Source organism: Lynx canadensis, chromosome C2, assembly GCF_007474595.2.
Source record: "Lynx canadensis isolate LIC74 chromosome C2, mLynCan4.pri.v2, whole genome shotgun sequence".
Lineage (NCBI taxonomy): Eukaryota > Metazoa > Chordata > Mammalia > Carnivora > Felidae > Lynx > Lynx canadensis.
The window spans coordinates 124865794-124937882 of NC_044311.2; positions in this window are offsets into that span (position 1 = coordinate 124865794).

The following is a 72089-nucleotide window of genomic DNA, read 5'->3' on the forward strand; positions in this document are numbered from 1 at the left end:
AACACAAGGGAAAGAAAATAAACATATTGTCTCAAAGATGAAAAAATATGAAAAATCACTGTCTTTAGTCATGATAAAGATACTTATTAGATAAGGAATTCCTGTTTTTGGTCACATTGTATATACTTATCATATGATCTTATTTGCCCAAAAGATATATAAAAAATTGAATCTAACATTGGAAAAAATTATATTTGCTATTTTAAATAATATACATTTTCTATTAGGGTAAAAATTTTCTTTTTATCTTTTGTTATTTAAATAAAAATTGTACACATGTATGTTGTACGATATGATGATCTGGTATACATATGCATAGTTAAGTGATTACTGCAGTCAAGCTGTATATTTTCAGGGCACATACACATGTATATAAACTATTTTACATATGTATTATTTAGGACATAGATTAGCTGAGAAATATTCATAAATCCTGGAAATAAACTTTCATATAGTGTATGTAAGAGACATTAGAAAAATCACATTCTGTACTGCATTACTTCATGCTGTTAGTGTATTTTCAGTTGGGTTAGTAGATTTCTTTTAGCATTCAGGGCTGACTCTTCCGTGTTTAATTCTGAAATGACAAATAAAAGAATTGCTTACTGCTATAAAATGTCATATTTTTATAAAGTTTGATATATTAGCATTAATGAATAGAAAGCAGTCATTGATCCAGAAAAGTAAACCATATTAAGTTGGACACACACTGATATTTTAAAATAATTATCTGTGTTCATAGGTTTATATTAATTTTTTTTCTAATTAAAAACATACAATATGCAATCACGGGAAAGGTCAGTTGTATTTTTAATTATTTTCCCCATGTAATTAGACATTTATTCTCTGCAGATTGGAGTTTGCAGGATTAAAATACTTATTGTTTAAAGGTCATGACTAAATATAAGCAAAGGGCATTATACATTAGAGTATATTACTAATATAGGTCATACATATATTTAAGTTGTATATAAAAGAAATGAGAATAAGTACACTAAGTCTACTGCAAAAAAAATAGACTTTCTAATGCTTTTCATTTATTTTCTATCTTTATCGAAAAAAAGGCATGAAATAAAAGTAAGCAAAGAGTAAAAATCAAACTAACATCAGGAGTGATATGGTGAAAGATATTTTAATTATATATACATATTAAATACATATATGTAATAATATTGTTTGTTAATTATATATTTATTTAACTATATAATACTAATTGTTTCTATTTATTTCAGTACATATTTTACATATGTGAGTTTTGAGCCCTCCCATCTATGCTGGTTATCTGTAGAACCTGAAATTACAAACTTATACATTTACTTTCTACATCTGAAAGACTTATCACAATGCGAAATACATGTTCATATGGGCAGAATTTACAGTATGAAGCCTTACATTTCTGCAATGAAGTTTAATTAATCCTATCCTGAATCTAGGAATGTTAGATATAGTATTTGTGGAGAATTTTGATTGGAATGTATCTTTAGTAAGCATAACTTTATCTTCTGTGTTAAAAGCTAAAACCAAAATTTTACAGTTTGTACTAATAGGAAGCAAGAGGTTTTAAAGGCTTGATTATCATCAGGCCATGGGAAAAGTGAGTAAAGAGTGAGGATAGATAGATAACAAAAGAAGAATCCAGAATCTAAATGATAGAGTAGAAAATTTACCTCATTAGGAGTACACATGGGAATAACAAGGGGAAAAAAGGAAGGTCAACACCTTGGGAGGATAAGATTGGATTGTTGACTTTGATAAATTGGGGAAGTTATGAAAAACAAATGGAACTGACATTCAATAGGAACAAGTGTAGCATAATGCAATTAAGACAGAGAAAGGAGTTGCGTGAGAACAATGAGCAGTAACGTAGATTGCTGCATGTAACATTCACAGCATTTGCAAATAGGAAGGCAAAGTGAAGGGCATTTTACAGAGGAATAAAGAGACGTGGGGAGCCTTCACAACTTAGCAGTGAAAGAGCCAGGAATATTTTAAGTGCCTCTAGGTTTTCAGCCCAGTAATTTCCCCTCAACACCATATTGTCCCTGAATCTAACAGGAAGTGGTTCAAGGTGTCATAATTGATCGACAGAATGACTCTCTACTCCCCAATATCTAATCCATCAACTGATCTTAAAGCACCACTAAAATGTATTCTGAATTTCATTACTTTTTTCATTTCTAGTATTTCTGTACTAGTGCAAGACATCATCACCCCATCCTGCCCTAACATCCATTTTCTAGATGGCAGACCAAATGACTTTTCACCTGATGAATCATATCATGCTACTGTGTCTATAAAACCTACAGTGGGTTAATGGCATGAGAACAAAAAGCAAACCTCCGAACATTACTAACAGTCATTCATATGATTTTACCCCCTCCTCCATCTCTTTGCATTTGCACCAGCTTTCTTTCTTTCTCTTCCTAGAACAAGCAATGTTCATATCTATCTTATGATGATATATTTTCTGTTCCCTACTTTTAAATGGTTTGGGATATATACAGTAAGTTCTAAGATTCTAATAACATCTTTAAATTTTTGCATATTTTAATAAAACATTTTCAGGTTTGTTATGAAAAATAATATACCCAAGTGTTTTTTAAATATTGAAAATCTATTTTTTAAGTTTATTTATTTATTTAAAAGGGACAGAGACAATGCAAGTGGGAGGGGCAGATAGACTGGGAAAGAGAGAGAATCTCAAGCAAGCTCTGCCCTGCCAGCGGAGGACTCAACGCAGGGCTAGGGCTCACAAAACCATGAGCTCATTACCTGAGCTGAAACCAAGAGTCGGAGGCTTAACCAACTGTGCTACCCAGGCACTCCTTAAATATTGAAAATGTAAAACAAACTTATAAGAAAACACATCTGCCTATGTAACTAAGCTAATATCTGGGTGACCGAGAAGAAAGAGCAGTTTCTTTACCCAATATGAATACATCTGTATTCAAGGTCACATTTTGTTTGAGCTTTGTCACTTTTCACATGAAATTAATTTTTCTTTGCTGACTATTGTCATAATAATTGGATATCCACTCCATGGAAAGCAATTCTCCGATGTTCCAGTCAAATCTCTGCATTTAAATAAAAACCTAACAGAGCAGAAAACAGAAGGAAAACCTGTACACTGAAGAGGTGCTGTGTGCTGCCCTAAGTCCGGGTGAGCCAACATTCTGCAGAGTAGTGTCAGCTCAGTGATGCCTACAATCCCTTTTTTTTTTTTTTTTTTGCCACCAAAGGTGGCAATTATCAGAACCAATTTCCCTTTTCTGCCTCCTATATCTTTGCTCAAATTCTCAAAACCTTAGAAGCTGCTCAAGGTAGCACATGTCTGGGGGAGCTGAGTGATACTCATTATATAACCAAAATAGATCATTAAAAGTAAAGTGACTGTAGGACTGTGGCTGCATGCAGCTGTCTGGTCATGCTTTGCCACAGCCAGGTTATTTTAAAGTTGGCGTAAATGAAGTGAGTTCCTTTTATAGCAGTATCTTCTGGGCTCAGGCATCTTTCAAGAAGGCAGGAAAATAATTAATTTTGGATTCGTACATATTCAGTACACCTGTGAGAACTACTTGGTAGGCTTTTATAGAAAAAAATTTTTCCACGATTTTCAGTTGGATGGGTGGGTAACAGCATTATATATAGTTCTAGAATTGTCAGCAGCTGATTTAGACAGATAATTTATATGCATTTTGAAAAAGTGCATGAAATCACTACTTAATGAAATATAACACATATTTTTGGTCCCCATACTAATATGTTATATTGAGAAATGTGTTTTTGTATGAAACATAAATGTTATATAAAATTGGTGACCAGATGAGTAAGAAAAAAGTTTCAAGGAAAAAACAGTTCTTTCGTTGTTGTTTCTGTTACAAGAAAGTACCAGCATTGCTTAGTATATATTATGCGAGAATGTTGCTAAATATGGAAAAATTGTGCCAAGTTTGTAATGCAAAAATAAGGGTGGTACAACTTTTCTACTCAGAATGATTTATTTAATAAATTATATACTTTTATACCTGGAAGGGACATTAAATATCATTTAGCCCATTATTTCCCGAATTGTATTCTGTGAAGTGTCCAAACACTGAGCAGAAAATAAAAATAAAATTGTCTGTAGTTAAACAGGTTTTGGATATTTGGAATTCAACCATTTACACTGGTTTATCTAATGCATGATTTCACACAACGTTTAGTACCATGATGTTCATTGAATCAGCACCATTTCCTAAATTGATTGGCTTGGTGCTACCATTAATATCCTTAGGAATGTAACTTTTCTCGTAAGCAAAGATCAGTCAGTAAAATACTGATAAATTACAAAATATTCCTACACTAAAGGAAATAAGTACAACGAGGCTAAATGGCTGTGCCAAAGCCACAGAGGGCTTACTGGTCATGCCAGATCTTTGGTTTCTAGAGCTCTGCTCTTTCTACTACACTACCTTACTTTTCATCAGCTGAGAAGGCCAGCATTTTGCCTCAATGTAGACACAACCTCTTTCCCACTAAACATAAATATCATGCTAATAGATAGCAAGATGCACCAATGCGAGGCAATCCCTCCAAGGATTTTGATTTGGGCAGCAGAGTGGTTAGCTTGTCAACTGCCCCTTGGTGTCAGATCAGATATTTCTCTAGTGAGGAATTTTTTATATGAGTTCAAAAATAATTTTCAGCTGTCACATAAGATACTTGTCCAAAAACACAAAGAAAAATTTTATTTCCAGGAAGGCATTTAACTCCTATGGCAATTTCAAAACACTTCTTCCTGTATGATCTATGTTGATATGTGTATAGCACATGCACACACATAAATCTTCTGCAAGGAAATGGAACATGTAAGTCCCTCAACAAGTGATAAGAGGACAATAACAAGATTCTACAGGGATGTTCCAGAAATGTTCCTTTATGCTTCTCAAGTACTGGTTGTCAGAAACCATATACAAGATTAAACTGTCTGTATTTCCCTGCAAACGTATATATCAGAGTCAGATTCACTAGCTTGAATGTTTTGCTGGTATTTTAAACTGTTCATTTGGAGTTAAGAAAATTAAGCATTGTTTTCTTATATCATCAAAATTATATATGTTGTCCTAAATATACACACAGCTTATTTGCCAATAATGTTAGGTGGATTTGTTTATTTTGAGGAGATTTTTTTTTTAATTTTTTTTTCAACGTTTTTATTTATTTTTGGGACAGAGAGAGACAGAGCATGAACGGGGGAGGGGCAGAGAGAGAGGGAGACACAGAATCGGAAACAGGCTCCAGGCTCCGAGCCATCAGCCCAGAGCCTGACGCGGGGCTCGAACTCACGGACCGCGAGATCGTGACCTGGCTGAAGTCGGACGCTTAACCGACTGCGCCACCCAGGCGCCCCGAGGAGATTTTAAAATAAGCTTGTGGCTAAGTGATGACTTCCTAAACTATAAGGCAATATTTAAAAGAGCCTCTTCTTTGACTGTATAATTAAATTGTATTAATATATCAGTATGACAATTGTTTTTTGTAGTAATTAACATGATAATTATTGTTATGTAGCATTAAGTTATTAAAAAGAATCCATGATTTTCTTTGGGAAACTACTATTTTTACTTTAGTCCTGGACTATTCTTGACTATTCAAATGTTTGTAGTTCTGTCAAGATAATTTTGAAAATGGTCAGATGTGCGTTATGGTATCTTTTACTTTAAAGGAGGTTTTATTCAAAACACAGATGAAAGAGGGTAAAACAGTATGAAAACATTACAAAGAAAAGCCTAATTTTGTCTCTCCACTGCCAATGTCGTGATCTAAGTCTTATGAATATTCTTTTTTTTTTTTTCAACGTTTATTTATTATTTATTTTTGGGACAGAGAGAGACAGAGCATGAACGGGGGAGGGGCAGAGAGAGAGGGAGACACAGAATCCGAAGCAGGCTCCAGGCTCTGAGCCATCAGCCCAGAGCCTGACGCGGGGCTCGAACTCACGGACCGCGAGATCATGACCTGGCTGAAGTCGGACGTTTAACCGACTGCGCCACCCAGGCGCCCCAAAGTCTTATGAATATTCTCTTACGAATATTCTCAGCTTTCCCAACGCTGATAGAAAGGGTTGATATTTAACTGCGTAGACTTTTCTGTTTTCTTTCTGCATCCCCACATACACATCATTTTACAGGAATGGGATTATACCATATAATCAAGAACTTTTTAACAACTCTCCTTTCTATTACATACATGCTCTTTTCTCACCAATCAGTATTTTCCTGATTTCCAGGAATAGTGTATGTTAATAGATGCTTCCTTTTTTCTCTGTCTATGCTTTATATATGTTTCCCTTCCTTCCTTGTTTCAAAAAGTTTTTGATTATTAATGAGAGATAATCATACACCTTTACATGTTATTACTTTTTATTGTTAATATCTATATCATTTTGATATTTCAAATATTTCAGTTTTTAACTTTGCATTTCATGAATTTGTATTCCTTAAATGTACTTCACCAAACTCATACAGGGAAGTGCTCCAGGAATATGCTCAATATTTAGTAAAAGTATAATTATGGCATTAGAAATTATCTTAATCCACACAAAAAAATATTCATATATAGATAATTGAGATTACTTTCATATTAGTATTCCTTTGAAACTTATTGTTTTATAATTAACAGAATATCCATACTATCAAATTGATGTTAATATCTATCCTTGCATATTTTCGTTAATTGATGTTAAATTCCATATTGTCTGGTATTCATATTTTCATATGTGCTTTGCATTTATGTTAACTCAATATCCCTTTGTCTATTAATTTTCAGATTATTAATAAAATCTATTGGATTTTCTACTATTTTGGGGTTTTTCTATTTTTTTATGTTTACTTTTGAGAAAGAGAGAGAGAGAGAGAGGGAGGGGCAGAGAGAGAGAGGGAGGGGCAGCAAGAGAGGGAGACAGAATCTGAAGCAGGCTCTAGGTTCTGAGCTGTCAGCACAGAGCCCAGCGTGGGGCTCAAACTCACAAACTGTGAGATCATGAACTGAGCCAAAGTTCAATGCTTAACCAACTGAGCCACCTAGGCACCCCAACTTTTTTTTGTTTTCTTAAAATTTTTAAATTTATTTTGATGGAGAGAGAGTTCACACAGACAAGCAAGAGAAGGGCAGAAAGAGAAAGAAGGGGAGAGAGAATCCCAAGCAGGCTCTGTGCTGTCAGTGTAGGGCCCCATGCAGGGCCTAAACTCATGAACCATGAAATCATGACCTGAGCCAAAGTCAAGAGTTCAATGCTTAACTGACTGAGCCACCCAGACATCTAATGATTTTCAACTTTTAATGGAGAATTCAGCATAATGACCTATATACTTGGTATTCCTTCCACTTAAATTTATATTTAGGTTTCATTTGAGTTGGTTGTTGTCTTTTTCTTCTCCTTATTTTATAAGATATAATAATATAATACTTCTTTTTATGCCTCCATGTTAATTTGGGAATTTTCCTCTATTTTTTCCCATTATTAATGGATATTTTCCAAAGTTCATAATCAAACACAGTGCTCTTTACTCTTGTATGAAAATAAAATTCCAACCATTGATCCTGGCAATATTCTTTCTTTCTCAACTCTTTCCCATCTGCTTCCCTTCTCATCACCTTCTAAGACCTTCACAATATTTGCATGTATCAATTCTTTCTGCTTTACCTCTTCCCCAACAGATAAGAATGTTAGATTACTTTTGATCTCTTTAAGTTTTGCTGTCCTAGATTTAATACATATTTTTGTAAACTAACATAAGCATTTTTATTGTTACATGTCTCTTCCAATTTAAGGATCTTTCAGCACTTATATTAAGTATACAGAGATTTGATTTCATCCATTTAAAATTAATTCTCAGGTTATAAGAGGGGTCTGTTTCCTTCCAGTCTTTTATCTCTTCCTTATCTTTGTCTCTATTAAGATTTCTGTGCTTATTCATTATTTTATTAATTTATTAAAGTCATTTCTTTATTGTTTACTCAGAACGTGTGGGTGGAATTTTTTTCCTTTTTACATAGCAGATTCTTTCTGTTTGTAATACATTCTCATCTAACTTATAGTTCAGGAATTTTATCAAGGTGTGTGTGTGTATATATATATATATATATATATATATATATGTATGTATGTATGTATATATTTCTTTCTTAAATCAATCACAACTAGAACTCTATGAATTTTTTCAATCTATAGAACCAGGTCTCTCTATCTCTTTCCTCCATATTTTTTCTTTGTATTCTTTAAAGTCTCTTATTTACCTATATTTTACCTCATGTATCTATCCTCTGAGTTAAAATTTATTATTTCTATTTGGTTATTTCTTTTCTGAATTTCAAATTTCTTTTAAGCAATATGAGACTGACGTGCTACCTACTGCACTGAGGCATCTGCTTTTAATCAATATTAAATACAATCCAACTCCAGTGTAATAGAAGAAACATAACATGAGATCTAGTGATATTGGTTTTAATCTGGACTTTAATGCTATTTTGTTATTTTGAGGCATAATTCTAAGACAACAAGACTTGTCATCCTGCATTTTGACTCCATCTGCACAGACTTTCGATCTTTTTTGGTTCTATTCTTAATGTATTTCTTTTCTTTATACAAAACTATTTCAGTTTACTCAAAATAAGAGAAAAGCATATAAAATTACAGTGAGATATCATTTCTTTTCTCTCAGGTTGACAAAAAATAGGAATTTAGCAACACATTCTGCTGGCAAGACTGTGGCACTTTCTTTACCTGTTGGTGGTAATGCAGATGATAAAACCCTTGCAGTGGGCAATTTGGCAATTTATAACAAAATTACATATGCATTTCCTTTTTTTTAAACTTTTGTCTATTTATAATTCTTGTATGATTAACATACAGTGTTAGCTTCAATTATACAATATAGTCATTCAACAATTCTATACATTACTCAGTGGTCATCATGATAAGTGTACTCTTTAATCCCCATCACCTTTTTCACCCATTCCCCACCCCCCTCCCCTCTAGTAATTGCTAGTTTGTTCTCTATATGTAAGAGTCTGTTTTATTCTCTTTTTTTCTTTGTTCATTTGTTTTGTTTTTTTAAATTCTACATGAGTGAATCATATGGTTTTGTCTTTCTCTGACTCACTTATTTCACTTAGCATCTAGATTCATCCATGCTGTTACAAATGGTAAGATTTCATTTTTTTTGTTGTCTGAGTAATATTCCTCTGTGTGTGTGTGTGTGTGTGTGTGCGTGTGTGTGTGTGTGTGTGTGTGTACCACATCTTCTTTGTTTATTCACCCATTGGTTGACACTTGAGTTGCTTCCATAATTTGGCTATTGTAAATAAACATAGAGGTGCATACCTTTTTGAATTAGTGAGTAGTTCTCTTTTGAAAGTAAATACCCAGTAGTAGAACTACTGGATCATGTGGTAGTTTTATTCTTAATTTTTTGAGGAAACTCCAAACTGTTCTACAGTGTCTTCACCAGTTTGCATTCCCACCAACAGCATATGAAGATTCCTTTTTCTCCACATACTCACCAATATTTGTTGCGTCTTGTGTTGTTGATTTTAGGCATTCTGACAAGTGCTGAGCATCTTTTCATGCGTCTGTGGGACATCTGTATGTCTTTTTTGGAGAAATGCCTGTTCATGTCTTCTGCCAATGTTTTAATTGGATTGTTTGTTCGTTTGTTTTGGTTAAATTGTATAAATTCTTTATATATTTTGGTTACTAATCCCTTATGAGACATATCATTTGCACATATTTTCTCCCTTTCAGTAGGTTGTCTTTTTGTTTTGTTGATTGTTGCCTTTGCTGTGCAGAAGCTGTTTATTTTGACGGAGTTCCAAAAATTTATTTTTACTTTTGTTTCCCTTCCCTTAGGAGTCATATGCAGAAAAATGTGGCTACTGCTGGTGTCAGAGAAATTACTACCTGTGCTCTCTTTGAGGATATTTTATGATTTCAGGTCTCACATTTAAGCTGTGAATTCGTTTTGAGTTTGTTTTTGTGTATGGTGTAAAAAAGTGGTCCAATTTTATTCTTTTGCATGTAGCTATCCAGTTTTCCCAACACCATTTGTTGAAGAGCATTTTTATCATTGTGTATTCTTGCCTCCTTTGTTGAAGATTAATTAACCATATAACCATGGGTTTATTTCTGGGCTCTCTATTCTGTTTCATTGATTTTTGTGTCTAGTTTTGTGCCAGTACCACACAGTAATTTTGATTACTAAAGATTTGTAATATATCTTTATACCTTGGAGTTCAGTAACATTTCTCTCCTTCAGAACTCAAACCAGAACCCTGATGCTTCACTCATACCTTTTTGCCCTACCTGCCTTCTCAGGCCAGCCTTAGCTTGATTCAAAAAAGGCAATAGTTTGGATTTGGCAGTAGAAGGATGCTAATTTAAAGTGTCATTTTACCAGAATCTTCTTCAAATTTCTTTTAAATCTATAACTTTGATAGATTACATCTCTATCTTTATCTATACACATATATCTATATCAATCTACATCTGTATCAGCTATATCTACAGATACCTTTGGTAGTATGTAGTATGTCTATAGTATCTATAGATTTATACAGATGTAAAACAATGAGAAGCTCTCCACAATCAAATGATATATCTCTACAATTAGATGAAGAACTTCTCATTGTATTTTCTTTACTTAGAATCTCTAACATTTGTTGTTTCCCATGCTATTGTATTGCTTGTGTTTGTTTTGTGATTCTTAAATAACCTTTTATTTTTCTATTAACAATATTATTATAATGGAAGATAGAAAAGAGATCATTAGTATGAAGAACATGTATAAGACTTTCACTTTCACTTACATCCATTTAATATTTTCTCATGTGTGATAAAAAATGCTTTCTTTCCCTTTACTTTTTGATAGTAACAAAATATTTGATAACGTTTTTTAGTTTTCAGGTTTATTCATACAATAAATAATTAAAATTATCCTGGGAAATAGTATTATTATAGTAAACATTTTAAAGATTTGTATGGGTTAATCTGTCTTCATAGATAATATGTTACTGAAATAGAATTTGTTTTGTTAAATATAGACATATGGTGCAAATAAAACTTGTGAGCTCTACCTTATCTTGCAAATGGAAGAATTGACTAACTGTTAGAGTCTAAATATTTACTCTTTAACGTGTAAATTTATCCTCTCTGAGAGAAATTGACTGGCCATAAGCACCTTTTTTGAAGGTTATGAGTTGAAAATAAAACCAGTTATTTATCTAAGACCAATAAATGAGTTGAGCAATTCCTAATTCTAGTTGTCTCTGAGAGATTGTTTTTAGAACTATGTACTAGGAAAAGCTTTTCTTCTTTGAGAAGTTGAAATGTGTTCTATTGACAATGAGCATTTTATAACTGAGAATATTTTCCTTTCTCTTTGGTCAATGAGGAGCTACGATCCAAAGTATGGGTTAATTCTAGAAACCTTGTTGGCCTTTAGGTCTTGCACATTTGTTTACTAGGATTTCTCTCATCCCATAGCACTTCCTTTCCTCCATACCAATTTTTACTTTGACTTCGTAGTTGACTATACTTTTCTTTATGTTGGTTTCCTATATGTTGTGGAATGATAGAGTATAAAAGCTAACTAAATAGATAAGTAAAGTAGTTATTGAAAAACAAAAATAAAGATAAATTATGGCTTAGCATTTTTACCTATAAGTTATATTTTATCCATTACACTCATTAAATGAAACTTCAAGGACATATTAAGAGTTGAAAGATTTTAGAATAGGTAGGGAACATTTCATTAATCATTAGTCCAGTCTTTGCTGGCAGATTGCTGGTTAGATGTCTGTCAGGTAAAGAATGCCTGATAATGTGCTATAGATAAAGTCTAAAGTCAGGGTGTTAGATTTATTGAGAAATTACCACCAAACAAACAAATGAAAAAAAAAATCATTGACAATCATTGCATTGTTTTTGGTGTGGATTTTTTTTCCCTATTGGAACACACACAATCATATATCCATGTTTTTCTAACAGGTACATTGTAAGAAGATAAATGAAATAAATCATATTCTTCTAGGTTTTGTTCATCTTGAGATGCTAGGTAATTCTGTCTTCAGAGATTTTTAACTACTCTTGACTATTCATCTCTTACAGTTAAGAAAGGATGATCTTTCTAAATTCAAATTTAAGTCATGTAAGTTTTCTGCTTAAAATTATTCACTGTATATTTTCATATATAATTTAAAATCCAGAATTTTCATTGTATAAGTCTTCCATTAGTGGGTACTTGCTATCTGTCTGGGTTAATTTCTGAAACTCTCTTCAACAAACCTTGTAATCCAACAATAACAAATTATATGCCATTCCCAATACACAATACATTCTGTCTTACTTTACCAAAAAAAAAAAAAAAAAAAAAGAGTCATATTATCTTCTGGAAGTGTCTTTTCTTTGCTGTACAACCTGGTATACTCATCCTTAGCTCATAGGGACAAATTTTTTGAATTTCGCAGGAAATATCAGTTGTCTGTGCTTTTCTGCTACTGTAACTCTATATGTACATGTTGAGAAATGGTTGATGACCCAAACATATGTCACCCTACCCCTACATTATCATAAAATAACTTCAGTCTCTTTGCCTTCCGTAAGTTGTTTGTTTAAGGTTGCAGTAGATGTTAATGTAATGCATAAATTTTTAGCTGCCTTGAATATGGACACGTATAAGGCAAACATTATTAGAAAAAAAGATGATAGCTTTGGCTACAAGACAGTGTGGGGGAGGAGAAGGAACATGACAGCAAGAAGATGGGTGAAAACATATCCTCCACACCCAGAAAATTATATAACAAATTAAGGTACATGAAAAATTACCACTATTGCTGTGCCCCCAGAAGGGACAGAAAATGAAAAACAGGGAACCTGTGTAAAATCAGTGGAATCAGAATTAGAGGAAGTAGGGATGGAGATGTACATTTTGATTATTGTTTTTGTAACATGAACTACTCATCTCTAAACACAGTTTTGATGCCATGACTTGGAAACAGTACTAACAAATGTCATAGACAAATTGGACTCTAAAAAGATTGAATGTTTCTGCACATGGAGATGGTCCTATACCTGGGGAAATGCAATAGAGAAGAGACTCAACTTACCTCTATGATAGGTCTTATAATTTTGTATTAAAATTAGTAGTTTGCATCTCCCTTTATATAGTTCCTTTAGGGAGAATGCCTTGACTATTTATTTTTACATCCTTAGAATATTGTATAATATTGAAATGTTCAGTGAATGTATGTATGACTGAGAGAATAAATAATAGTTGAATAAAGGCTTTGCATTGGTAATTGTTTCTGCCAGTGGAGGGAAAAATATTAATGTTTGCTAAGAATTGAAGCACTTGGGGTATTTAATTGTTAGATTGCACTGCAGAAGGGATGTGGATCCCACTCAGAAAAGCAGAATTTAACATAGTGTAGAATAGTCAACAAGATAATATAAGAATAGATATTTCATATTATCAACACTGAACATTGATACTTCTCCATCAATTAAAATGGTATTTAGGTCTTCTGCAAAGCTTGAAACATAGCTACTAAGCTACTATTAAAATTCCATCATGCTATCTGGAAAGGAAAATTCAAGTTAAGTATTAGATGCTGGGTTGATAATTTAGTTTCATCATACTGAGAAATGTGCATAAATAAAATTCCTTTCCCTGTCATATGCATAAACTGCTTCTGCTAAAAGCACATGAAGAATAAAAGTGTTATTAATTACTGACTGCATTAATGTCTTTGTAGAATACTAGAGAATTTTGTCTTTTTTAAACTTGATTATTATTTTTTAATGATCTCTAATGTGAGTATGAATTCAGAACTCTTACTGAAAGTACTGATTTGGAGGACTGAAGTGATGATGTTAAATACGGCACACACTTAAATCTCTTTGTGTAAAGTCGTTCTTGTAACCATAATACTAGCTTTTGACAAAAATGGTGTTCTTCTCAGTTAGTGCTTTTTTAAAAAATTTATATCTAGGTAACCAAAGTAATTCTCTCACTGTTTAACATATTGTAAACTTTGCAAGTAGTCTACCTTAACTTCATGTTCTGATTGCTTTTTATTTTTATTTTATTTTATTTAAAAATTTTTAAATGTTTATTTATTTTTGAGAAATAGAGAGACAGAGTATGAGTGAAGGAGGGGCAGAGAGAGAGGAAGACACAGAATCCAAGGCAGGCTCCAGGCTCTGAGCTGTCAGCACAGAACCTGACATGGGACTTAAACTCACCAACCATGAGATCATTACCTGAGCTGAAGTTGGATGCTTAACCAACTGGGCCACCCAGGCACCCCCTGATAGCTTTTTAAAACTATCATTATTGAAGAATAGTTGACATATAATTCTATATTAGTTTCAGGTGTACAACATAGCGATTTGGCAATTCTATACATTATACAATGTTTGCCATGATAAGTATAGTCACCATCTATTTTTATATGCTAAGTAGGATCATGCTGAGATTACGGAGGCAACCACAGAAAATGGAGATGTAATATATTAGTTGGGAGTTACAGGACCAGCCAAACTGTTCACCACTCACATACCAGTAATGCTGTTTGTTTCTTAAAGAGTCTCTAACTAAAGCAAAATTAACATTAAAACACATTTTAATGTTTATTTCTTTTTTGAGAGAGAGAGAGAGAGAGACAGAGTGTGAGCGAGGGGCGGGAGGGTGGGCAGAGAGAGAGGAAGACACAGAATCCAAAGCAGGCTCCAGGATCTGAGCTGTCAGCACAGAGTCCAATGTGGGGCTTGAACTCAGGAACCATGAGATCATGACCTGAGTCAAAGTCTGATGCTTAACCTATCCAGGTGCCCCAAAATTAACATTTTAAAAATAAGTCTCACAACAAATATTCTATTATACAAAAAAAAAAAAAGGGAGAAATGGATTCTTCGGCACCTGAACGATGCATATTAGAAGCACATTTAATTGTAGTGTGATTCTGAAAGTAGTTACAATAAAGTGAATTTCTATGAGAAAATAAAAAGAACAGTTTTCATCTACAGATGAAATAATTTCTTTAATTATATCTATATTCTAATTTTACTATGAATATAGAGTAATAATATTTTGCTTCTTTAATTATTATAGCTCTTCTTTTGATTAGAATATGCTTTAAAAGAAAGACATTGCTGGGGTGCCTGGGTGGCTCAGTCGGTTAAGCGTCCAACTTCGGCTCAGGTCATGATCTCTCAGTCCATGAGTTCAAGTCCTGCGTCGGGCTCTATGCTGACCGTTCAGAGCCTGGAGCCTGTTTCGGATTCTGTGTCTCCCTCTCTCTCTGGCCCTCCCCCGTTCATGCTCTGTCTCTCTCTGTCTCAAAAATAAATAAACGTTAAAAAAATTTAATAAAAGACATTGGTTCCTATTTTTCTTTAAAATCTTAACTATGAAAATATCCAAATACATATTATAGTAGAGAAAATATTTAACAAACACACATATAACATATCTAATACCTGTTAACATTTGGGCTTATTTTGCTACTTTTTTGTTGTATTGATGTATTTATAAGTAAAGATATCATGGTGAAATAAAGAATGTTATAACTGACTGTATGTAATAACTTCAGACTTTCAGCTACACTGCTTGTAAAAACTTGTCATAATCAGTCCTTCTCATTTTCCCAGTGAATGGTTTTGGAGAAGTCCTTTTCTTGTGCAGTCTCCTGTGTGCTGCTTTCTCTCTCTCTCTCTCTCCTCTCTCCATGATCAGAGCGCCCTCCCCTCCACAGCTCCTTTGACTCCTTTCTCCCCCAAATCACATCACCATACCTCCTACCTTCCATAATGTGGCCCCTTGTCTCCCTCTAGTTGTGCAGTTTGTTCACTCAGTCCTCAGATCGATTTCTTGGGTGTTCAGAATGATTGACAATTATCAGAATGATTGATTATTATATGTGTATGAGGGATGAGGCAAGAATAAGTTCCTCCTTCTTTCTACTTCACCATCCTGCTTTTGGCCAGGGGAATGCTGTTTTTAATCACTGAATTAGGGCTCTGTTTGTTTTTCTAATATGTTGATGAGAACAAAATTATATGAAGTTATGAGATAAGCTTCAATTTTTTTTTTTAATTTTTTTTCAACGTTTATTTATTTTTGGGACAGAGAGAGACAGAGCACGAACGGGGGAGGGGCAGAGAGAGAGGGAGACACAGAATCGGAAACAGGCTCCAGGCTCTGAGCCATCAGCCCAGAGCCCGACGCGGGGCTCGAACTCCCAGACCGCGAGATCGTGACCTGGCTGAAGTCGGATGCTTAACCGACTGCGCCACCCAGGCGCCCCAAGCTTCAATTTTTTTTTACAGAAATACAAAATGTGTGAGATTCAAATGTGCTTTTATTTCCTCATTGGATTCAATCATTCACTCACTCATTTTTTCAATGAGTTTATATTAAATTCCTGGACTGGGAAAGATTTATAGTTGGTTTATACTTGACTCAATCCTCAAGTTGTTCCATGGAATGAATAAGCTTGGAAGAGGAATGAATAAGCTTAGGAAGTTCAGAGGAACAGTACAGGAAATACATTCAGAGAGACCAGGGAAAGCACCCCACTTTGCTGCTGAACTATTTTGCCCTTTAGATGCCACCTTATCATCCAAGGCCCCAGTAAATATGTGCATCCTAGATTCCACAAAAAAAAAAAAAAAAAAAAAAAAAAAAAAAAAAAAAAAACACCAAACAAAATCAAACTAGAATCTAATGTTAAATTAAGATAGATCATTGAATAAGGTCGTGGACACACATAGCAATCAAAGAGGGACTTATGTGTTTTCCTGTTACTCCATGTTACATGTTGGCTGAAGTTTCCAGAATAAAAGCAATACATCAAGAGGAGAAGATTGTGTGTTTGAAAAGGGTTGCATCTTTTAGAAGAAGTGGTATTTGGATCATCTGTTGGATGCCTCAGATTCAATTAACTGTCTTGAAATTAACACTAAGGTCTGGCATGAACAGCCAAAGCACAAGACATGGCTGTTACCTGGTATTAACTCCTACTAGAACCTTAAGCTCTTTTCCTGGGAAACAGTAGCCCTCATAGATTTGGCCTTGTACTTATAAAGCCATCAATCAAGGGAGAACATCTTACTCCAGGCAATTAGTTTTGACAATGGAATAGTAAATAGACCCTAATTAATGATTTTTTTTTGTAATTATTCTTCCCTATGTGGACATTAGCTGGTGTTCAGGCATTAATTGTGACATCAACATGATTGCCTATCAGTAAAAAGACCATTTTGCAGCTTAATTATGTATTTCAGAGACTCATATATCTTGTGGATTTCAGGATCATTTTCACCAGACTTTATGTTTTCAAAAGGACTAAGAAGTCTGAAGAAAGTCTCATTCATTTTAATTTTTTATGCCATGTCCACCCAACTCGTCTTGCTTTATACCCTCCTGCAAACACACATACAAATACTAAAGAATCATACTATACAGTATACTAGCTACAGGTTTAAGTTTAAATTTCTTAAAATTAAATACAATTAGAAATTTAACATTTAGTCAAACTAGCCACAATATTAAATGCTCAATAAACATATGTAGCTAGTGGCTAGCTAATATATTGAATGTGCAGGTATATAGGATTTCCATCATCATAGAACATTCTACTGACCAGTACAGCATAGAGAAAAAGCTTCATGAAGGCGAAGTTTTGTCTGTATGTTCACTGATGTATTCCTACTGTCCAGAATATTTCTAGGCACAGATTTGGAGTTCAAGAACTATTTGTTGGTTGATTGAATGACTGCCTTCTTTCTCTTATTTTCTCCTCATTTGTTTTGGGATTACGTAGAGACACAAAGTTCGGGAATACCTGGAGGCACCTAAAGCAATCTCTGACAGAGATAAGAATGAGTAATGGAAGTACTTACTCATTTGAACTCTCCTTTCTATCTAAACTACCAGAGAGAGTGCACTAATTAGGTTTAATAAAATAAGTGCTTCCAGAAGAAGATGGTATGCATTATTTTACCAATTATGAGAGATTCATGAGAGTAAAAGGGCATGAAATATTGACTATAAAAAAGTCAGCAGCAGGGGCGCCTGGGTGGCTCAGTCGGTTGAGTGTCCAACGTTGTCTTAGGTCATGATCTCAGGGTTCATGAGTTCCAGTACCTCATGGGGCTCTGTGCTGACAAGCTCAGAGCCTGAAGCCTGCCTCAGATTCTGTGTCTCCCTCTCTCTCTGATCCTCCCCTGCTTGCTCTCTGTTTCTCTAAAATGAATAAATGTTAATTTTTTTTTAAAAAAAGTCAGTGGGGATTTTGTTCAATTATATCAGGTTACAATAATTTTTTGATGTTTGTTTTGGAAATATATTTGGCATACAACATAACATTGTGTAAATTTAAGGTGTACAGTATATTAATGTAAACACATATATGTAAGACGATCGTCATTGTAGTGATAATTAGGACCTCCAGTAAAATATATAATTATCAGAAAACAGTTATTTTATCACATCTAGATTGATATATTTCATATGCATCTAGTATATACTTATAACTTAATGAAGTGAAATGGAGTTGGGAGTGAATTGCAAATAATGAAAGATTTATAATATGATAAAATAAGTGAGTCATCCAAAGAAAACCAGTTCTTTTTTCCCAATTAGTGTTTGAGAGTGTGATTAACAATTTTTTTTAACGTTTTGTTTATTTTTGAGACACAGAGAGACAGAGCATGACAGGGGGAGGGTCAGAGAGAGAGGGAGACACAGAATCGGAAACAGACTCCAGGCTCTAAGCTGTCAGTACCAGAGCCCAACGTGGGGACCGCAAGATCATGACCTGAGCCAAAGTCGGACGCTTAACAGACTGAGCCACACAGGCACCCCAGCAATTTTTAAATACTGTCCTTCAAAGCAAAATGATTTAGAAATACTATGATCTCTATCAATCAGTCAATACTATCTTTCTACTTTAGAGAAGTTCAAGTCAGATGTTCTTTTTCTATACCACATAAAATTTGTGTAATATTGGCAGGTGATAGATTTACATACAAAATGATGTCTAAATGTTAATCAGACCAGATTCAAATGTCTATGACTCAAGAATGGGATTCTCAAAGTTGTGATTTATGGAAATACTTAGCTCTGACTTAATACCAGAGTACACAATAGCCCAAAGTTGAGAAGCAGTGGTTAATAGCTATCAGCACAAATGGTCTTGGCTTAGAAGAGGATTTCACTAGAAACATAATTTGTCTCTTAGTCCTCCGGTTGGGCAGCTTCCATTTCTCTGTTTAAGTGAATTCATCAAAGAGTTATTGAATGCCTCTTTGGCTCCAAAGCCTGTAGGTACTATGTACTGGAGTCCCAACATTGTACAAGTTGAATGTGATGATCATTGTCTTCAAGGAACTTGGAATCTATTGAAGAAGATAGGAAATTCAACATATTAAGATAATTGTACTACTATTTCTAAGGGAGATTAGTATGGTCTGACTGGATGAGTGGGATGGTTGATGTTGTGATTAAGGTAATGAGAGATTATTATAAGCTTATATAAAATATTTACCTATGTGTCTGAATTTGCTTAATGATGTCTAAGCACTAATTGTTTACATTAATTATCTGATTTATAATGGAGGCTAAGGTGCCATCTATTATTTCTTTTTTAAATATTTATTTACTTTTGAGAGACAGAGAGAGCAGGGGAGGGCCAGAGACAGACAGATACTCAGAATCCAAAGCAGGCTCCACGCTCTGTGCTGCCAGCACAGAGCTGGTCGTGGGGCTCGAACTCACAAGTCATGACATCATGACCCAAGCCAAAGTCGGACGCCCAACCGACTAAGCCACCAGGCGTCCTGAAGGTGCCATCTATTAAGTGACATTGAGAAATAAAAATCAGGTCTCAAATATATATGTTTAAATATTTTGAAAATATATTAAAAACATTTATCTAATCCCCAATATGGAGTTATATATCAATTAATAGAGTTATCAAGCAATCATATATTAGATGTTATAATGAAAAATTAACTTGAGTTCCATGGGTATACTAATTTTTAATATTTAAGAAAAATTCATACAGACTGAGAATTCTTGCCTCAAACAGAAAAGATTAGAAGTTAAACTTATTTTTATTACTTATTAACTTAATGTAAAGTTTCTTATGCTACAATTGACTCGAGTTAATCTTCAATTTTTATAGTATCTGGTCAATGTAGCATAACTGGAAAATTCACTTATACTCTAAGAATGTCCCAGTGGACTTTGAGGTGAGCAGAAACCTGGAAAGTTCACATTGCATTCCACAACATCGCCTCTTAAAGCTCTCCCCAATAAATAAACCCAAAATTTAACTTTAGGAGCATACTAATGTTCTAACACATTAGGGATGAGCAACCCACTCTGCTTAAATTAAGAACTGACCTACACCCTCTCCCAAGGTTGAGGCTAACTATTGGGGATGAGTGATTCCACTGTTAAACCTTTGCAGACCTAATTATATCTTAATTCTAGCCAACACCGGTGCTTAGAGTTTCTAGAGAAGCCATCCCCCATCCCCACCCAGAAATAAGCTAGCTGGACTAGAAAAGTTTTACAATCATAGGAGTTGATACTTCCTGACAAAAGGAGAAAAAAACTATTTGAAAACAACTTTGTGAATAAGTCTAGAAGAAATTTGACTTTTATCTGAATTATGTTAATAATTGTATGAGATACTTCAGTAGACAAATAAAGCATATTCTTCAGTTTTTCCCCCCTAGATACTTAAGGAATTCCAGAAAAGTTTATTTTCTTTAATTAAATCATCAAATAACATATAGAATAAGTTTTTGGCCTCTATTATCTTAACTAATTCAAAATATCTGTGACTTGGGCAACTCGACATATAAGAAGGGACAAAATATCCTGAGTTTTGTATCACTAGTAGACATTTGATTTGTAGTTTTAAAATTTTCCCTTGTATCCCTTTACTTATTTGAATTCACGCCCCACTTTACATATGAGTTTTCTGAAAATTCTAGTTCCTATGAATCAAATATTTTAGGAAAAAGTGGTATCTGTTTATGTTGCCTCACACAGACCTCACTTTCTCCAGGCGGTTTCATGAAAACTGCTCGTGAGTACTGTGAAAAGTTTCTGAGGTCATTTACTCTAAACCCTGGTATCGTTACAATACAGTCATACCTCAGAGATAATGTGGGTTCATTTCCTGACCATGGCAACAAAGCAAATATCACAATAAAGCAAGTCAAACAAATTCCTTGGTTTTCTGGTGCATATGAAAGTTATGTTTACACTATACTGCAATCTATAATGTGTGTAATAACATTATGTCTCAAAAAACAATGCACGTATCTTAATTAAAAAGTACTTGTTTTCAAAAAATGCTAATTGCCATGTGAGTTTTTCATGAGTCATAATCACTGGTCACAGAGCAGCATAGCAAACACAGTGAAAAAAATTAAAATATTGGGAGAAGTACCAAAATGTGACAGACATCAAGTGCAGCGGACGTGGTTCATGGAAAAGTGGCACCAATAGACTCGCTCCACACAGAGTGCCACACACCTTCAACTCATAAAAAATGCAGTAACTGCCAAGTGCAATAAAGTGAAGAACAATAAAATGAGGTATGTCTAAATGTAGTATTAGATCACCTAAATCAAGTGGCTTTCAGATCACAGGATGCATTTTAGGTTGGTGATTGAAGGTAGAAAATTGAAATATTAGGTGGTTGGGGATGCAGGTGGTATCATTTAAATTCCCTTTCTTTCTCCAATTTCACTTGTTCTAAAGAGTACCAAATGCCCTCCTAGAACCAAGTCTCATTTCCTCAATAATTATTGGTCTTTGTAATTAAATATTTACAGATTTTTGAGTTCCTCTTCCATAGAACTTCAATATACATTCAGTATGGTGTTTAATTTCTGTCAGTTGCCGACTACCCAATACATCGTAAGCTTTTAATGAAATTTGCTTCAGCTCACTTCAAATCAGTTCAGCAAATCACATAACTGGGTAACAGGTATTAAAACATATGCTATACCCTCATAACTCCAGCTATTATAGAAGCTCAGAAAATAGTCACTGAATACGTGAATTTAACTGAGGTCATTAATTTAGCAAATATTTTTACATAATAAATGTTTGCATTAGCTAACATTAATACCATGGTGTTTAATTGTTGGAGTTTTTAGTGTAGCCACAACAGTAAATTAAATTGACCAAATGGCTGCACGCTCAAGGTCATAGTATCTTCTCTTTCCCTATCTAAATTGGCACCTCTTATTCTCTTACGGGATTAGATAGAATAGAAATGGTTTCCAAAAGAGCTATAAAAGTTTGAATTTCTCCTCTCCTCAAAATTTCCAAGCATACATGAATGGATGTGTATGGCCTTTTTTTCTCGTTGTGGCAGGCAGACCTCATTCTCAGTGTGATTATCTTTCCCTTTAAAGCAGTTAAGCCAAAGTAGAGAGAGAGGGAGAAATTAGGATGTGTTTAGGGAGAGAGCAGTTCTGCCCTCATAAGCAAGACTCTGCAGTAATTTTGCTGTTGTGGTTTTGAAAGGATGCTTACTCATGGTGCAGTCAAACGAATGCCTAAAATTTGATCAACCCAAATCTTAGACTGTCTATCAAGGCCCTCATTGCTGATCCTATTTATTTCAGTGGAGACTCAGCCTCCACAATCACATTTCAATTTAGTTGGGGCTTGGAACATGCTGAATTGTTATCATTAAGACACCTTTTCTTTCCTAGCCCAGAGAAAACAACCAAGGCACCCTTTCAAGCCTACGTCTCATAACTCAGCTTCTGAACTTTCATTGCAGGATTAGGGCAGTGAGAGACTTACTCCTCAACCTCCTCCCTCACAGGTCAGACAAGAACATTCACAACCGGATCATGGAGTGTCTTCTTTTTTACCTGCACCTGCCATCGGGATCCTTATCTTTCCTTATGCAGTAAACCACGTCTGCTAACATTTTGTCCTTATTGAAGAATTGTCAAGAACTATGAAAACTCTGAGATTTTAGCCTACTAACAGGCTAATAAGTTGGTCTGTTCCAATTTCATCAGTGCTGAGAGAAGACAGTTTTTAGGTCAGGGATAAAGGAATTTATATCTCAAGTCAGGGCAAGCAACATGTGTGTTAGCACATTTCTGTCATATTCTCTGGCCTCCAAATCCTCTAACAGTGATGCAAAGGGCTTACATACTTGTAACACATGGTATGTGTTATTGGTAGCATAAGACTGTGGTGCTTCAGGAGCCCTGTGATTTGGAAAAGCAAATATTTTATCATGGCTTAAACATGCTCCTTCTTTTCTCTAAAGGAGACACTATCTCTGTCTCCTAAGATTGTTCACTATAGAAACATCATTGAAAATATAGTTTGTGGGGCACATGGGTGGCTTAGTCAGTTAAGCATCCAGCTTTGGCTCAAGTCATGATCTCACAGTTCATAGGTTTGAGCCCCATATCAGGCTCTGTGCTGACAGCTCAGAGCCTGGAGCCTGCTTCGGATTCTGTGTCTCCCTCTCTCTGCCCCTCCGCTGCTCGCACTATGTCTGTTTCTCTCAAAAATAGTTGAACATTAAAAAAAATAAAATAAAATATAGTTTGAGACAAATGGCAGAGGTAGGACTCAATTTTTTTAAATCTCTTGAAATTTGTGTTATATAAATATATTATGTACTTAAAACATAAATAAAATAAAAGTTGAAAATCCCATGTGAAATTAATAATAGCTTAAAATAATTACTGATATTAGTATTTAACATTTTTCTATAAGAGTTTATATTCCAGAAAATGTGTTCCCTAATTGAACAGAATGATGTCCTTGAATTGACATTCCAAAAAGATGTATTTACTTTCCTGCTTCTGTTATATCCTGATACCTCAGCAAAGAACCTACTGTATTCTAAGAATACTGTGGTAAGAATATACTTGCATAATTAATGAGATTTTAAGATAAAGCTACCTGTAAATATTTTGCCTACTTTTCTATATATTTATGCCCTAATTGTGTAGTAAATTACATTTGTTTTTATGATTTAATGTAGATTTAAACATCTTATATTACTGTTTTAGTTGTCTCTGTAAGTCCTAAAAAATTTTCCTTACTGATATTGTTATAGGAGGTGATTCATTCTCGTGGGCCCTAACATAGAATGGAAGTAATATTTTAGCATGCAGAATTGGGCCAGTAAAGAAAATACATCTTTTACAGAATACTTCATTAGTCAAACTTGGTCCCGTCTAGGCTTTTTGCTCATTATACTGTATTTTCTCATATCTGTTATTTAGGAATCAATGAAAATTTTGCCTCAGGTACAGAGAAAGAAATTAATGCACATAAGGAAAAGTCTTATTGTTAGAATATGAAATATTTACAATGGCACCTAAAAGTTATGTGACTTCCTATCACATAGTATCTATACACCTACCTCAATGCCAATATGTATTAGAATGATGAAAGTTGTATGAATCAGAGTATAATTGGATAATCTGTCTTTTTGTCCCTACTCTAGTATGTTAAAAGAGGAACCTCTTCCTAATGCTTTAATAATTCTCTGTCAGAACCTAAGACAATGCTTAACTAGATAATTTGTCAAATAATCATACCTGTGGCACAGTCACTACCAATATTAAGGTAAATAGTTACATATGCGGTTAACCTAATAGGCTATAGGACTGAAAATCAGATATAGCAAGATTCTATGTAAAATCTTATATTAAACTGTTAAGAAACAGTGAAAATGGAATTATTGAAATAGCAATTGGGTTTCTATATTCTTACATAATTTCCATAATGAAATTATTTTGAGGAAAAAATAAAGAATTTATAGAAAATATATTTTTGTTTTTTAATTATCCTACTTATACCAAACATTTTTTTCTTTGTTAATAACCTATATGTTTATTCAATAGTATAAAATAATTTCTTTTAAGGATATTTTCTCAGTGTTTTACCTAGAATTGTGATGTTTAATGTAATTATGAAGAATGCTAAACAAATGATATTGCTTGAAGAAAATAAAATTACCCCCAAATTAATTTTGAGCTAAATATTACTTTTTTAAGGTTTATTTATTTATTTTGAAAGAGACAGAGATAGTATGAGTGTGGGAAAGGCAGAGGGAGAGGGAGGGAGAGAAAATCTTAAGCAGGCTCCACACTGCCAGTGCCAAGCCTGACACAGGGCTTGAACTCCTGAAACTGTGAGATCATGACCTGAGTTAAAAGCAAGAGTCAGACACTTAACCACCTGAGCCACTCAGCCTCCCCTAAATATTACTTTTAATAGTAAACAATTAGCACATGTTATGCCCTTTTGGATTAGATGAATTTTATAATAAAAAATTTGAAACATGAAAGAAAAAGAAAATATAATTTATCAATGTCTACTTTTTTCACAAATAAACCATTTCAGTGGAATATTATGTATTTATGTTTTAAAACAATCTCTAGGGGCGCCTGGGTGGCTTAGTCGGTTGAGCGTCCGACATCAGCTCAGGTCACGATCTCGCGGTCTGTGAGTTCGAGCCCCGCGTCAGGCTCTGGGCTGACAGCTCAGAGCCTGGAGCCTGCTTCTGATTCTGTGTCTCCGTCTCTCTCTGCCCCTCCCCCGTTCATGCTCTGTCTCTCTCTGTCTCAAAAATAAATAAATGTTAAAAATTAAAAAAAAAAAAAACAACAACAACAACAACAAAAAAACAATCGCTAAGGGGCACCTGGGTGGCTCAGTCAGTTGAGCGTCCGACTTCAGCTCAGGTCATGATCTCCAGGTTTGTGGGTTCGGGCCCGCATCGGGCTCTGTGCTGACAGCTCAGAGCCTGCAGCCTGCTTTGAATTCTGTCTCCCTCTCTCTCTGCCCCTCCCCTGCTCATACTCTGCCTCTCTCTGTCTCTAAAAAAATAAATAAATTTTAAAAAAATAAAAAAAAACAATCTCTAAAAGAAATTATATTTTAAAACTGCAATTCTGATTTTATCAAGATAAAATATGTATCATCCTTAAAATGACATAAATGTGCTATGTCTGTGTATCATTCAGGATGATTCCTCCTAGACATCTGGTTTAGGGCGAAGAGATGTGGGATGTGATGGCTCCCTTGAGTGAAAAAATGCAGGGGAAATATTTAAGCAAGAAAATTGCTTCAAGCAAGGCTAGATTCTAGGGCTCTCACAATGTCTTGAAAATCCATTTTCTTTCCCTCATCTTTTCTCATCTAATCTTGTTCTCTCCCAGGTCTTTTCTCTGCATACTTCTTCAACTGTCATTGTACTGTAAAGGGGGCAAGTTTTGCCACATGAAGATATACTTCTCTGGCATATTTATAATTTAGGCTGATTATATATAAGAAACTGGAGACACAAATGAGCTCTGAAAATCTAGTAAAAGTTACCCTTTTGGAGGAGATATTTACATGTATAAGGGAAATCTGCATTGGTAAGCTTGTCTCCTCCAGCTGTACCAGGAAGCTGGGAAGGACTTTAAATCTTTAAGAATTTATCAATGGAAAAGGTTTGAAATTAAATCTACATAAAAACCTTACTCTTATTTCCTGTGCTTTTTCTGGTAACCTGTCGTAACTGATTCCTCGCCTCCCACATCTTCTTCATCTTCTTTCCCCCCGTATGTTCTTTTGTCTTTACTTGAAGATGATACTTCAGGTGATAACTTAAGCCATTTTGGGGAGTTAATCAGATTTCCTGGGTCTCTCCCATGTTATATGGGAGATATACATGTTATTAAACTTTTGTATGATTTTCTTCTGTTAATCTGTTTCATGTTAATTTGGATCTTAGACCACCTAGAAGAATGTTGATGGATAGAGAAAAATGTTTCCTACCCAACAGTATCAGCCAAGCTTTTTTCACATTTTATCCCTTATAGCTTCAGGCGTAAATTCACAGAACTACCAAGCACAGTAGATAAATCATTTTCTCTAGGTTACCCAGCTAAAATTCTAGGAATATGTCTGATTGGACTAACTTGAATTCTGTGACCTTCACCGACCTATAGTCAAAAGAGTTTAGCACCTTGGTTGCAAAAGGCAGAGTCCACTGCTGCTTTCCTCTCTTAAGGCAGTGGGGGTGGGGGGTGGGGGGGTGACAACAGTGCCATTTAGTGCCACAGTGAGTGGAGAGTTAGGAATATATAATTCCCTGAGGAAAATATAAGTTTATCCATAAGGTGAAAAGGAAATGGGTACTTGACTTACAAAACCTCAAATGTTGACTCTAATTTATTTCTAAAATAGGAAGATTAATGTGTAAGAAATTGGAGAGGGCCATCATTGATGGGGGAAATTAGATAAGAAAATAATTATATAGCAATTCCTGTGGTACATTTAGGTGACAACGAGTATCAAATCAAACTGGATCTGAGAATATTTTTGCTGAGAACAAGGATCAGGGTGGCAGAAAATTAGATCAAATCTTGATAAGGAAGGCATGGAAAGCTTTATCTCATCATCACAGAGAAACTTTGAACATTTTGTGTATAAAAGTAAAAGATTAAAACTATTATTAATTGTTCAAGGGAAGGCAAGGCTTTCTACCTTCCTACCTTACACAGCTGAGTCTATGAAATAAACTGACAGCAGGCATATTAACGAGAAAAAGTCTATGAATTTATTTATTTTTAATATTACTAGAGGAAGGGGAGGGGCAATGTAGGCAACTTAGGGGAGTGTAAGTTATTTTTAGGAAACATGAATGGGCCCTTAGAAAAATAGATGGGCAGAATGATAGTTTGTGACAATTTGGGAGTGATGTTGACTTCTCTCTACCATAAAAAGAGTCAAACTTCCCTTGGTTGATGAAACTCCTTGGGAAGGGACTTATTACAATTGAGTTTTGTTTTTGTCGTTTTTGTTTTTGTTTTGCAGGATCCTTCTTTAAGCAGATAAGGGGCGTTTAGACAAAGTTTGTCCCTGCATTTGTTGTTTTTAAGCACCTTCAGATCAAAATGATCAGTATATCAAAGCATCATATTTTGATGTAGCATGTCCTCAATTTCTTCAATTGACAGTAAAAAATTTTATAAAGTATACAAGAAGACATCTCTGGTTTTATTAAACAGATATATAAATGTCAACGTGATGCCAGGGTGGGTAAAACAGCTAAGTGTTTGACTTACCCATACATGAGAAATTGATAACTATAGGTGTCTTTATTTCTGGTGTTACTCTATGTAATACATTGTGATAGTCTCAAGGCACTGTAACTAATATATTGACTGACTCTTCTCCTCCCACTATAATTTTCTTTAGGAGAAGATACCTTTCTTAGTTTAGAAATAAGATGGAGTTTCAAAAACAGGGTTATGCAAATATTTTAAGATTATTCATCTTCAGGACTACAAACAGTGAAATCATTTAGGTTGACAAATGGCTATAATTTTCGTAGTGTCTGAACTATGAAGTAAGTGGAAGATAGTAGCATTGTATCTGTCTACAAATCTTTGGGGGAAAAAGAGCCCAAGTGACATGTTGTAAAATATTTTTTTTAATTATTAAAGCTGTGAGGATGCTAAATAGGTAGCGCTATGAAGATTATATATATATAGTCTATATATACATATATGTATATATACACATATATATAGACTATATATACATATATATACATATATGTATATAATTTGCTTTATATTGGATACACACTCACCACATACACACAAATCTAATGGCATTAGGAGTTCTAAAGATGAGCTTATGAGCTGAGTGTTTAGGATGATAATTAATGGAGAAAACTTTCATTGGATCAGTTATATCAGAATATAGTGCCACAGACCATGCCCATACCTTTGTACATGTTCTGATATTGTAGGTACCTAAATATAATGTAACTTTTGAGCTACAAATAAAATATGTTAGCAACGAAAAGTACAATTGTCTTTCATACATTCCTGAGTATGGTCTGGATCAGAGAAACATTTCTAACTAATTACCGTATCGCAAATAATAAGTGTTTCATCCCTTCTTGCCCCAGAACTTACCTCTAATGACATGATGAATGTCAGCTGGAAAAATCTTCTACACAAGTGGCCAGATACTTAATTGGTAAAAGACAAAAACAGGTGTGTATGTATACATATATATATATGCATATAAATATATATATGCAAACATATATCTATATACATATATACACATAGTATGAATATACATGTGTGTGTGTGTGTGTGTATGTGTATTTTCCCAAAAATATAGATTCCTGAAAGAAGGGAAAAACACCTTTGTTCCTTTGATGAAAAGGTGTTTTGATCTCACACTAACTTTTGGAAAGTAAATTCATTTTTCCAAGGACTAAATGCCTGCTGTCTCTGGCTTTTATGATTTAGAGATGTCTCTCAGGTCTCTACTTCATTCTTTGGAAATATAAAGATCTAGGAAGATAGCATTCCAATCTCCTGGCACTTGAGGGAGCTTAATGTAAGAACCTAGTCAGGTCTACAATCACTTGACGCTCTTGGGGAGATAAAAGAATACTTATTATCCTTTCAGATAAGAGCAAGTGACCATATAAATGGCAGCTTTTCACACAGAGAAGATGAGTTTTAGGCAAACAAAAAATAAAACCAAAATGTGATATTGGTTTGCTTTGTACTTTTCCTTGCCCTCTACTAATTGTTTGTGACTTAATCTGAAATATATATATGACTTAGGGCAGTGAATGTGTTTGTCTGTTTTATTTGCTTTCAGAAAAAAGGCTAACAGTTTTTCTTATATTTTCTGGGTAATTGATATTAAAATGAGTTTGATGGTCGTTATCTACTGACTTCCTTGCCTTATACTCAACCTCTGGACATTTAATTCAAGAACTAAAAAAAAATAAATAAAAATATACAGGAAGAAAAAAAGGGGAGACTTGGTAATAAGTTAAACAATATATTATAATATCAGAAAGTAGTACATTAGGTTTTATTGAAAGTATGGAAGGAAGGAAGTATGTCAATAAATTTATTATAGTAATATTTGTAATCAAATTAGAAATAACATTAAATAGTATTTCAAGGATAATTTTTTTTCACAACCATTGAGTTTCTGGTAGCACTTTCCCAGCTCTCCCATGAAACAATTTGAAATACAACCTTGAGCTAAGATTTTGGCCTCTACTGCTCTAATGCCATTCTTCACTAAAAGAACCAGGACTCTTAGTAGAATAACTGATTCCGTATTTGAGATAGGAAAACTCAAGGTGAGCCTTGCTGGGAGGAAAATATTTTTTCATGGGTACTGAAGATTGTATTTAGTAGGATCAGATAGAAATTTCAACTTATAGGAAAGAAAACTAGAGACCAAGAGGGACAAATTGAACATTAAAACAAAACTGAACTCTTGTTTTTGAGTTAGGTATAGTTGGTCTTGGCAGGGCATTGCTTTCTCCGACAACTACTAGAGAAGCCTGGATAAGTTCCAAAAATTGTATTTTTAAAGCCAAGAGCAGTGGAAAGACTAAAGTGAATGAAAGCTCCAGAGAAGGGAGAAATGTTCATATGTGAACTGACAATTGGCAGCTATTATTTTTCCGTGTAAGCATTTGCTGGTGCTAGGCATGGATTGTAGACAAGAGCATGGGCCAAGCCAAGAGCCCCTCCTGGATCAAGAGCCAAATCACCAAATATTTTAATGGTGGTATGAGTTGCTGAAATGACATATTTGGAGATTTAAGGGCCTTGAATATATAGTTCCTTACATCAGAAATTTTCTGAGTCTAAAAGGACAAGCAAAATTAGGAACAAAAGGCCCACCCACCTGCGTAAGGAGTTTGATAGCAAGAGAGGAAGATAGCATTAAAGGTAAGGGTGTGTGACATTAGGGATTTAGGGTTAGTTTTTGCTGGTACACACTAATATGGAGCTACTTAGAGACTGAGAACCTGGGAATAGTCCTGGTCAAAAAACACAGCTGAGGAATAGAGAACCAGTAGGATCTTTGGCCTTCATATGTCGCTGAAGTGGGATATGAGAGACCTTAAACACATACCCATTTTATACCTCAAGACCTTTCCCAGGTTTTGAAACTGTGTGAGGTGAAATGTTAAGGAGCTGATCTAAAAACCTCTGAAGAGAAAAATTCAGTATCCTGCATTCTTGCAGTAATGAGGAGATAAAGATCTGTAAGCCTAAGAAGAGGGGCACCTGGGTGGCTCAGTCAGTTAGGCGTCCATCCAACTCTTGATTTCAGCTCAGGTCATGATCTCATGATTCATGAGATCGAGACCCATGTTGGGCTCTGTGCTGTCAGCTTGGGATTCTCTCTCTCCCCCTCTCTCTACCTCCCCCGTCTCAAAACAAATAAATAAATTAAAAAAAAAAAAAAGCCTAAGAAGAAAGGTAATGCTTTAGGAACAGAGGTGCACCAGAAGTTGATAGAGTCTTACCATTATAGTGCCCTGCCCTAACTCACAGCTAAATTTAAAGGGCATGACATAATGATAAAGAATTCAATTTGAAAGGAAGATATAAGAATGCTATATCTGTATGTTGTATGACTATTATGTCATCTAGAAAGATGTAGAAAATCATAAAAGTATGAAACAGTACTTAGGGGAGTATTCTAGGGCTTAAAATATTTGAGCAGAATGAGCATTCAGTTAAAGTTAAATGTCATATATTTTTCTAATGCCTCACAGTATTCTGAATTATCGGCTAGTTTTTGTCTTGGCATCCAGAACAACAATAACAACAACAACAGCAACAACAACATAAATGGTGGTGGTAATCTAAAAAAAAAGTCCATTTAGAAAATGATAGTGAGAAAATAAGAACATAGGTGAAAATGTCTTTTGTAAAACACATTTAAGCACAGCTACGCAAGTGGCTTGGAAAGTCTAGAAGTGAACATTTATTGATACCACAGAGGACTATTAATAAGTTCAACAGTAGAGGGGAAGAGTTACAGAGTTTGAAGAGGGAAAACTGGGCATTTTTGCTGCGTTCCTATGGGATATACACTTGATGGTGGTGTTTATTTGGAACGGAACCATGAACAGGGGAACACAGTGGTGTCACTGAGAGGTCAGGTTTGGGAGCAAAATGTGGGGGAGGGGTTAAGGACTAGAAGCCTGAAATATACACAAGCTTATAATCAAGAAAGGAAACGGAGTGAGAAGTAAGGAGAGGTAGTCAAGGTTTTGGATTTTAGGGAAACAAAAAATGAAGCACATTTTCATCAAACCTTCATAAGCAGTTACTTCAGGTAAAGGTAAGGAACTAGTTCATAACATGGCGATTGGTAAGTGTGGCAGCCAGGAAAGGGATTGCTCTCAGGTGACTGTTCACTGAGGAAAGAGAAATGCCTAGATATTCTGAGGATTATTGCACACAGGATTTGAGTTGCCATTAAGATCTGAAGTGTCATTATGATCATTATGGCCCTCCTCTAATGGGGTTATGTGGAGGATGGGTGACAAATGTCTTCTTCATCAATGTCCAACAGTAGCTAAAGTCCAGTGGTTCCAGTGGTTCTGTGGACCAGTCTGGTAAATGTTTACCAGTTAGTGAATATATAATTGGGGTTGAGATATCATCACACATGTATACGCATATGAGCATATATTATGAATATGTCTAGTATACATATATATACATATATACATATATACATATATATATATATATAATTCTTATTTTACAGAAAAAGAACAAGGCACAAAGAAGCTACCTAATTTTACACAGCTAGTAAGTGACAGAGCTGAGGATTGACTCCAAGCTTGTCAGGCTCAGATGTCTGAGTAGTCAACCCTTGCGAGGCTACCTACTCTGAGAGTATAATAGAGTATCTACTTTTGGGTTCACCAAATTGTGGAGTAAGCATTGAACTTAAACCAGAAACACCCATTTCATCTCAATTCTAACATGTATTATATAGTAAAATAAATAAATAATATAACAAAGCAAGTCATTCTGCTTTATAAAATTGTAGCGATTTTTTTCATCATTCAACATATAGTCTGATTTGGGCAAGTTTATTGTGCTGCTGATTTTGAGTGCCAATGGCCTCTTGAAGAAAATTGGCTTTTGCAAAATAGTAAGTTTTAAAGCAGTCACATTGCAAACCCCTCCAGCAGAAAGGAGTAAAAATGCTATTACATTTCTTTTGTAATTTCTCTTTGGATCTGTTCTTCTGGAAAAGATGAAATTGAGCCAAATAGTTTTCACTACATTGGAGGTCACAGAAAAGAATCCTTTTCTTATGGGAAATGCTCCACGGAGACAGCGCCCAATGGCATCCAATTAAATTGCTGGAAAGGTTGAGCTGAGTCTGCACGACCACCCCTGTATTGCCACATTGCACCCCAGATGAAGGGAAACAATTTTATGACTCTTCCAACATTATGCTGAGAAGTGAAATAAGTGATCAGTTTGCCTCATACATTTTGTTTCTCTAAGGTGAAACGTTCTCTAAGAAGAAGAATCCCAGATAAAAAAAAGAACTCTGAATAGTATCAGCCCTAATAAACATCCAGGTTGGTAGGGGATACAGAACCATAAACAAAGACATTAAAGTAATGTATAAAAAGTGCTTTAATAAGGTTGTGTGCAAGTATCAGAAGCAGTACTGTGGAGAGAATGGTAAACAACCTCTCTTTATATTTTTCCCCTTACCTCCAGACTTTTGCAACTCCATCAATACAAAGACAAAACACATATCAATAATGAAAATTTAAATGGAAAGTTTATTAGCAGCTTCAAAAAATGTGTACAAAATAACTGGTAATATCTAAATTTGAATTTAGCTTGGTCATTACACTTTGTTTCTTCTCTCAAACATCATCTCAAGGATCAGTTTTTAAAATGTTTAGTTGTGCAATAGATATGTTCCAACTTATACATTATTATGTAACAGTTTTTCATACATTTTTTAGGAATAGATTTTTGATTCACAATGTAAAATAATTTCTCAGGATTGTTGCTTAGTAATTGCATTACTTCCTGAATGAAAGGCTTGGAACCTTTAGGGTTTCTTCATAAACTACTAAATGGTCAAATGACTAAGTAGCATCTTCTGTGGCTGAAGTAGCTAAGATGGCTAGGAAGCCATTTGTAATGTGATCCTGTGTTTTTATTATGCCTTGTCTGAAGCATAAACATACCTATGGCAGTGAAAAGACTGAACAAGAGGATGTAATGGACATCTTTTTTCATTTGCTTATCATCATGTCTTTGGGGATAATAAAATAGGAAATAAGCACACACTTTTCCTTTGAGTGAACTGCTTCTTCCTCACCTTAACTTTGTTTCTTTTTTTTTAATGTTTTTATTTATTTTTGAGAGAGAGAGAGAGTACACACAAGTCGAGGAGAGGCAGAGAAAAGGAAACAGAGGATCTGAAGCAGTCTCTGGGCTGGCAGCAGAGAGCCTGATGTGGGGCTCAAATCCACAAACTGTGAGATCATGACTTGAGCTGAAGTCGAAGTCGGACACTTAACTGAGCACCCAGGTGACACTTAACTTTATGTTAACCCTGACTAGGAAACCCTGACCAGGGGCACCTGGGTGGCTCAGTCAGTTGAATGCCAAACTCTTGATTTTGGCTCAGGTAACGATCCCAGGGGCATGGGATTAAGCCCCACATCAGCTCTGTGCTGAGTGTGGAGCCTGCTTGGGATGCACTCTCTCTCTCTCTCTCTCTCAATATCTCTTCCTCTTCCCCCCTCTAAAAAATACATACATACATACATATATACATAAAATGTTTAAAGAAAGAAAGGAAGGAAGGAAGGAAGGAAGGAAGGAAGGAAGGAAGGAAGGAAGGAAGGAAACTGACTAAATTGGCCCAGTGTAGTGCTGCCATTTTTCTAGCTGTCTTAAGTGCCTTTTTTGTGTCATACTGTTCTGTATTAAGCCCTTCATTGAACCTTTACTTAACTAAATACATTTTTTTTCTTGATGGTTCTCTGATTCCCCCAATGTAATTTAAAATCATACACACACAGAGAAAGAGAAAAAGGAAGACATACAGATAGACAGACAGACTTTGTATTGTCCATTCCTTTATACCTAGACTGAGAACGTGACCTGGAACATAATAAGTTTTTATATAATATTTACTGAATTAATGGACTGACACATGAAAAAGAATGTGACACAAGATACAATCAAATTCCTTCACCTGGAGTTTTCCAAGTATAGTTAGTTGGTAGGGAAATTCCCTTTTTTCTCAGGTCCTAAAGTCCTGAGAACGTGGTCTCAGAGCCATCAGCTTTCATGTCTCCACGGAAAAGGCTCAGTGAATAAGGGGGCTCCAAATAAGAAGCACAGATGAGATGGGAAAAGGTAATAAGAGTAATTCTTGGATTAAACATAGTTTTATATGACATCCCTAGAGGAAGCCCGGCTTCTGTAGATTTTCCTTCAACTCAGTGTTACCCCAATATTCTTTCAATAAAGAAGTGCCTTTTAGCAAAACCTAGATTTGAAAATCCAATTTTCATGCCAAACAATCCTGATTAATCAGGAGAGAAGATTTTGGAAAGTGGTTGGATTCATTGAGTCACTGTAGATAGAAGTAAAAACTACGCAAGTTATACTCATAATATTTTCTACTTAGGCAGCACTTTAGAGTATAAATAACACTTTCACATAGAGTTGATAATTAGATAATCTGAGATTCATAACATTTCTGTGAGGAACTCAATGTATCAATGGACTCATTTTCCAGATGAAAGTGGTGATACTCAAGTAACACTTAATAATATTGTAATGATAATAAGAGCTAACATTTATTGGATACTTAGGATATATGCCAAAACTTGTACTAAGCATGTGTATCAATTACCTCTTTAATCCTTATGAAAACCCTGGAGATAAGTTCTATCATAACCTCCATTTAAGAATCAAGAAAGCTATGACATAGAAGGGTTAAGTCCTTTCCAGAAGCACACAACTAGCAGTTAGATGACCAGCCAAATTCAGCTAGTCACTGAGCTAGCCAGGACCCGAACTTATCTACTGTAAAAACAATAATTGAACAATATCTGCTATAGTTACTGTAAGTATTATAAATTATTCATATGTGTTTTATGGGTAACTTTTTTGCAAAAGTGATTTTATGTAACATAACTGATTTCTATCTCAAGTGGATTACTTCTGTATCTAAATCTCTTTTCCTAATTTCATTTCTGATTTGATGAACTACCTGAACACTGAGTAATTCGCCTAGACTGGAGTATAGATTATATGAGAAGGGAGGTGTGAGATAAGACCAGGGAGGGTAGCTACAAATAAGCAAAAAGGGGTCAGTGAAGGGCCCTTTGTGAAGGGCCTTAACTATCAGGCCAAGGGTTGTGGCCATTATCACCAAGTGAAGGGTCCAGCAGGAACTATGCACTTGCTTATATTTCACAAGACATGGTTCTAAAATAAATGTCTTTAAACTCTCTTGGACTTTGTAACTTGCCTTCTATGTTAATTTAATTTTCCATCATCCAATTTTAAGCTACTACTCCGATCATGTTGTTTTCACAAAACATCTGTGTCTCTACATGGCCTACAGAATAAAGTCCAGATACCTTTCCCTGAAATTCACTGACCTGGAACTAAAATTTCAGAGGCACTTGCCCTATATTGCTGAGATTTCACATTTGGAGGAATAGCTTCCCTCAGGCTTCATTCAATATAACCTGAATTTTTTTAATCTTGGGTATTTCCTATACCTTCTGTGGTCTCTGTTGACATTCCTTTATGGGAACATTTTCTTCATCTTACAGTGTCCATGGCAAATTTCATTTTCTCTCTTATACTTGTTTTCATCTTTCAGTGGAAATTAAATTCTCTAATACATCTTTTCTTATTTGATGTCTCAACAAACTTTAATCTTGTGAAAGAATTGTGCTCTGTAGAAATTAGTTTGTAAAATGTTGGGTTAAGCAAACTCTAATCAATGTTTCTTCTGACAAACCTTCCAGAGGCTTTTATATGATAATATGGATGCATCTAGGAATGTACCATCCAGTATTTTCCAAATTGTTTACCTACAGAACTTTGTGTGCATGTGTGTGTGTGTGTGTGTGTGTGTGTGTGAGTGTGAGTGTGTGTGCCCCTCTTAACATTTTCTAGCATTGCTAGGATACTATTTGGAAGGAATAGCAATATTTGGCATTACATTGTTACATTTATTGTTTGTAATTGTGTCATAATTATTCATGAACTTATATTCCTTCCTTTACTTGATTGCCAATTCTTGAGGGCAAAATGTTTATCCTGCTTACACAGTTGATCCTTGAACAACACAGATTTGAATTGCGTAGGTCTACTTATATGCAGATTTTTTTGAAAAAATATAATACAGTGCTGTCAATATATTTTCTCTTTCTTATGATTCTCTTAGTAATATTTTCTTTCCCCCCACTTACTTAATTGTAAGAACACAGTGTATAACACATATAACATACAAAATATGTGTTAATCAGCTGTTCATGTTATCAGTAAGTCTACTAGTCAATAGGCTTATTAGTGGTTAAGTTTGGGGGAGTCATAAGTTATAAGTGTATTTTCAACCACAATGGGGGTGGGCAATCCTAACCCTGTGTTGTTGAAAGGTCAACCTTACTTATTTACCTTTAAGAACTTGGCAAAGTTTTATAGCATATGGTAGTTGTATGTTAAATGATAGGTGAATTTAATGGAATTTTTACCATATATTTATGTTTTTCAATAACACTATTCTTTATTGATGTATATTTTGAGATAAACACTTTTTATACATGTATCATAGATCATAAATATTTCTTCTATATAAAAAAAGTTCTCATTTGATATTATACCAGAGAGGAATTGAATAATACCCTAAGCCCACCATTTTTACATAAAAATTTTAAATAACTAATAAAATATTTGGCTTCTACCCTAGAATTATTTAATAATTTAAAAACAGGAGATATTCAGGGTGCCTCGGTGGCTCATTCAGTCAAGTGTCTGACTCTTGATCTCAGCTCAGGTCATGATCTCATGATTCATAAGATTGAGTGCTGTGTTGGGTTCTGCACTGACATCGCACATCCTGTTTGGGATTCTCTCTCTGCCCTTCCTGGTTTGTGCTCGCTCTCTCTCTCTCTCTCTCTCTCTCTCTCTCTCAAAATAAATACATGAACTTAAAAACAACAACAACAACAACAACAACAAAATAAAAACAGGGATATTCTTGCTTTTCTGGGATATTGAACACTCTGGGATAGCTAGGTATCTCCTTAAAGTGTCTTTGTTTTTTTTAATAACCTTCAATTATAACTTCCACGCAAGCTTATGGTTCAGTCTTTTCTCATTCATGCGTGTGCAAATGATATCCTAGTTTGAATATTAAAAAATTGAATAAGAGGATTGTTTTATTCTTATGGTAGCATAGAGGTAGATTTAAGATGTGTGGGCAAGTGAACCAAATTGAAACAAACCCCAGATATTTTTTTATTTGATAAATCTCTAGGTGTTTTTAACTTTTTCTGTCCTCTATATCAGTGGTTCTCAGCTGGGGGTTATTTGGCCCTGGGGACATTTTGGCAATGTCTGGAGACATTTTTGTTTGTTTCAATTGAGGGAGACATACTACTGTATTCAAGGTAAAGGTCAGGGATGCTGCTAAACATACTAAAATGCCTGGGACACCTGTCCACCACACACAAAAAAGAATTATCCAGCTCAAAATATCAGTAGTGCCATGGCTGAGAAACAAGGCTACAAATAGTTTATCAATTGTCACAAATGTTTGCTTGTATTGAAATAGGAATTTTTCGTTATTTTGCCAAGTTTTGTATTCTCGTTCTCATTCAAAAATACTTTGACAAGTGGTGCCTGACATAATTTCTGAACTACATACACATAGCAGGGATATAAGAGGGGTATCTGGATGGTTCTGTTGGTTAAGCAACCGACTTGGACTCAAGTCATGATCTCGCAGTATATGATTTAGAGCCCCACATCAGGGTCCGTGCTGACAGCTCGGAGCCTGGGCCTGCTTCAGATTCTGTGTCTCCCTCTCTCTGTTTTCCTCTCCTGCTGGCACTTTTTCTGTCTCTCTCAAAAATAAATAAAGATTAAAAAAAAAGAGAGAGGGATATAAGAAAATCTCAGTAATAGCAGCCATAGGCAATTTACCAATAACTTACTTAAATCTAAATTTCCGGGGTCCTCACTTAAAGCTGAGCACTTTTGAGATACTGGGAAAGACCCCAGCAATGTGTTTATTCATTTATTATTATTATTATTATTATTATTATTATTGTTATTTTTTTTTATTTTTTTTTTAATTTTTTTTTATTTATTTTTGGGACAGAGAGAGACAGAGCATGAACGGGCGAGGGGCAGAGAGAGAGGGAGACACAGAATCGGAAACAGGCTCCAGGCTCCGAGCCATCAGCCCAGAGCCTGACGCGGGGCTCGAACTCACGGACCGCGAGATCGTGACCTGGCTGAAGTCGGACGCTTAACCGACTGCGCCACCCAGGCGCCCCTATTATTGTTATATTATTGCAACAATAAGATGGTTTCACAGCAGTCAATTAAGATTGTTATCACACTCCATTTTGACCTCTCCTGTGTCATACTTAATCTCATGGTGGGTAGCACTGGAATGACCATAGTGGTTATCTTTTTAAATTTGTGATTTGCTGTGATTATTTTTGGGGTTTTTTTAATGTTTATTTTTGAGAGAGAGAGAGAGAGACAGAGACAGAGCGTGAGCAGGGGAGGAGCAGAGAGAGAGAGGGAGACACAGAATCTGAAGCAGGCTCCAGGCTCCGAGCTGTCAGCACAGGCCCGACGCGGGGCTTAAACTCAACGAACTTCGAGATCATGACTTGAGCTGAAGTCAGATGCTTAACTGACTGAGCCACAGGCACCCCTGATTTACTATGATTCTTATTATTTAATTAAATATGTGCTTTCATACTTAACATGGAAGGAGCTGTCAGTACCCTTCTTGTATTCCTGACCCCAAACTTACTCCAGAAGTCAACTGGGTAGTTCCTGTACACTTCCATGGTTGCTACCTTAAGCCCTATGGACTTCCTCTGGTTGTGTGAGTGTGCATAGCCCATGGACATCACAAGCATAAGAGAAGGTCCAAAATGCCAGGGAGTTACTAACCGTCAAGAATAATTTTCAATCAAAGAGAAATAGGAGAGGTACCGACCCCAGCTTCCTCGCTCATTGATGTGGCATTCTGAGGTGTGACCTAAAATCCCACAGCGAGGTTGAGCCCCACTGCTCAAAGCAATGACTCTATGATTTATGTTCTTCTTATTGGCTTTCACCCTTCTCCATGTCATTATCTCACTACCTCATTGTCCGCATTGGTCCCTTCCCACATAAATTAATCCTGCCTATGTTCTCCTTTGGAAGTTTGCTTTTGGGAAACCCAAACTAAGAGATCTAGTTTCTTATTTGCAAATTATATTATTTTTCTTTAAAAGGGCCCCCTATATTGTGTAAGCTTCAAGCGCTACCCTGGACTCTTCTCATGTGGCACCCTTACTTTGGAAAAAAGAATATCCTTAGCTAATTCTGAAGGCTCCCTAGGCAATGTGAATCACTGTTACAGAGTTACATAATTTTTCTTAAAAAAAAAAAGCCAGAACTTTTCTCTTTTCTTTTTTTTTTTTTTTGATATTATGAGATATCTGAAGAAAACCCTTTAGTTTTATATTAAGAAAAACATTTTACAACTCTGCCTTCATCATTTCTCAATAACAGGGCTTAGGAATTGAAGCAGTGAACTTTGCTACAGTTTTGACCTGATTCGGTCAACTGCCATGCCCCTAAAGCTACTGTTAAATTAGAGAAGTTAAACCAACAAAGCAAACAAAAACAGTAAGTAAATGCCAATTTGGCTTACATTCCCATAAACAAAGCAAGACTTCTATAAATAAAAGCAAGTCAGAATAGGATAGGGATGTCTTCAATGGCTCACCGGATTGGTAATGGGATATGTGAAGCCTTTTCTTTCTGGGTCAGCAGTCTGAATCCAGTCCAGGTCAGTTGAATCCAAAAAAGTCATTTTTATTTCACAGCTGATTTATACACTCTGTGGAATGAGTCTGGTCTCACTCCAGGTTGCGGAAGACAGGTGTCTGCAGTCTAGCACTGCCCCTTACACAGCTCAGTAATTGGCCCCCTTGTTAGCTGCCTCGACAGAAAGGCCAGGGATGAAATGAACATTGAAGCTGAACTGTACTTGTTGTGGCCAGCTCAGGAGCCTCAGTCCACTGGCCAGACAGGATTGATGGCAAAGTAGTATTTTCCTTTTCCTGCCTTGCCCTGTGTGGACTGAAAGGGAAATTCAGAATACCAGACGTCAGCTTGCTATTTATCCAGGGCACTTAAAACATTTTGAAAAGAAAAGGCTTTCAAAGGAGCTTATCAAAAATTGCTTTTGGTGTGGAGCTGTGCTTGACATGCTTCAACGTAAGAGTAAGATGCCATGGCCGAGTTATAAGCCCTGAATACGTAAGTTCATCATCACCACACTTACAAAACCCACACTGAAATAGTTCTCCTTCAGGCACTTGGGTGAAAAGTGGGGCTACATTGGATTTCCTTCTGGTTGCATGATAGGTAATAGAGTGGTCATTTTCGACCAGTTCATAAATTAAGAAGTAAAAAATGGATTTTCAATTTCCATAATTTTACTTAGGGTATCTTTTGAAGTGTGTATTATTAGTTTGTCCTAATGCAAAACTACCAACCGACACTAATCTCCCTAATGAGGTTCATTTGTCCTTTGACAATGCAATAAATAGTTTCCTCAAGAAAAAAACTTAACTAATAGTGTGGCCAGTACCTTATAATTAATTTTCTTCCCCAATCCTTGAAAGCATGAAAACAAACAGTAAATTTTTCATTTGTTCATCTCTTTAGAACAACTGTTTAGCAGAGATATGCTTGATTAATGGATTTAATTTGTTCCTTTCTTCTGTAGTCAGTTTTCATATTACATTGGTTATCAGAGGATAGGACAATAATGTGGGCATTCTCATTGCAGTCCACTCCATCAGTGTCAGCACTGGCTTCTAGCTCCGGGTCTGCATCTTTAACCTTTGTCGTCCTGCAGAATCTTTCATCAATCTGTGTTACAGTCACCTTGGGAAGAAAAGGCAGAACCACTCGGTCAGCACTTACAGGTAGTAAAGTGTGTCATTATTTCTAACAAAATGCTGGCAGAGGCGCACCTTTCATTTCCAACCGAAATATGATTTGTGAGATCAGCAACCCGACTGTTAAAAGAGAAAAATGGAGGGTACCTGTCTGGTCACTACCAGACCCTCTATAAAAACCAACACCGGATGTCTAACGCTCTCCTGAACTGAGCCCTTTCAAAGGACTGGGGCTAGTTTTGCAAATTGAATATTATTGTCGGATAATAGATGTTTGTATGTAGAGGTCAAATAGCATCATAAATATATAATAGCAGACTTTGTAATACTGACCATTTCATAGCAGGAGAGAAATCTCCATGATTCAAATCGGCAGTTCACTTGACTTTTCAGTGTGACATAAATTGCTATAAACTCTACCTTGAGGGGTTTTTATTATGTTTAAAGCTATGTGGAATATAGGCTTTGTAGAAAAAAATGAAATGTTTAAGAAACTCTAAGGGATGCCTTTTTGGTAACTTTTCCTTCATGAAACTAAAAACTAAAACATAGGTTTAGATATGTTTTGCGAATAACATGTACTTATATATTGCATAATTTTACCAAGGGTGTTGAATTTCTGCACATTAAAAGATAAAGCCCTAAAGTAGTATTTTTAAAATTCAGAAAATATATACTAAAAATACATGCTGGTTGCTTGAAGAAACTTTCACGAATTATTTTGAATTCTGAGTTTCATGCTTTAAAAAAAAAATCACGTTTCTCAAAAGGTAGGAACTTCCTGATACTTAAGACAACATTCACAATTTTAGATTTGAATTGATACAGAGTGAAGATCTGGGCTCTAGTACTAGTTTTGTTACATACTATTTTCAAGTTATTAGGCTAGACATTCGTTTACGCGAGAATAATATATTTTTGATAAACCTCTGAGGTACGCAAATGTGAGGCTTTGTTATATTCCTTTGCAATACAACAACGTATTAGTGGCTCCTCACTGGGCACTAATTTCATCACCATTCGCAATTTTGGCATGCAGGGTACCCCACAATCTAAATTTCTAGCCACTTATCACACCACATACCACATCTCTCCTTTATTATGTATGTATACAACCCTCCAGCCATCCGGAACTTCTTACTTTTATCACTATTCTCCATGTATTGTTATGGCTCTGTCTCTGTATGGTGTCCCTGCTTGGGTAGTGCTTATTTATCCATCTTCTCTCTGCATCTCTGCTCTGTAAATTCATACCTATCTTCACAGCTCAAATAAAATACTACTTACTCCTTGAAATCTCTACCCATGATCCCACTTGGAATTAATTTCTTCCATCTTATAGTACTTTTAGCCTTGTAAGTCTTATGGGACTCTGTTTACCACTCTTCTAAGTACCAACCACAGTTTGATTTGAAACATAGTTGTGAGCATATGTATCTGCCTTGGCTATGTAGGAAGGAAGACCTTCCTCTGACTTATGATCCTTCTAGCTGAACTTAGAATGAAATTGACATGAAGCACATTAACAGGAGAAAATTAAACTTAATAGCACATATACAGGAAATCTACACAGACATGGAAATTCCAAAGACAGTGGGGCAACGGAAAGTCTTAAATGAGCTAAGCAGAGCAGTAGGGCCTGAGGATACAAAGGGAAGAAAGACCTTTAGCAGGGAAGATGAAAGGAAAAACAAGGTTCCCCTATTATACAGATTAATTCCTTAAGTAAAGGGAAGTCTTTGTTAATAGGCTTTTCCTGTTATAGGCTCTCCTTTTCAATCTAAATTTAGGCATTGAGGGGGAGGCAGAAGGCTTTTCCTGCATTTACCAAGTTTTGATTACTTTTAACTCAAAATAATTTTTATGCCAAAGTGGCCCACCTAGGGGCAGTCTACACTGGCCTTTACAACCACCAACTTGCAAGATGCTGAAGTTTAGGGACACCTGGGTGGCTCAGTTGGTTAAGCATCCAACTTCAGCCCAGGTCATGATCCTGTGCTTCGTGGGTTCGAACCTTGCTTTGGGCTCTGTGCTGACAGCTCAGAGCCTGGAGCCTGCTTCAGATTCTCTGTTTCCCTCTCTCTCTGCCCCTCCCCTGCTTGCACTCTGTCTCTCTGTCTCCTAAAAATAAATAAACATTACCAAAAAAAGGATCCTGAAGTTTAGACTACATGCTTTTCTAATTTCTTCCTCACCTTTGACCTGCCCTACAGGCAGAGCTCAATACAAATATATTGAGTGGATACATAAGTTATTGATCCTAAGTTACAATTTTTTTTTCTTGCTTTCAAATCACAAATCCATTTTTCCAGATTTTGATATAATGCTAATATGAAAGGTAATCCACATAAAATGTGAGAAAGGTCAATAATCAAGAATTTAGTTCAAAATATCATACTCATTACATATAACTTAATATATTTAATTATTGGGATTAAGGTACATGCTTCCTTAATATCTAAATTTAAATCTAAGAATTATCCCAAAAAGGGTACAAGGGATAATTTTTCTAAGGAAAATAATATGCATATAACATCTCTCTTTCTTTGTATTTCAATAGATATTTTTTTTTAATTTTTTTTTTCAACGTTTATTTATTTTTGGGACAGAGAGAGACAGAGCACGAGCAGGGGAGGGGCAAAGAGAGAAGGAGACACAGAATCGGAAACAGGCTCCAGGCTCTGAGCCATCAGCCCAGAGCCTGACGCGGGGCTCGAACTCCCGGACCGCGAGATCGTGACCTGGCTGAAGTCGGACGCTTAACCGACTACGCCACCCAGGCGCCCCTCAATAGATATTTTTTAAGTAGATTTGTGTAGCAAAATATTGCATAATTGTTTCATAAATATGTTTATATGCCTGGAATTATCAATTTTTTCCATGGCCATTATCTCTCTTACTCCTGTTCCTCAGATAAATGTTACCAGACCCTATCCACAGTATTTTAAAAATTATAAAAATTTGTTCATGCAGCTCAAATTTAAGAGAGAGAAAGCAAAATAACAAAACGACTTATATATTAATTTTAACTTCATCTGCTACTGGGAATATGAGTTTTGATAGTGGATAAGGAAAACAATTTTAGGGAAAAATTATTATTATCTGAAGAAAGTCTTCAATAAAAGCTATTTGATTTAAGTCAAGGGAGTCTATGAAATCCCTTCCACTATAGGTCAGTGAACATTTAATAAGTGGTATCACTAGGCCTTTATCATAATCTCAAGGATTGTCCTTCAGGTCTCAGAAATTTATGGAAACAAAAGAGGTCATAAAAATAAAGTCCATATTTGCCCGGTTCAAGTAAACAGGCTTTCCTTTGATGTTCCCTCCTGCTCTGTCATGTCTAAGGAGACTCCAGTGGTATTTCAGTGATGTTTAAAAAAGTCAACTGTTGGGGCGCCTGGGTGGCGCAGTCGGTTAAGCGTCCGACTTCAGCCAGGTCACGATCTCGCGGTCCGTGAGTTCGAGCCCCGCGTCGGGCTCTGGGCTGATGGCTCGGAGCTTGGAGCCTGTTTCCGATTCTGTGTCTCCCTCTCTCTCTGCCCCTCCCCCGTTCATGCTCTGTCTCTCTCTGTCCCAAAAATAAATAAACGTTGAAAAAAAAAATTTTTTTTTTTTAAAAAGTCAACTGTTGGGGCGCCTGGGTGGCGCAGTCGGTTGAGCGTCCGACTTCAGCCAGGTCACGATCTCGCGGTCCGGGAGTTCGAGCCCCGCGTCGGGCTCTGGGCTGATGGCTCAGAGCCTGGAGCCTGTTTCTGATTCTGTGTCTCCCTCTCTCTCTGCCCCTCCCCCGTTCATGCTCTGTCTCTCTCTGTCTTAAAAATAAATAAACGTTGGAAAAAAAAAAAAAAAAAAAAAAGTCAACTGTTATTTTTATACAAATGTAAAATGAACATATGTCAAGTATTTTTAACTCCTTAGTTAATGAGGAAACTAGTAAGAGTTTAAAATCAGTAAAATAAAAATTTTAATCACAGAGATTTATATCCTTTACCAGTTAAACCTCATTTGCACAAATGAGAACAATTTTATTGCTATAAACAAGAAAAATCTCTACTGTTTTCAGTTTTCTACAAGTTAACATCTATATCTACAGAATTATAAAACAGTTCAGTCAATGACATTCAAAGGTACATATTCTACAGAAATCCCCAGAGATTTTCCACTATACAATGCCCAGCATTATATTGAAAGAAAGCCCAATAATCTCTTTTACCTGTTTCTAAGACTTTCACAGTTTTTCCTATTTTTATATTAAAAAAATCCAAATTATCCATAAATACTAAATCAATCACACTTTTGTTTTTAGTTATAAAATGATTTTTTTTTTAATTTTTGGGAGGAGAAATGTTTTCTTCTGCTTGTTTTCAAAGGACACTTTATCCTTACAGTTAATTCCTTCCCTAGGTATTCCATGCTAAAGTGTTTAAATATCTAAGGCATGTCACATATTCCCTTAAGAAAAAAAAATAAAATCACTCAAACTTAGAAATTTAACATAGGTAACCCTTCCTTGAAGGAGAAAAACTTTGGAAGATATGACATTGACATGTTCCCAAACTCTAGAGAGAGTGAGTCATATTTGTAAGGACAGAAATAAAGGCTTGCTCTGAGGGGACAAAAATAATTCACATCCCTCCGAGTTCTCAAAGGTTTTTTTTTTTTTTTTTAAGTTAATTTATTTTTGAGATAGAGTGAGTGTGTGTTGGGGAGAGCAGAGAGAGAGGAAAAGAAAGAATCCCAAATAGGCTCTGTGCTGTCAGAACAGAGCCCAATGCAGGGCTCCATCTCAGGAAACTTGAGATCATGACTTGAGCTAAAATCATGAGTTGGCAGCTTAACTGAGCCATCCAAGAACTCTCAAAGGGTTTTAAACCCCCCCGTGAGAATCAGTGCCAAAAAAGATAATAAACTCTTAATTGAAGACATATTAATATGCAGATTAAGCTATGAAAGCTAAATATTTCTTTGGTGTCTAAATTCTAATGGATAAGAGAAAGAAGAAGATGAAAAATTCTAATTCTGTATTTCTTAGATACTGTTCCTGGTTAGTGCAATAGACATTTTTTATTGTTATTATTATTATTTTAATTTTAGGGAGGGGGGAGAGTACAAGTTGGGGAGAAGGGAAGAGGGAAAGAGAGAGATAATCCTAAGCAGGCTCCACACTCAGCACAGAGCCCAACACGGGGCTTGAGCGTATGACCCTGGGATTGTGGCCTGAGCCGGAATCAAGAGTTGGATGCTCAACTGACTGAGCCACTCACACACACAATAGACACTTAATTATTAAGTCTGGTATAATAAAGGGAGCCACCTTTTAGGACAAAAAGAAGTTTTTGTTTTGTAGTGGTTATTTCATATAATTTTAAATATGTCCTTGAGGCCATACAAGCACGTGAATGTGTTTGTCAAGTTACTGGTTGTGTTGAAATGCATGGATCAGGCAAAAAAAAAGAATAGTAATAGGGCTTTGAAAAAATAGAAGTGTATATATAGCTAGGCCCCTTTACAAGGATATTCAAATCCAGGACAGAAAGGGAAATTGCTATGAGATAAGCCTTGGGCTGTTAGGTGTTCAGTCTGAACTAGTTAGAACTAGAGAGAATACTACTGAGGATAAAGTGCATTTAAATGCTGCCTGTAAATAAAGTGGGATGGATTTAATGAGCCACAGGGAAGTCCAGTTCCCTTTTCTAATTTACTAAAAGTTCATAACTTATAAGCATTAGCAAATAACAAGAATAAAAAAGAAATTTAAATGTAAATAAATTTAAAATAGAGTACTTTGAGCCCATTATTGTAAGTAATTTCTATCCTGACCTCTGGTGTAAACTGTGTATTAATAAATAGTCATCTTTTTCTGATGACTATTTTCTGATAGTCATCTTTTACTACCAACCATGGCATGTATTTAAGAATTTGATCTTGTCACCTTGATACATCTAGTAGCTGAAAGGAAGTCATAAGTGAAAAAGATAGATGTGATAAACAGTTCAGGGATATTGTCCAAATCTTATCCACTCAAAATTGAATCCATGTTGAAATATTCGTAGACCTAGGATGTGTGTAGATTTAAGAGTTATGGTACTCATTATCATAATGATTGAATAGTCAATGAGTATTTCCATATGATATAAAATACTAACATCTTCTTTAAGGTTAGTTAGGATAAACCAGATATCTCTTTAGTGGAACTAGAGTGTATGCTGATTAATTCTAAAGTCATTTTTGTAAATACAAATCTCAATAAAAATAAGTATATATTTGAGCATGTATTGTGGAGTTTTTCACTACTGTGTTAAAAGATTGAACATAAGACATAACCCTCAATGAGCTTACAAAGAGATTGAAACTATCTGCTTAAAAGAAGGTACTTAAGCAGTAAACAAAGGGCTAGCCAAATGACACTAGCTCTAAATATGAAAGATAATTCATGGTGCTTGGGTGGCTCAATCGGTTGGGTGTCTGACTCTTGATTTCTGCTCAGGTCATGATCTCATGGTTCGAAGGATCAAGCCCTGGGTCAGGCTCTGTGCTGACAGTGTGGAGTCTGCTTGGGATTTTCTCTCTCCCTGCGTCTCTCCCACTCACTTGTGTGCACTCTCTGTGTCTCAAAATAAATAGATAGACTTAGAAGATTATTCAAGTATCAAACCCCTAAATAAAGTTGATGAGTACTCTTCTTTTTAAGTTTATTTACTTATTTTGAGAGAGAGAGAGAGAGAGAGAGAGTACAGGATGGGAAATGAGGGGTAGTAGAGAGAAGAAAATCCCAAGCAGGTTCTGCAGAACCTGATGTGGGGCATGAACCCACAAACCGTGAGATCGTGACCTAAGCAAAGCTCAAGAGTCAGATGCTTAACCTACGGAGCCATTCAGGTGCCTCTACTCTTGAAAGCATCAAAATTGTCCCTTTTCAAGATACAGTCATTGCCCATAATTTTCTCTGTAAGTAACATTAGGAGACAAAACAATGTCATTTATACACATATAAAAGGAAAGGATTAACTTATAAAACTCGAGGATTGCTTTTTAATTATTGTGTGTGTGTGTGTGTGTATGTGTGTGTGTGTATTTTTCATTTCATGGGGATAATATCTCAATTACTGTGTTGCTGTTAACAAAGATGTATTTGGAATACAAATTAGTTTACAATGTCTATAACTAATGCTAATTTTCAATGCTTAAAGGGAAGCCCAGTAAAGTTTCTATAAAAATTAAGGACAGCAAAAAACCAATATAGATTGATTCATTCCTATGGCTCCAACTTCACAAATTTAACCATGGGTGGCTGGAAATATTCTGTAGATCACTTAAGGTAATAAAGTAAATGGCTAAGTTTTGAAAATCACACACAAATAGTGAGGACTTTCTACATCAGGAAAAGAACAAACAAACAAGTATTCAAAATTCTCTGAGTTGAAAATAAATTAAGAGTAAAGTTAATATGATTTAGACAAGTATATTTCATGACTGACAAAAAGTCTTTTTTTGTTTGTTTTTAATGTTTATTTTTGAGACAGAGAGAGACAGAGCATGAATGAGGGGGGGTCAGAGAGAGAGGGAGACACAGAATCTGAAGCAGGCTCCAGGCTCTGAGCTGTCAGCACAGAGCCCGACGCAGGGCTCGAACTCACGGACTGTGAGATCATAACCTGAACTGAAATGGGCCGCTTAACCGACTGAGCCACCCAGGCGCCCCACAAAAAGTCTTAATGATCACAAAGTTATTGATTGTATGGTCCTTTAGGTAAAATAAGTAAATAAAATAAGTGGTTGTCATTGGTGCTTTAGAAATTGAATCTAAAAATTAAAAAAAAAAAGACTGTCTAAAATTGTTTTATTTTATCAGAATTACATGAATTTTCAAATGATGGTTTTCACATATTCCTTAGAACAAGAAAAAAAGAGGTTAAAGGAACTTAAAAGTAGACATCCTGGACAAGATTGGCAAAATAACAATTCAATATGAAATATCTAAAATGTGCAAAGAAGTGTAGAAAGAATATTGGCTTCTAGTTTGAAGTCTACCATAAATAAGCCATATAACTTTCACAAAGTAATTTCAAAATTTTTTTTAATGTTTATTTATTTTTGAGACAGAGAGAAACAGCATGAATGGGGGAGGGTCAGAGAGAGGGAGACACAAAATCTGAAGTAAGCTTCAGGCTCCGAGCTCTCAGCACAGAACCTGACGTGGAGCTCGAACTCGCAGAGTGTGAGATCATGACCTGAGCCGAAGTCGGATGCTTAACCGACTGAGCCACCCACGCATCCCTCAAATTCTTGAAATGCCTCTATAAAAGGAAGAGATTAGGCTGAATATTCTTGAAGGCTCTGTCTAGGAATCAAATCATTTTATTGTATAAAAAAGTGTAAATATGTTTCTGATTTTATGATTAGATTAATTTCCAACTGAATTATCTATAGTACCTCAGCATAACACAAACCATAGGATAATATTTGAGCCACACTATTGCTAAAATTTGTGAGACACTTCCACTAATTACAAACTAAAATTTATCCAAATGTACAGAGTGTGCTGATCATGGATGGATCACAATTAAACTTGCTGGCCCTCTTCTGTAGGCACGAGATCTATCCTATGACTGTAAATTCAAATGCCTGCTAGAGGCAGGTAGGCATCATAAACATGGAAATCAGACTCTATGTTCATCCATAGGGAAAGTTGGGCTCACATATAAAGCAAGTAAATAGCCTGTCTAAAAGCATTCACATAAAAAAAAAATCTGAAAGAACTATGGATACCAAATTCGATACTTCTTTAAAAGTAAAAAACTCCTGGTCAATAACCAACTAGAAAAGTGCCACTTTAGTATTGGGAGCTACTATCTATGACCTACATTTTCTTTTTTCCCATTTATACACAACCATAACATTATTTTTCCCATCCTCTCTTAGAAATACTACAGATCCACGGTATAAATGAATAGGCCTTGCAATTTTACATAAAGCATACAAATTGAGTAGTGTAAAGAATGTATGTGGGGAAAATTTGTAGGAAAGCTGGTTGCTGAGAGATCTTGATTATCATTCATATTTTCTCTCCCTCTCTCTCCCTCTCCCTCTCTCACTTTAATAGAAGGAAATCAGACTGTTCAAGAGAGCCAGAAAGTCCAAAAAAAAAAAAAAAAAACCAAAAACAAAAACCAGTATTATTTAATCCAACAACTACACAATATTAAATAAATCTTCCTACTTGGAATTTAGTGATGAGTTGTACATGTCTACCAATTGTCCAGGCTATTACATTAGGTAGTACTTTCTAATATCAAAATATACAATTAGAAAAGGAAAACATTTCACCCTGTTTATGGACAAAACCCTGAGTACTCTCCTGACTGGGAGATCTGTCCTGAGTAGGAGAGATCTTTGTGGCTGAAGTTCTAGGACACTGAAAATAAGTAAGAGTGAGATCTCTGAACATGTTATGTATCAGAAAAGGAGAAAATAATATTCAAGTTGAAGAGTGACAACAGCAAAATATTTATAAAGCGTCTACTTTATGTTGTCAATTAGACTCATAGACCAAAGAGAAAGGGGCCAAAAAAATTGGAGAAAGTTCTAGCTATTGGGAAAAAATAAAATTGAAGATATATGAGATAAAAAAGGGTAAGAAAACTAAAAATGAGTAGCATAATTGATATTTACATTAAAAGAAATAAAACAGAGAAATGTTATTAAAAACCAAAGATGGGGAAAAGATAAGAATTAAAAATAGCAATAAAAGAGATGATAAAGATCTCTAAAAGAAAACAGAAATCCCAAGTTTACAATTAGTATTCATGTCTAAAGAAGAGAGAAGTTGAGGGGCGCCTGGGTGGCTCAGTCAGTTAAGCATCCGACTTTAGCTCAGGTCACGATCTCACGGTCCGTGAGTTCGAAACCCCGCGTCGGACTCTGGGCTGATGGCTCAGAGCCTGGAGCCTGCTTCCAATTCTGTGTCTCCCTCTCTCTCTGCCCCTCCCCCGTTCATGCTCTGTCGCTCTCTGTCTCAAAAATAAATAAACGTTAAAAAAAATTAAAAAAAAAAAGAAGAGAGAAGTTAAACTCAATAATTAAATATATAGTAAAAGACAATATTTCTGTACTTATGAAATTCTAGATTCTGAATATAAAATGGGATTGCCAAGTTTAAGGTAAAGTTGAGGTTCAGATATAAAATATGAATTTCAAGCACAAATAAAATACAATTCAACTAGAATAAACATTTAAAAAAAAATCTAAAGGAAGAAGAATCAGGCTAGTCTCAAATGTAAACACAACATTAGAAGCCAGAAAGAGAACAGAGAGACCGAGAGGTTTAGAGGTTGTGACAATGTAGTTGCAATGTATTATACTCATCTGATTCATTATTTATGATAAAAAATATATAAGCTTTGATAGTCAAGAACATATTCCCTATCAGTCAAAGCCTTATCAGATGGCATGTTTGGGAAGCCACACCTCACCCAAAGGATGCCATTTTTGTGCAAGGTTTTTTAACTTTATTCTGGGAAGTATATATTTCTCCAATACTTAATTGCCTTTCAAATAGCACAGAATATTCTGGTATTAGAAGGGTCTTGGCACTTCAAATGTGTAGTGCTTTGTCTCCTTTTATTAAGAAATTTTAAACATTTTCCTGTCATCTGGCCAAAAACAACAGAAATCCCCACTCTAGACAAAGACTACTTAAAATAAAAAGTAAAATCTAAAACAAAGAAAAAAAGAGAAATCATATTCTATTTATTCCATAACTTGCCATCTCTGTATGATGGAGTTAGTGACTGATATTTGTATGACAAACAAAGACTTCTTTTCTTTCTCTTGCATGCTGCACTTTTTAGGGTACAAATGCATGACTACTGCATAGAAAATGTTCATCATGGGCTTATATTAATATATGGAAGAGATGTAGAGTCCACAGGTATAAATAAAATAAGGTTTAAATACATAAAGAGTCACAAGGAAGTCAGCACGGTCAGGAGACACAGCAGCATGATCAGAAACATTCTCCAAAGGAGGTGTCAATTTTTGGCCCCCAACAAAGCATGACCATGAGATACAAGCTTGTGGATCATGGTCTAAGACATTAAGATGATTTCAGGCCATCTGGACGCTCCACTGCTATCATCCAGGCTCAACCTGGCATGCATTAGGTTGATGGAATTCAGCAGAGGGATGGATCTGGTTTTGTGCCAGGAACTACCTCAGCTGGTCCAGGTACACCTCATAAATCTTGGCATTATGAGATATACATTAGGACTACAGAGTACCACGAAGTACAGTGCACACAGGCATGAAGTCAGCCTGCATTTATCACTCTCAGCTCCCACTGACTAACAAAAGATCCAAGGACTTTCCTGAACTTCACCCAAGAACGAGATAGACAAAAAGATCTGTTATCCAGACATTTTTGGAATTATACTAACAGGCCCTAAGAGCAGCCACAAGTCTTGTTTTACAGCCCCCTTGGGTTTACTTGAAATTATATATATATATATATATATATATATATATATATATATATAATATAAATATATAAATATATATATATTTCAAGTCCTTAAACTCTTAGTGACTGATTGCTAAAACATAGGAAATTCTATTCTGTTAATTATGAACAATTTACTTCTTTGTTGTCCCTTCCAAATTTTGTAAAATAAGATATTTAAATTTTACAATCAGAAAACATATAAAATATGTTAATGAAACTTTAGCTCTCAGAATATGATATAATATGATATTTGGGATCTACAAAGGTATTAACTTATTTGATTCACTTAATGAAATAAACAGAACTGCACAGTTTAGTTAAGAATGAAAGGCAATTCACTAGCCATTTGTATGAATACTGTATGTTAATGATAAGTATTTCAGTCAAATTAGATTAAATTGTTTTTGTAAAATACTCTGCTAAAGGCCTTCAAACTAAAAGTGCTAAATAGTTTATGATTATTTGGCCTATACTATTTATTTTTTTATTAATTTTTTAATGTTTTTATTTATTTTTGAGACAGAGAGAGATAGAGCATGAGCAAGGGAGGGGCAGAGAGAGAGGGAAACACAGAATCCAAAGCAGGCTCCAGGCTCTGAGCTGTCAGCACAGAGCCTGATGCGAGGCTTAAACTCACAGACTGTGAAATCATGACCTGAGCTGAAGTCGGACACTTAACTGACTGAGCCACCCAGGTGCCCCTGGCCTATACTACTTAATAACAAAACATACAGAGAAGCAAATAGTATGTGGGTTACTTAATTCTCTAACATCATCATGTAAGTAAAGCTCAATGTTTGCAGCAATTTGCATGCAAATGATCTGTGTGTTTTAGTTCACCACAGCTCAATAGTACTCAAAAACATTCTAAAATATAACACAGACTGAGACTGCACCAATAATTATGTTGTATCCTAGTCATGGTTAGGAATGTTTTCATTACATGCTAAACTAGGCACAAAAGCATTTTGCAAATTGATTTTGAGTCAAGGTAACACATTTTAGGGGGGAAATGACTTAATCGAAACAGAGAGCATCCATGGAAAGAAAGGAAAATAGTAGACAGTCCAGATTTTATTTAAGAGGAGTAGTTTAGGAAATGAGGTGAGTTTAACTCAGAAATAAGAAGACACAAGAGAAAAGAAAAGAGCTGTGTCTGAGTATGTGAGGAGTTGTCAAATGTAAGAAAGAAGATGCTTAGTATTATTCTGAAATCAAAAATTATGAAAATGCAGATTTGGAGTTGATATACACATAAGTTTCTATGCTCTCTTTATCATTAGCAGTCTACACTGTAGTTGGGAGCTCCCACTTGATGATAAAGATATAAGCTGACCATCCATCTCATGAAGGTATCTGTGAAATTGTTGCCTTTGTTCCAAGAGTAGTCTAGAAGATATCAAGGTTCCTTTACCTATAGATTCCAAGGAAATTTAGTGGTTAATAAATAATGTTTAGTCTGTCTGGAGTGAACCTTGAGTTATGGATTAAAAAAATCTTCAATGTTAATAACTGTGTTCTAGAAGGTGAGGTCATACCAGTTTTGTTACTTCTAAAAAAATAGTACTAATAAAAAGAAACAAGAGGAGGTATGATCAAGACTCATAAATAAACTCAAACCAGCTTAATCCCAAAAGAAATTTGTAAAGTCACTTAATGGTCTAGTCTTGGAAGTGAGTAGGTAAATTCAGGCATCACTATATCCAAGTGATCAAATGATATTAGAAACCTTCCTTTTCACTGCACTTTTTCTCTCTCTCTTTTCTGTTTCTTACCGTGGGTCTTTGGTCTGTTGTGCTTCATTTTCTTGAAAGTTCTCTTCACATGCCAAAAATATGACCATAAATACATCCAGAAATACGCAGTTCTTACATTTCTTGACCTCAGAAAACATAAAGACTCTACTTTCCCAGCATTTAGAGGGATCATAAAAAAGTGTTTTTGTTGGCTCTTTTATGTACTTTTTACTGTATTCTTAGAATAATCACTGTGGTTCATGGAGTAAACCTAGATCAAATCCACAGTATCTCATGTTTTATCATTTGAAGAATTGGGTGAAAAAAATCACACGAAATAAGAAATAGTTCTGGAAAAGAATACAAGAATGTAATAAATAGCTAGTACATTTACAATTGAATAGTTAAAATAAAGCACATTTCCCATAGAGGTGCTCACATGAACCAATCCCTTTCCTATTTATTTCTTAGTCCTTTTTTTCCCCTGAACAAATTACTAGGCCCAAATTCCTAGTTTGGGAATGGTAGCAACAACGCTGTGTAAATGGAAAATAACTTAAAGAAAAACCGAACTATTAAGCATGGAAAACTTTATATAGTACCTGTGTGGAGTTTTCACTATACATACTTTGTCAATATACTCAGCCAATGGCCCTAAAGCAACTTATTTTTTAGTTATTTGCTCATTAATCAAACATCTTTTGAAGGCCAGCTACATGTCAGTGTTTCAGGAAAAGATAAAGCATGATTCCTGACCTAGCAGAACACAGTCATAATGGAAATAGATAGCCAAATATGTAAATGGAGTCAATATTATATATTATATTTTAATGTCCTATCAATATTATATATATCATATTGTCATATTGTGATTGATAATAAGAAATATATATTTGGTCTTCATCCAGTGTTTCTGGTAAATAACACTTAAAACCCCAGGAATTTCCTGGATGATGTGAGGTGTAAAAGTATCTTTTGTCATTTTAATAAGGGGGTTGATTGACACTGTAGCCAACCATGTGATTAGAGGATTGGAACTTTCATTCTTATCCCCAACTCTGGGGAGGGGAGAGGGGTGGAGGTTTAGTTCAATCAGCAATGGCCAGTGAATTAAATCAGTCATGACTATGTAATGAAGCCTCCATAAAAACCCAAAAAGATGTGGTTTGGAGAGCTTCTGGGCTTGTGAGCAAGTGAAGGATCTGGGAGAGTGGCCTGCTTGGAGAGGGCATGGAAGCTACACACCCCTTCCAACACTCCTTACCCTATATGTCTTTTCTATCTGTCTGTTCCCAATTTATCCTTTTATAATAAACAGTAATCCATTAAGTAAAATGTTTGTCTGAGTTCTGTGAGTTGCTGTAGCAAATTAATCACACTCAAGGAGTTCATTGGCACCTCTGATCTATAGGTAGTTTGGTTAGAATCACAAGTGACAACCTGGACTGGCGATTGGCAACTGAAGTAGGATTGAGGGATCAGTCTTGTAAGACTGAGTCCTTAACCTCTGGGATTTGTACCTGTCTCCAGGTAGATAGTGTCAAAATTGAGTTAGCTTGTAGGACATCCAACTGATGTTGGAGGATTGCTTCGTGATGTGGGAGCAAACACACACATCAGAATTGGTGTTGGAATTGGATGGAGATATATATAAGTATATGTGTGTATACACACACACACACACACACATATTATTTCTTGTTTATAGTTTTTAAAGCCTTATATTACTTTAAAAACAGAATTTTCACCTGCATTTGGCTAATATTGTTTATGTTACAAGTTGTGATCTACTCAATCAAAAAATTTTTGGAAAATGTAAGTAATTTATGTGTGCCTTATAAGGAACATCAGTACCTTTAGGCAACAGTAAACACTCTGAGAACAGAACTCCAAGGCTTGTTTTTTTGTTTGTTTGCTTGTTTTTTGTTTTTTGTTTTGCACTTTCTCTCATTTAACATTATTTATCGTTCTCTCTTCATCTCAACCAATAAACTCACATTTCCTACTTGAAGTTTGCCTTAAATCGGTGAATAAGGAAACTAGAAATTTGGAGGTATAGCTCTATGAGGCTGCAGCTCAGATTTTCAGGGAGATGACCTTGTGGTAGCATCTCTGAGGCTGTGTCATGAGGCTGATTTTAGTAGTTTGGGAAGTATGATGGTTAATTTTATGTGTCTACCTAACTGGGCTAAGGGATGCCCAGAGGGCTGGTAAAAGCTTACTTCTGCATATGTCTGCAAGGGTGTTTTTGGAAGAGATTAGCATTTGCATCAGTAGACTGAGTAAAGAATACCTCCCATTACTAGTGGGGGGGGGGGCAGCACCCAATCCACTGAGGGCTGGAATAGAATAAAAAGTCAAAAGAAAGGTGAATTCGCTCTCTATCTTTTCCTGCCCCTGGATGTCAAAGCTCCTGGTTCTTGGGACTTTGAAATGTGAGACTTATACTAGCAGCCCTCCAGTTCTTAGGCCTTCAATCTTGAAATGGGACTTGCACCATTGGCCTCCAGGTTCTTGGGCCTTCAGACTTGGACTAAATTTTGCCACTGGTTTTCCTGTTTGTCCCACTAGCAGAGGGTAGGTGATGACACTTCTTGAGACATTTAAGTCAATATAGGAGATGATCTTTTCAAGACTATTACATATCAAATAAGCTGTACATGATACTAGATTTTTCACTAATGGTATATTCTGTAGACTTTCCTATTCCTATGTTTACCTCTTTACTCATTATTCATTATGGTAGCATTCATTCTAGATCTAGGTCACTGTAGTAGTAGAAAAAATTCTGAACTACAATTTCCCTGTCATCATTGTGATTTAGGCAATAAGGGCACATCTCTTAATTATTTTCAGCCTCATTTTCTTTCTCCATTATCATAAGAATTTAGATGATATTCGTTAATTTATTTAGTCATTCAACAAATATTTATTAAACTTCTAATATGTATGGGGTTTGTGCCACATGATGAGATATAAAAAAAAAAAAATTGGATGATATTGAGCTGCCCTCAAGAGAGGATAAAAATTTTAAAGTGTCCAAAATTGCACTGGAAATATTTCCCAAATGTGCTGTACTCATACCAAATAATAAAAGGAAAAATAATAAGTGAAGTTTATATTTACAGAAAAGCCATAAGCCAAGCTTACAATCATTAGCTAAATATAATATGATGCTTGGAATTATTCTGCTAGATACATACAAATATTACAAATATATGCTTAATATATTTTTAACACATCATCATTATTTTTAACAGAGAAATGCAGTACCAGGGCAATATAAATTGTTATGATCTAATGAAAACACAAAATAAATCAAGTGCATTAAAAAAATGTAGTACAGTAGAAGAGTTTCACATTTTCTATTAGTCATCAAATTTCTGAAGTTATGCATAGTGTAATGAAATATGATTAATGACATATGGTCTAGAATTGTAGTAAAAATAGATCCCTTAGACTCAGTTTTCACTATTTCCATATGCATTACTAATCCTGCTATATTTCCTTTTTACTCTTAGAGTCACGACCCTTTGTGGCTCTCATAGATGCTAGCAGTATTAGATATTATTTTGTCCTTTCTTCCATTTTGTTTGGTCTTGGTCATGTGACTTGCTTAGGTCAATAGGATGATGAGCATGCATCCATGGCTTATGCATCCTGATGAGAAGATTTTAGAGACCTTGTGAGTTGTCATGAGCACACTATGAAGGTGCACACACGAGTTGTGTCTTTCCACTATGTCAGTTTTATTCAGTCATAAAACAAGGTTAACATAATTATAAAGTATGTTCAGGATTCCAAGCACAATGACATTTCACTGCACGGTTAACATGGCTTCTTGTGTGGAACACGAAGCAGAACACAAGACAAGTCACAGAACAAACAATATAACACAGGTGGTAGGAAGTTAAGGAACCAAACACGAAGTCAGTCTGTGGTGCGCAGTTGAGATAAGGCCTCAGTTTGGTCTGGATCAGCTTTTGGCACTTGTTTATTACATTCAAGTAATGAAGGATCTCAGTTCTCTTCGGAGATGGATCAGGCTGAGCCTTCTGTGACAGCTGCCTTTTTGAGTTGCTCAGACATAGAGGGGTCAGTGTCTGAGGAGTCTACAGTTTGCTGCAAAAATCCACCCTTACTAAAGGCATTTAATCAGTTGTGGACCCTTGCAGACCTATTCTGCTTCTGCTAGTTATTAGTTCTGAGGTATCGTCAGCTGGTACTGGTCTTGGCGATATCTGATATCTGCAGTATACTTAACTACTTGCATCATTGCTTGACAAAGGCCTCTGCTTGACAGGAGTGACTCCATCTTGCTCTCTATACCTGGTAAAAATAAATATCTACAGCATACTTCAGTTTAAAGTCATTCAAAGTCTCCTCCAACACCCAGTTTTCTAGAGTCTAAAAAAAACGTAGCCCTATCATTGCTTCAAATTCATGATAGTTGCTAATTCTTGGGGGTAGAAAAGAATCTGCAGACAGTGCCTGTGGGTAATATAGGAAAAATACGGTAAAGGGTATCAGAATATGCCCCCCCAAAATATGCCCTTTTGGCATAAGCATTATTTTGAGGAAAAAGAGACGATAGAAGAAGTTCTGAAAACAAAGTAGAAATTACCCTTTTGTAGGGAAATGTACATTTATAAAGGAGATCTCCATTTGTAAGCCTATCTCTCTCTGTACCAGGAAGAGAAGACAAGTGTAAATCATAAGAAAATCTTAACAATGGAGAAGCCCCTGCTTAAATCTGCATAAGAAAACTTACCATTACCTTACCAGAAAAATCTTACTTTTCCTGGTAACCTTACCATAACTGGCCTTGCTACAACTTTCTTTTGTCTTCAGCTGAAGATGGCATTTAAGCTAGTATCTTAGTCCACCTCAGAGACTTATTCATTTTTCCCAGGGTATGTCCCATATATACATGAAATATACATGTTAATAAACTATTTTCCTCTTATTAAGCTTTTATTACAAAGGTTTCAGCCAAGAACTCAGAAGAATAGAGGGACAATTACTTTTCCTCCCCCATGACAGCCAGGTAATACAGCAGGTTGAAAAAGTCTCTTCTCAGAGAAAATGAAGGTAGAACTTATGAAAAGCCATCTTGTGTTCCATAGACATAAGAAGAGGCACTAACATTGGTAGGAAAGTCTCAGAAAAGCAAAAGCTAGGAATATGTTGTATATTGAAAAAAAAAGTCAACAAAGACACTGAACAGAGGTCTTTAAGGTCAAAGTATGAAGGAAAAGGGAGGGATTTCCCACTGCTTTGATAATTGTGTAATATTGATATGACAGAGCAATGAAAACAATACATTCAATACTTTGCTATATCATTCCTATCACGTAGATATAATGTTCCTACAGAAAAGGAGTATACCAAAATTATGGATTAAGAGAATCATTTTATAGGTTTCTAGCCATTTTATATAATTTTAACTCTTTGATATCAAATTTAATACAATTTAACATATTGAAAGAACTACTGATATAATTAAAGAGGTAAATTATTGCTTCACTATAAGATTCAAAAAGTGTAAATATTAAATGATATGAAATTTGTTTGCTTTAAAGTCTCTTTTTATAAATGAGAGAATTAAGGCATTGGAAATTTAGGTCCATGATCATAGATCAGCCTGCTGGGCAAATGGCAAACTAGAACTAATATCTAGTTTGAAGTAATATCTACTAGAAGTAATATCAACTTCCTTTTATAAGACAGAAAATGAAGCTCATAGTGATTGAATTACTAGCCAAATGTCACATAGTCAATAAGTAGAACAGTTGGTATGTTTCATGTATCAAAATGGTACTCTGTTCATATTCCTAACATTATGCATTAGTCTAGTACATTTAAGAAATATAATTCCTCTGTTAGCATGTCAGCCAGCAATGTATGTACAGATTTTCTTATCAGCTTGTTTACTTTTTATGGTATACTGTAGATCACTGATCCTCAAAATTCATTGCACATATGAATCTCTTGGGGATCTTGTTAAAATTCAGATTCTGATTCAGATATGCTGGAGATTCTGCAATTCTAAGTGATGCTGCTGCTGCTGCTGCTGGTTACAGACCATGTTTAAGTAGCTAACCATTAGTTATGCTATAACACAGGGGGCTGTGGACCTGTAGCAGTCTGGAAACTATTTTTCTGCAATGAGATAAGAAACTTGTACAAGGATCTAAATAAATGTCCATCTTTTTTCATGGAGAAAGTTGTTAAAATAATGACAGATGGACTAAAGGGTGTTCTTAATGACACAATAGATTTATAGTCTGACCCAAACTCCTTACTTTAATTAACACCCAATTCACAGAGAAGCTTCTTTCAAAGCACATACATTGGGGGTTAAGAGAGTATAAGAATTTTGAATGTAGAGGAGGAAGAATAAAATAAATATCTCTGAAAAAAAGCACTACCTGTAGGGAAAAAAAAAAAAAAAAAAAGCCATGCTGTGAAGAGGCATGAAGACTGCATACCTGAGATAATACCACCAAGGGAAGGGGGAAAAAAGAGTTTGGAAAAAGGGTGGTTGAAAGTCAATGATAGACTTTTCCTATTAAATCAATTTATCTTAGGCTGTGGAAGAATGTTCTTCCTTTCTTTCTGGCATTAGAGTCTAGGAAATGATGGTGTTAGTAGTTTTCAAGTCAGACTGTACATTAGAACCAATTTTGAGAACTTTAAAAATTATCTCCACAGAGACTGTGACTCAATTGGTTTGCATTCAAGTGCTTGATCATTAGAATTATTTTAAGTTCCTCAGGGGATCTTAATATCCAGCAAAGGTAAAGAGAAAGATAAGCAAAGGTAGAAATATCAACATTTCAGATAATTAGGCCTCTGAAGGCTAACTTGTGAACTTAAGTATTATTCATAACTTCGTTTCTAAAGGAAACAATATTAACTTCCAAAATTTGCTAAAGAATTCGAAGGAATTAGGTTGTGGGAAGAGATGGACCAGTGAGGAGTGATTGCTAGGATACAACATGAATTCAGTGAGTACTAGTTGGGGCAAACCAGCCTTATTTACTTTTTTTGGTAGTTATTTCATCTGAGACGAATGGAATTTGCCTGATAATACTACCTCTTATCTTTTTTAGCTCTTGAGCTCTGTGATATTCACCGCAATTCTGATTATTAGGCAAATAATACATTATTGATTTTATTTAGACTGAATTCCTGAGATGCTAAGGGACTTGCCTGCCATGACAAAGTTAGATTTACCAACATTACATTTGTTTTCCTATAAATCTTGGTGCATAAAAACCCTGCTAAGTCTTTTCTTACAACTTTTGGACAAGATAAAAAGCTGTGGGCTAGAATATAAAACAAAGAGGTGGATTTCTGATTAAATATATTTATCCAAAGAGTATTGATTGATGGTAAGCTTGATATAGTTCTACAGTGAGAAGATCAGAGTCTGTCCTGGTTCCACATTTTTAAATATTTATTACTAATCAGTGTGATAACGATATGGAAGTTAGGGTTATCAAATACACAAAGCTGAGACTGACAGCTAGTATTCTGCACACCATGATCCACAGTTAGATTCCTGACAGACTGGAATAAGAATTCAACTACAGAAGGATAAAATTTTACATGCACATAAAATTGTGCATTCGATTTAAAAACTACCAAGTACGTTTAAAGAGAACATATTAAAAATTAACATATTAACAATATGTGAGGGCTTTTTATGTAGAAAAGAAGTTTGATGTAGTTTGCACAGATCTCAAAGACAGAAATAGGAGACTGAACAAAAGATGAAGGTAGTTTGTAGCAGAACATGAGAGGACTTTTTGGCAAAATACGAGTTAACAATTTTAGAAATTTTGTCCATATAGCAGCTTGGTGTTCTGCTACAATTATTCTACTTAACCCTTATAACATTGCTGCCAGGAAGGTATGATAAACCCAAACTATAATGATGAAACTGAGATGATGTAGGTTAAACTTTTGTAAAATGTCACACGTGGAAAATGAGGTAAACTCATAATTGGGACTCAAGTTGGCCTGCTTCCATTTTGTACAAAATAATTAACAAATTAATAAATTCTTCATTATAGGAATTTGTCAGACATGTCAAGGGGACTATTGTTGGGAATCTTCCAGAGAAATTTCCTTAACTGGGCAACTGAAACAGATTAATTCAAGTTTCCTAATTTACTTGTAATTGTTGTACTAAGATTAGGGATTGCTTCCTTCTCAATCACATGATTATTGTGGGCATTGCAGATTTAATATGATCTGTTCCCTAGCCAGAGTTAGATGCTCCCTGCCTCACCCAAGGCATAGTTAGTTGATTGACCAAAGGATGGATATCCATTGGCTTTATACTAGGCAATGAATTCATTCTATGAGATTTCTACACTTGGAGCTAGAGCATATTATTCTTTTTACAGATTATTCAAACTATAAAATCTGAAACTCAGGAACTGCTAAAAGTCATGTTTACTTTCTAGTTAGAGGGAACTGGTCTAGAGCTAAAGCAGAGAGAATCAGAGATGAAAGGTGAATATCAGTGGCATTCAAGAACCTGATTGTGTATTTGTGAGACTGAGCTATATTCTGGCCACTAGTTCATGATACCACACTTTGTCTTTGGCTTCAGCTAGTCTGAGTTGGGTTTCTCACCAGTACAATGCACAGTCCCCAGCCACTTTCTGCCAAGAATGCTAGTAAATAAACCTTAACATACAGAGATGTCATAACACCTTTAAGGATTAAGTCTTTGCATATAAAAGTCATAATAGTAAAGTAATTTCTGATTTTATTGTTTCATAAACATTGTTGCTTCATAATGTAAAGCTTGATATTTATCCCAGCCATTTTTTTTTCTTGGGAAAATGAGTTTTGTGATCATGTTGTTGAATTTTCACAATAAAGTTGCCTTAGTATTAATGGTGTAGAGTTATGGGAAACCCGAGTTACTAATAAGGTCTATATGATTGACTCTTGTGTGTATGTGCATGAAATCAGAATTCTAATTTTAGTTCCTTATACTACTCTATAAAATTAAACTTTCTATTAAAGAAATAACTGTGACTGAAAGGGTTTTTAATTAGAACATATAAGCTATATTTCCAGCATTTGACAGTGGGGCCTTAACATTAACCTTGCAGTTAATGTATTTAATTAGTTATTTTATATAAAGCTTATTAAAAATGTAGGCTTTTAATGTAGTCTCTGCTCCATTTTACTGTCAGCGTCTTGTACTGTATTCAGAATGGTGAATTAAATGATGATAAAATAGTTTGAATTGTGTCTATAACCATTAACCTTTTAGCAATGGTTTTTAAACAGAGCCATGCATCAGAGTGGTGAATTAATTGATAAGAAGTCACTCTGATGGTTTTTATTCAATATTCTTCTTATAATCATCACTCTTTAATATATTTCTAGAATCACATTTGGGATATGCATATTATGCCAATATATTTATAATTTCCTACCACCTTGTTTTCTAAAAACAAATGTCATTGTGTCAGTTTGGCTGCTGATGTTTTACATGTTTAGTAAAAACAAGTTTTAAGTGGATATAACATATTAGGAAATATAAAGACATTATCTTTTAAGTTTTAATAACAGATACTATGTTGTGAAAAACTTAAAGAGATGGCACAAAAATTTTCCTGAATGCCAACAGAAGGTGGGGAAATTTATCTTGTGGTTGTCTTTCGTATACCTGAAAAATGTGAAAGCAAGCACTTCCTGCCAGAAAAAGGATGAAAAATGCTTTTATTATTCCTTACTTTTGGTGAAGTAATTGTACAACATTGTTTTGAGAAATGAACCAAAATGAAAATCATAGATGTCTGAAATATAAGTTGCTACATGTTCGTATATTTATATATAAGTAAAATTATTAATTACAAATTACTATTTTAAAATGTTTTCTAAAAATATATTAACAGTCATCAGCAGCACTTGCTTTTCTTTTGGTGATATAACCACTCTTTCACGGTGGTTATGCTCTTTCCTAGTTTAGTTTTTCATAGCACTGGGGGCATGAGGGTGAGAACTGACATGTTAATAAGCAAAATAAAATCTAAACCAATATGACTTTCTCTTTCTAGAATAAAAATCTCAGAGTGGTATTTAAATTTAAAGAACTTGAAAATGAGCATTTCTGTTTATAAAATTCAAAATTCTGTACTTTTGGAGATCTGGTTATATTCAGATTTCCTTATGATTCTGTGAACTATCCAGTGACATTGAATTTACTTTTTCACATCTCTTTTTTTTCTGCTTATCCATGTATGCTTAAGTAAGTGTGAAACTATTTCTATAGTTTAACAACACTTTTTTTAATTAATAAAAACATTTGAAAGATATATTTCAAGTATTGAAGATAACTAATTAAGTGTTCTTTTACTTGTGAGTTTGCTATAGACTTAATGTTTGTGTTCCTCTAAAATTCATGTTGAAGCATAATACCCAATGTGATGGTATTTGGAATTAGATCCTTTGGGAGGTGATTAGGTCATATGGGTGGAACCCTCATGAATTGGATTAGTGCTTTTATAAAAGAGAAACCAGAGAACTCTCTTGCTCTTTGCCATGACAGTATGAAACCTAGAAGAGGGCTCTCACCAGAACCTGACCATGCTGGCACTCTGATCATGGACTTCCAGCATCCAGAACTGTGAGAAATAAATTTGTGTTGTGTATAAGCCACCCAGGTTATGGTATTCTATTATAGAGGTCTGAGTCAATGAAGACAAAATTGCATATATTTCTTGATGTTTTAATAATGTGTGACTTATATGTGAATGATTTTAGAATTAGATTTTCCTTTCAATATTTAAAAAAAAAATAGTACTTTTCACAGAACTAGAATAAACAATCCTAAAATTTGTATGGAACCACACACACACACAAAAAAGCCAAAACAATATTGAAAAAGAAAAGCAAAGCTGAAGGCATCACAATTTTGGACTTCAAGTTATATTACAAAGGTGTAGTAATCAAAACAGTATGGTACTGGCACAAAAATAGACACATACATCATTAGAACAGCATAGGAAACCCAGCAATAAACCCATAATTATATGGTCAATTCATCTTTGACAAAGCAAGAAAGAATAGTCAATGGGGAAAAAGATAGTCTCTTCAACAAATGGCGTTGGGAAAACAGGACAGCAACATGTAAAACAAGGAAACTAGACCACTTTCTTACACCATACACAAAAATAAATTCAAAATGAATCAAAGACATGAATGTGAGACCTGAAACCATAAAAATCCTAGAAGAGACCACACGCAGTAACTTCTCTGACATCAGCTGTAGTAAGTTATTTTCTAGAAAGATCCCTTAAGGCAAGGGAAACAAAGCAAAAAATAAACTATTGGGACTATATCAAAATAAAAACCTTTCAACAGTGAAGGAAACCATCAACAAAACTAAAAGGCAAATTACCTAATGGGAGAAAATAGTTGTCAATGACATATTCAATAAAGGGTTAGTATATAAAATATATAAAGAGGTATAAGTACCTCAACACCCTAAAAACAATCCAATTAAAAAATGGACAGAAGACATGAACAGATATTTTTCCAAAGAAGACGTATAGATGGTCACATGAAAAGATGCTCATCGTCACTTATCATCAAGGAGATACAAATCACAACTACAATGAGATATCATCTCACACCTGTATGAATGATTACAACCAACAGCACAAGAAACAGGTATTGGTGAGGATGGGGAGAAAAGGGAACCCTTTTGCACTGTTGGTGGGAATGCAAATTGGTTCAACCACTGTGGAAAAGAGTATGGAAGTTTCTCCGAATTTAAAAATAGAACAACCCTATGTCCAGCAATTGCACTACCGGGTATTTACCCAAAGAATACAAAAACACTAATTCAAAGGTATACATGTGCCCATATGTTTATAGCAACATTATTTACAATAGACAAGATATGAAAGCAGCCCAAGTATCCATCGATTGATGACTGGATAAAGATGTGGCTAATATATATATATATTATAGAATGTTATTTAGCCATAAAAAAAGAATAAAATCTTGCCATTTGCAATGACAAGGCTGGAACTAGAGAGTATAATGCTAAGCGAAATAAGTCAGTCAGAGAAAGACAAATACCATATAATTTCACTCATATGTGGAATTTAAGAAACAAAACAAATGAGAAAAGAGAAAAAGAGTAAGAGAGACAAACCAGGAAACATACTCTTAACTATAGACAGCAAACTGATGGTTACCAGAGAAAGGGTGGGTAGGGGTCTGAGTTAAATAGGTGATGGTGATGAGGGAGGGCACTTGTGATTAGCATGGGGTATTGCATGGAAGTGTTGAATCACTGTATCATACATCTGAAACTAACACTGTATGTTAAATAATTGGAATTAAATTAAACACTTAAGAAAATATGTAAAAAAATTAAATGAATTTTCAGAAATCTTTAAGAGAATTTTCTGCTGGTATGGAAGATTTAAGATGAAGTTGTATCATGGAGGTTATTTCTGTGGTACCTCTTTCCATAGGGATTTGGAAAAAACATTTTTAATTATAATAATATTAACTACATGTTTTGCAAATCTCATGATGGAAAATATGTATATTGATTTTTTTCATTTTAATTTCACTTTATTTCTGCTCTCTAATTTTATCAAGATATAATTGGCATATAACACTATTACTTTTAGGTACACAACATGATGATTTTATATATATTGAATTGAAGACCACGGTAGGTTAACTTCCCATCACCTCAAATAGTTACACTTTTTTTCTTGTGATAAAAACTTAAGATTTACTCTCTTAAGCAACTTCCAAATATATATACAGCATTGTTAACTATAGCCAGCATATTGTACATTACATCCTCAGGACTTATAACTGAAAGGTTATACCATTTGACTACCTTCACACATTTCTTTCACTTCCTCACTCTCTACCTGTGGCAAATCTGATTTCTGTTTTTATGAGGGTTTTGTTGTTGTTGTTTTTATATTCCACATAAAAGTGAAATCATATAGACATTTTGTCTTTCTCTGACTTATTTCACTTAGCTTAATGTCCTCAGTTTCCATCCATTTTGTCACAAATGGCAGGACTTCTTTCCCTTTATGAATGAAGAACATAGCACATTTTCTTTATCCATTCATCCACCAGTGGACACTTAGGTTGTTTCCATGTCCTGGCTATTGTATATAATGCTGCAATGAATATGGGAGTGCAAATAGCTTTTTGGGATATTGATTTTGTTTCCTTTAGGTATATACCAAGAAGTAGAATTTCTGGATTATATGATATTTCTATTTTTAATTTTTTTTTTAAATTTTTTTTTCAACGTTTATTTATTTTTGGGACAGAGAGAGACAGAGCATGAACGGGCGAGGGGCAGAGAGAGAGGGAGACACAGAATCGGAAACAGGCTCCAGGCTCCGAGCCATCAGCCCAGAGCCTGACGCGGGGCTCGAACTCACGGACCGCGAGATCGTGACCTGGCTGAAGTCGGACGCTTAACCGACTGTGCCACCCAGGCGCCCCTATATTTTTAATTTTTAAAGGTACATCCATACTATTTTCCGTAATGGTTGTACTAATTTACATTCCCACCAATGGTGCACAAAATTTCCTATTGTCCACATCCTCTTCAGTATTTGTTATCTCTTGGCTTTTTGATAACAGCCATTCTAATAGGTGTGAGGTGATAGATCATTGTGGTTTGGATTTGTATTTTCCTAATTATTACTGATATTGAGAACAACAACAACATACCTGTTGGCCATCTGTATATCTTTTTGGGAAAATGTCTATTCAGGTCCTTTATCCATTTTTTTAAAATTTGGATTATTATTATTATTACTATTATTATTATTTACTATTAAGCTATATGAGTTCCTTACATATTTTGGATATTAACCCCTTATCACATGTGTGGTTAATAAATATTTTCCCTTTTTCTGTAGGTTGCCTTTTCATTTTGTTAATTATTTCTTTTCCTGTGCAGTAGCAATTTCCTATTTTGTTCCTCGTGCTTTAGATGTTATATCCAAACAACCATTGCCACAACCCATGTTAAGAAGATTCTTCCTTATGTTTTTTTTTCTAGATGTTTTGTGGTTTCAAGTCCTACATTTCAATCTTTGATCTATTTTGAATTAATTTTTGTGATACAAGAATGGTGTCTAGTTTCCTTTTTTTGCATGTGACTATCCAATCTTCACAGCATTATTTATAGGAGAAATTGTCTTTTCTCCACTGGGTACTCTTGGCTTGCTTACTAAATGTTAGTTGAGTTAGAGAGGGAGGGAGCCAAATCATAAGAGACTCTTAAAAACTGAGAATAAACTGAGGGTTGATGGGGGATGGGAGGGAGGGGAAAGTTGGTGATAGACATTTTTTTTTAATTTATTTTTATTTTTTTTATTTTTTATTTTTTTTATATATATGAAATTTATTGACAAATTGGTTTCCATACAACACCCAGTGCTCATCCCAAAAGGTGCCCTCCTCAATACCCATCACCCACCCTCCCCTCCCTCCCACCCCCCATCAACCCTCAGTTTGTTCTCAGTTTTTAACAGTCTCTTATGCTTTGGCTCTCTCCCACTCTAACGTCCTTTTTTTTTTTTTTTTTTTTTTTTCCTTCCCCTCCCCCATGGGTTCCTGTTAAGTTTCTCAGGATCCACATAAGAGTGAAACCATATGGTATCTGTCTTTCTCTGTATGGCTTATTTCACTTAGCATTACACTCTCCAGTTCCATCCACGTTGCTACAAAAGGCCATATTTCATTTTTTCTCATTGCCACATAGTATTCCATTGTGTATATAAACCACAATTTCTTTATCCATTCATCAGTTGATGGACATTTAGGCTCTTTCCATAATTTGGCTATTGTTGAGAGTGCTGCTATGAACATTGGGGTACAAGTGCCCCTATGCATCAGTACTCCTGTATCCCTTGGATAAATTCCTAGCAGTGCTATTGCTGGGTCATAGGGTAGGTCTATTTTTAATTTTCTGAGGAACCTCCACACTGCTTTCCAGAGCGGCTGCACCAATTTGCATTCCCACCAACAGTGCAAGAGGGTTCCCGTTTCTCCACATCCTCTCCAGCATCTATAGTCTCCTGATTTGTTCATTTTGGCCACTCTGACTGGCGTGAGGTGATACCTGAGTGTGGTTTTGATTTGTATTTCCCTGATAAGGAGCGACGCTGAACATCTTTTCATGCGCCTGGTGATAGACATTGAGGAGGGCACCTGTTGGGATGAGCACTGGGTGTTGTATGGAAACCAATTTGGCAATAAATTTCACATTAAAAAAAAAATGTTATTTGACCATATATGCATGGGTTTATTTCTGGCTTTCAACTCCGTTCTGTTGGTCCATGTTCTGTTTCTATGCCAGCATCATACTGTTTTCATTACTAATTTTGCAATATAACTTGAAATCAGGATGTATGATGCCTCTAGCTTTGTTCTTTGTCAAGATTGCTTTGACTATTTAGGGTCTTTTGTGGTTCTATATAAATTTTACAATTTTTTTTCTGTAAAATATCCCACTGGAATCTTGATAAAGATTGCATTGAATCTACAGATGGCTTTGTGTAGTATGGGCATTTTAACAATATTAATTCTTCCAATTTATGAACACAGGAAGTCTTTCCATTTATTTTTGTCTTCAATTTCTTTCTTCATTGTTTTGTAGTTTTCACTATAGGGATCTCTCGCCTCCTTTCTTAAATTTATTCCTAAGTATTTTTATTATTTTTATGCTATCATAAAAAGGATTGTTTTCTTTACCTTTTTCTGATAGTTCACTATTAGTGTATAGAAACATTATTGTTTTTCATATGTTGATTCTGTACCTTGAAATTTTACTGTACCCATTGATTAGATCAATAGTTTGCTTGCTTTTTAAAACATTTTTATTTATTTTATTTTTTAAAATTTAAATCCAAGTTAGTTAACATGTAGTGTAATAATGATTTCAGGAATGGGAGGATCAAATAGTTTTTTAGTGGAGTCTTTAGCAATTCCTATATATGAAATAATTTCATGAACAAATAGAGAAAATTTTACTTTTTCCATTCCAATTTTATTTGTTTTTCTTGCCTGATGCTCTGGCTAGGAGTTCCAATGCTATGCTGAATAAGAGTGGTGTGAATGTAAATTCTTGTCTTAGAGAAAAAGGTTTAAACCTTTAAGTGATTGAGTGTGTGATGTTAGCTATAGGCTTGTCACATATGGCCTTTATTATGTTGAGATACATTTCTTCTATACCTAATTTGTTGAGACTTTTATCATAAATTGATGTTTAATTTTATCAAATACTTTTTCTCATCTATTGAGATGAGATGATTATATGACTTTTATCTTTTACTCTATTAATGTGACATACCACATTTATTGATTTGGGTATATCAAACCATCTTTGCAAACCAAAAATGAATTCTCCTTGATCATAGTATATGATCCCTTTAATGTATTGTTGAATTAGGTTGCTAGTATCTTGTTGAGAATTTTTGTATCTATATCCATTGACCTGTAGTTTTGTTTTCTTATAGTGTCCTTAGCTGGATTTAATATCACAGTATTTCTGGACTCATAAAATTAGATTGAGAGTGTTTCCTTCACTTCAAGTTTTGGAAGAATTTGTGAAGGACCGATATCAATTCTTCTTTAATTTTTTTAATGTTTATTTATTTTGGGGATAGAGAGAAAGAGAGAGA